The sequence below is a fragment of the Opisthocomus hoazin genome, chromosome 7 (assembly GCF_030867145.1).
Source record: "Opisthocomus hoazin isolate bOpiHoa1 chromosome 7, bOpiHoa1.hap1, whole genome shotgun sequence".
NCBI lineage: Eukaryota > Metazoa > Chordata > Aves > Opisthocomiformes > Opisthocomidae > Opisthocomus > Opisthocomus hoazin.
In genome coordinates this window covers 75,805,340-75,875,887 of record NC_134420.1, presented here as the reverse complement: position 1 = coordinate 75,875,887, position 70,548 = coordinate 75,805,340, and the positions used below count along the sequence as shown (strand labels likewise).

Sequence of the window (70,548 nt, the reverse complement as noted above, 5' to 3'; positions counted from 1 at the left end):
AAATGCCACCTAGAGTCCAACTACAGCCTACCATTAGAAAAAAGCAAAATTAAATGCAAAAGAACATTAAGCTCTTCACATACAAGCCTTAACACCTTTGAGGTTCAAAGGTCTGACATTTGGCCCTCCATCTTCAGATGCGGAGGCCCGGAGGGTTTGCGCTTCATCTCTTGTGTCTTTGTCATAGCTCCCTGTCAGCCGCAGAGAGACTCGAAACAAACCTCGTCGAGGTCCCATGGCGACTGCAAAACTAAACTGAGAGAAGCCAATAAACCCTCCTTGCTTCCTCAACCGTCCCCCCATCTCAAAGCTTTAGAAACTTCTTCTCTTCTCCTGAACTGGCAAAGAAGGAACTGCACGCCCCCTCCCGACAGCCGCTTCCCTGTATTTGCACCCCTGAACTCCCCTGCATTAGCTGCTCCACGGGAGCCTTTCCTCCATACCATGCCCTGTGTTCTGTGGGCATCTCCCACATTACGCCTTCCCGCAGCCTCGGGGATCGGCTACAGGACCACAAAGTAAGCAAAGCTCCAATGCTTATAATCTATGAGGGGCCTGCCACGAGCCACAAAGTTTCCAGCGGTGACACAGTCCACTGAGCCATTGATAAAGGCAACGAGCCGTCCCATGCTCTTAAAGACACTACGTGTCACAACCCTGCCACTTGCTTAAGAAACTCTCAGTCTCTGCACAAATGTGTACAAGATGCTCACCTTAACCCCTGCTGGACAACGTCATCATCAATCTGATTAAGAGATGCGGTACCAGCAAGTTACAGAGTAAACAGCACGGCTAGTGAAAAAAACTCACTGTTCCATCTTCAGTCAAGTCAGGAGTTCCAGGAAAGCATAATGTACCTAGAATAAAGAGAATGACACATACTATTAAACAATCTCACCACCCACAAATTCTGAATAAAAAATTACTGACCTGAAGAAAAAGGCTGTGGTTAAACATACGCTATACTAAAACTGCTGCCAAGTCTTGACTCATCCTCAAAGTCCTACCTCAAACAGAGGTACCTGCTTCTCTGAATATCAAAATGCATCTCCCTGAGTAGCTTAGCTCAAAAGCTGTAACTGACTGAAGGAAGAGTAGAGCTCTAAGACCAAAGAAAGCCAAGAGTGGAATGAGCTCCCCTCCCGGCAGCTGCGGCTCATATACTCCTGGCCTCGCCCACCACCCTTCCCACGCTCCCCTGGGAAAGGGGAGGGGTGAACCACCAAAAGGTATAAAGCCAGCGGGAAGAGCAGCAGCAAGTTCTCTCATCTGCCTTAAATTTACATTGAGCAAAGCACCGACTGCAGATGGTGATCCTTACTGGGAACAACAATGCCTGGTCTTCTACTGTAACTACATCTGTTGCATCAGCGATATGACTGAGTAAGTAATTAGACTTAATTTTTCTGCAGTGTGGATAAAAAAAGAGGTCCTACTAAGCTACGTAAGAAAGTAGTTTGCTAAATGCAGTAACAATATTATTACCAAAATGTATGCTTTTCGGCTTCCTATAAAAAAAAAACCCAAAAATGGTACAAGTTTACTTTTTGTTTCTAGTGAGAGCAGACATATGACCTAACTTCTGCCAGAGCTATTTTCTGGATAGGACTGAATAACAAAACAGAATTTGATTCCGTAATAATATTTTCTCAAAAATATCTCTGGTTGCAAAGTGAATTATTTACTGTCAAAGGCAGATAACTCAGAGCCGCTTTGAAGGTGTCTCTGGCTGACTCCCTTAAGACAGCTAGGTGAGTTCCAAAGGACAGAAAATGGGAAAAAAAAAAAAGCGGAGATACAAGAAACATAGGAAATTGTACAAAAGCGGCCCGACTAACACCTAGGTAGATAGAAGAAAAATAAACTGCAAAACTCCGCAAAAAAACTCCACGGGAGACTTGTCAATAAAAACAGAAGGCAGCTATTGCTTTCTCTGAAAAACCAAAGAGGAGATAGGAGCTGACAACAGACATCTTTACGGTGCCAGCTACCAAATAGAAGCATACGATAAGACAGAAAAGAAAAATACCACTCTGGGGCACAAAGATGGCTTTGAAAAACAATCTGGTAGAACGGGAGGTGTCATCACAGTGATGGGAGCAGTCCCGAGGGGGCCAGAGAGATTGATGATGTCTCCAGGATGCGGTGAGCAGACACGATGCAAAACTCCACAGGGTGTTCCAGCAATGTACAGATGTCCTCGGGGGACGAGCGCCCAAATGGAGACATGCTAGGTGGCAGCAAATAATGTAAGAGAACTCTGGGGTGCAGGGACAGCCCAAGTAAGGGTTCTGTCTAAATCGGCGAGACACAAAGAGGGCGGCAGAGCTCAAAGGGTGCTGAGGGGCACAAGGACCGTCTCGGGAAGCATCATGACGGGAGCAAGAGGAATGTGGACACACATCCAAATGGGGGATCGCTGACACAAGGGATCCAAACAGAGGACGGATGTCCTGAGGGACCGAGGACCAAACAGAGGCATCTGACGTGGTGGAAGACGATGTAAACATGTTCTGGGGCGAAATGAAAGCCCGAGGAATATTCGCTTTCAAATAAGAAAGGTACAAAGCCCGCTGCAGACCTAAAGGATGGCTGTGCAACGCAAGGATGCTCGCAGGAAGCATCGTGATGGAAACAGAGGGGTGCAGACGTGGCTGGAGACACAGATGGCGGCTCAAGGGCACAAAGGTACTCGGGAGAGGATCTGAATGGACTACAGACGTTCTAAGGGAGACGCTGACCCGCTGGAGATGAGCGAGAGAGAGGAGAGGACAAAAAGACTGCTCTGAAGAAGAGGGGACGTTCCAGCTAACCGAGAGGGGTACAAATGATGCTTCAGAGATAAAAACGTGCCAGCGAGACCCTCTAATGCCTCGGGATGAACCGAGAGAAAAGTGTGTGGGGGAGGGGAATTGATACAAAGAAAACTTAAAAAGCAACAGGGTGTGTGACAAATGAGAAAAAATAGGGACAGACGGCTCGATAACAGGAAATGTAGAACTCAAATTTAAATAGCAAACGAGTACAAGGCAGAGGAGAAAAAAGCTAAAACGTAGGGACAGAAAATGACATAAAAGTAGACGCGGGAAAAAAAATGAAGGTTTTCAAGGAGAAAAAAACCCTAAAAATAGGGATGACAAACTAAATAAATGGAGACACAGAAAGGAAATCGATAAATGGAAAGAGTACGAGACAGATGACAAAGAATTAAAACATAGGGATGGGAACTAGAAGAAAGCAGATGTACAAAGAAACTGTAAAAAGCAACACGATTAAGGGAATAAAGGAAAAAAAAAACAAACCAGGAACATCAAAGTAAGTACACAAAGACACAGAAACAAAATTTCAAAAGTGACAGGGCACAGCACAGACCAGCGCAAAATAGAAAAATAAAGGCAGCAAATTGGATAAAAGTAGATATGTGTCCCGGTTTTGACTGAGATAGAGTGAATTTCTCTCCCGGTAGCTGCTGTGTTTCAGATTTAGTAGGAGAAAAATGTTGATAATGCTGACGATTTTAGTTGTTGCTATGACATCGAGAGCTTTTCCAGTTTCTGATACATGGCTAACGGTCAGGTGTGTGGGAGCCGAGAGGGAGCTTAGCCAGACAGACAGCCGAGCCACACGATGGAAATATTCCATACGATAGAGATCGTTTTCTGTTAATGAACGGGAATTGGCCGTGAGTCAGGAAGCTATCCGCTTTCTCGTTTCTGGGAGTTGAAACTCCTTCTGGGAGTTTGGTCTTTCTCGGGAGTTCTGTCAAATTTGCAAAATTTGTGAGTTAGGCACGCTGTGCTGCTGCTCAGGGACGGGCTGCAGATCGGTCACCGGGTGGTTTGAAAACCTGTATTGTATATAGCTCGGTTTGCATATTCTTTATTATCATTCTTAGTAGTATCAATATTTACTGTATTGTGTTATTAAACTGCCCTTACCTCAACCCATGAGTTTTCCCTTTTGTCCGTTTCTCCTCCCCACCCTGCTAGAGGGAAGGGGAGGGGTAAACGAGCGGCCGTCTAGAGCTTAGTCGTGGGCTGTCGGGCTAAAATATGACAATACAGAAACAAATTTAAAAGCGATGTGACGTGCAACAGATGGGAGAGATTAAAAAATGGGGTTAGGAGTATCGATGAAAGAAGACATAGAAAGAAAATTTTTACAGTGACCTCATAGAGCACAGACAGGAAAAAAGTAAATAGTAGAGCAAGAAAAATACATGAACTTGAATATAAATACATAAAATTCTAAAGGGAACACATTAAGACCAGAAAAAAAATTAAAATAGCAGAAAAATCTAAATGGGCGAGACACGCAGAAAGAAAATTTTAAAAGTGACTGGGTACGGAACAGATTAGAATGTATTAAAAAATAAAGACGGTGCAGCTAGGTAAAAATAGATGAGAAAAGAAAATCTAAAAGCCACAGGGTACACGATACACAGGAAACAAATAAAAACCAGTTAGAGACATCTTAACAAAAGTAGAACAAAAATGTATAAAGCTACAGGATACAGGTAACACTGACAATCAGGGACAGAAAATGAGATAAAAGCACACCGAGGAACAAAATTTCAAAGCAAAAATCATTATGAGAGTAAAAAACTGAAAAATAGGGACAGCGAACCAGATAAAAGTAGACACAGACAATTTTAAAAGCAATGCAGTTTGTGAAAGACAGGAAACAATTAAAAACTAGAAACCGGCGCTGGATAAAAGTAGACCAAGAAAGACCATTTTAAAAGCAACTGGATTAAGAAAATTTGAAAAAAAAAAAAAGAATAGGAACAGCTAACTAAAATGGAGACATCTAAAAAAAAAAATCTAAAAACTGCCAGGGTACACGACAGATAGGAAAGAATTAAAATCAGGGATGGGAGTTGGACGAAAGTCAAAGTAGAAAAAAAATTTGAAAGGCGACAGTGCTAAGGAAAGACAACAAACTGTTGAAAAAAAAAACAGCAAATGGGATAAGACATGGATAGGGCATTTGGAGAAATAAAAAAGGATAATGAAGGAAAAAAAATGAAAAACGCACTCAAAAGAAGACACTGTAAAAAGCAAAGGTGAAAAGGACAGATGAGAAAAACGTTGCAAAATACAGACCGTGAACTGGATAAATATAAAATATACACATATTTATATATATACATATAAAATACTAGAAGCGACGGGGATTAGGGAAATAAAGGAAAAAAATAAAAAATAAAGACAGCAAACGAAATAAACATAGAAAGTAAATTTCAAAAACTATGGGAATTAGGAGAGCAAAGGATTAAAAAGAGGAAACTGAAAACTAAATAAAAGTAGACATTAAAAAATGTTAAAACTGTGGGATTAAGAGAAAAAATTACTAAATAAAGACGGCACGCTGAATAAAAAGACTCATGGCAAGTATATGATAAAAGGGAAGGGGTACATGATGCATGGAAGAAAAATAAGATATAGGGATGGGGAGATTGATAACAGCAGACATAGAAATCCAGTTTGAAAATCCAAGGCATTAAAGGAGGAAAGAATTTTAAAAATAGGCAGAGAAAACTAAATAAAGACGTAGACAGAAAAATTAAAAAGCGAAGGCGCTAAGGAAAGGTGAAACATAATGTTAAAAAGACAGCTAATTGAAAAAAAGTAGGTGTGGAAAGAATCTTTTAAAAGCGCTGTTTGATAGGGAAATAAAGGGGAAAAAATACAACAGGGACAGCAAACTGAAACGAGGAAAGGAAGATAAAAACTTTAAAATTGGGTCGGTGAACAAAAACACACGTAGAAATAACTTAAAAGCGACAGTGCTAAGGAAAGACAAATAATTAAAAGAGGGCAAATTAAAGAGGGCAAAGCGGATAAATGTAGCAAAATCAAACAGCGATGGTATTTAAAGAAATAAATGGAAAACACTAAGAAATGGGAAAAGCAAACTAAAGCAGATATAGGAAAAAATTTAAAATCGACGTCATTAAGGAAAGACAAGAAAAAATTTTTTAAAAACAGCAAAGGGAGTAAAAGCGGGCGTGGAAAGATCATTGAACAAATGACAGATTGAGGAAATAAAGGGAAAAAATAAAATATAGAGATAGCCAAAGAAGAGAGATGCACAAAGAAAAATTAAAAAGCCAGAGCACTAGGGAAAGACGAGTAATAATCTAAAAAAAAAAGACAGCAAACTGAATACAATTGGACATAGAAGGAATATTTTTAAAAAAGGAAGGAATATTTTAAAAAAACAAGCCACAGAAATAACTTTTAAAAAGCGACGGGCACAAGGGCAACAAGGAACGTTGAAGCGACGGAGATTATGGAAATAAAGGGAAAAAGTAGGGACGGCGAGCTGAAAGAGACGGAAAAAGAAAATTTGAAAAGCAGGAGCACTAAGAAATTACAAGAAATAATTAAAAACGCAAGGATGGTGAAATAAAGGTATCAATCGGGATAAAAGTAGACAAAAATTTTAAAAGCGATAGCGAGTAAGGATGTAGACAAACAATTAAAAAGTCACGATGGCAAACTAAAAAGAAAACGTTGAAAGAAAATCTAAAAAGCAACGGCGTAGAAGAAAGAGAATACATATTTTTAAAAAGACGACAAAGAGAAAGAAAGTAGGCCTAGAAAGAAAATTGAGAGACCGATGGGCATTAGGGAATTAAAGCAAAAAATTAAAAAGTAGCGACAGCAAACTAAAAGACAAATATAGTAGGAAAATCTAAAAAGCGAGAGCACAAAGACAGAAAAAAAGGTAAACAAATACAGACTGTCAATGGAGAAGGAGTAGACAGGAAATTTTTAAAGCGACAGTCTTTTTAAGAAAATAAGGGAAAAAAATTAAAAATAGTGACAGCAGATTAAAACAAATGTAGAAAGAAAAATCTAAAACATGATGGCAAAAAAGCAAGAGAAGAAATAATTTTTAAGAGGCAGCAAAGGGAAAAAAGTAGACGTAGAAAAAACTTCTACAAAACAAAGGGAGTAGGGAAATGAAAGGAATAAATAAAAAATGGGAACAGCAAACTGAAACAGAGAGGTAGAAATACTATCTAAAATGCGAGGGCGCTAAGGAGAGAAGAAACAAATAAAAATAAAGACAGCGAACGGGATAAAAATAGATGGAAAATTTTAAAAACGACGGCGAATAATGAAACAAGGAACAAATTTAAAAATGGAGATGGCAAACAAATGGAAATGTAGAAAGAATATAAAAAGCGGCGGCGCTGAGGACAGGCAAGTAATTGAATGCGAAGACAGCAAACGGGATAAAAGTAGACAAAAAGTCTTAAAAGCGACGGCGATAAGGGAAACGAGGAATAGATTACTAATAGCGATAGCGAACTAAAATGGAGAAAAGAAAATCTAACAAGCGACGGCAAAGAAGCAAGAGAAGAAACACAGAGAGCAAAGGCAAAAAAAGGAGGTGTACATCAGGGATGGAGCGGTGCGCTTCTTTCATAAGAGAGAAGCGATGACACGTTTATTGATCTAAAACAGCAATTCTACAAAATTGGATAGTAAATGCGACAGTAGTTGAACAAGATTCCATGGTGAGGTATGCCGGATTATTTACCGCGTAGAAGATGGGATGGGACGAAACCGTCACAGATACCCTCCTGTGGAGCCGTGAGGTTCAAAATGGACCCCCTTGCTTTCTAAACTCCTTCTCGGAGAGGAGTCTAGGTGTGGCTGGATCCAAGCTTAGCCCCGAACTCGGTAAACTGTTTACTTCTAAAGGATCACATGCACACAATCCATCCTTTACATCACTTAGCTAAGATTTTCAAGCATTCCGCACGTTTATTAGTCACTTAAAGACCATCTGTTGCGGCGAGGAATCTCTCGACCTTGAGGAGTAACCATGAGCGGCATCCCTAACTCGGTGCCGTGCAGGAGAGCTCAAAGGGCTCGGACTGCTCGCTATTTATAAGACGATTGACTCAGTCGTGTCTGCATACCGACGGCAGCTGCCCAATTTCACTCGAGTTGGACATTGACCAGCATCGCGGTTGGGTGGGTGCATCGTGCTGTTATCGGTCTGCCCCGAATCCGCTTTGACCAGATGCATCCGTCGCAACCTTCGCTGGTGCTTGTTGCTTCAACAGGATTATGGGTCAGGTCGGAGGATGACACCGTCATAGCCTACAAAAAAAAATTCCAAAAAATGAGGGGATTAGGGAAATAGAGGGAAAAAATTTTTAAAAAGGGGCAGCCAAAGAAAACGGAGACTTATGATGTGGAAAACTGACATTTAGTTTGATTTTGTTATAGCTTTAGTTTAATTTTGTTCTATAGCTTTGCAGCTAGGTTAAGGTGAGAGTTAACCGCAGACATTTAGTTTAGCTCTTTTCTTTGTAACCTTGCTAACAAGGACTGCTGTGAGCTCAAATGTTGCTAACGAGGACCGCTTGTGAGACAAAGAGAAACAAGGACCAATAACCAGAACTTTGTCATCTGTAAGAAACAACTCTCTAGCTGAAACCGGTTCTACGGTTGGGGACTTGGCCTGCGCAGAAAACTTGGGAATTTTTGAGCCAAAAGTGAAAGCGTGCGGCTAGGAGGACTACGAGCCTTCATCCAGAAGACTCCCACAGACGACCACCAGACGATGCTGCGCAAGTGCCAAAGAGGGGCGGAGTACAATAATGAATTCCTAGAAATCATTATAATTATCACACCTGTTCCTAGAAATAATTACAATAATCCAGCCTACTTAGATAAACTTCGTAATAAATAGGTGCGTGCTTTGTGACTCGGTGTGTGAGTTAGGAGGAGCGATCGCCCTTGCGCCCGGCGCCGCAATAAACATACCTGCTTTATAACTCTCCGTGAGTTGTGGACTTTGTTTCCGCATGTCAATTTGGCGACCCAGGCAGGACCCGTTCCATCTGGCTGCAGGATCTGCTGAGGACGGGACTCCTCCAGGCGCCCCCGAGATTTCTTGGGAGGACTGCCCCGCTCACCCAGATCGCCACGGGGACAGACAAGGACCATCATTAGCGGACCAGGTATGTTCTAACTGTAAAGGGATACCTGTAAGTCGTGAGGAGACGTCCCATGCGAGGTGAAGAGCATCGGTGCTTGTTCGCGGGGTTGGAGGTTTGAGGTCCCCTTAAGGTGGCGGTGGGGTAAGTCTTGTAAGTCTCATGCCCTGACTAATAGTAACTAGGGTTCTCCCGACTGCAGTAGCAGGAGTTATATTTGATATTGCCATGTCTATTTTTATATGATGTAAAAATCATGTACCGTGCGTCGTGCGAAGGATCGTACCGTCCAACGCTATTATAGCGCCTGATAATGAGGCTGTGACGTTTGTACAGAGTGCTGGGCTAGTCCTAGAATGCACGTGTATTTTTGCGCTGTTATTGCATGTTAAAAGTGCTGAGTGAGCGAGCAATTGGGCGAGTGAGATGCAGCCTGGCTGCAAAGTGAGCGCAGAGTTCTGATCCGCAGTTCCGTGTACTCCGTGAGGAGAGCGGCCAGAGACAAACGAAGTGTGAGAAAGGAGCGAATGTTGATTTTAAAGTAATTACCCCAATGTTGGTATTGATGGGATATTCATAATATTATGTTGTATTTATAAGTGTCACATACCGTTCCAGATTAGATAATACAATTGGGGAGCAGTTATATTATATGAGACAGTTTAAGGGTTACAGTGTGTTGTTCCCTGTAAAAAGGTATAAAATTGCAGTCCGGTAACTATTTCTCGATGCAAAAATTATAGAAGTTCAGTTAAGAGCCGGAGCTGTCAGCGTTAGCAGGATCTGTTTAGGTGCAAAGCTGGTTTGTCGTACGTCGATGGAGGGACAGAGAGGTGGATGTGGTAAATAACAGGAGGTAAACAAAGCAGAGGGATAGTGAAAGAGAGCCCTTCAGGCCAGATTTTGGCTCAATGGAAAGATATAGGGGGACCGCTGGGCAGGAGCGTGAACAAGAGGCCCTTAATAAAGTATTGGAATTGGTGGTGGCCTTTCTATAGATTAGATGAGGAAAAATGGCCCCTTAATGGAACATGAATTATAATACTTTGTTGCAACGGATGTTATTTTTGAGAAGAGAAAGGAAGCGGGATGAGGTTTCCTATGCGGACGTGTTCCTTACCCTCCGAAATCACCCCGAGTACCAAATAGACCGTGAATTGATGGTCCCATGGGACTCCCTAGCGTTAGCTGTAGAGAAGGACAATAAGAGAGAGAGAAAAGGGAAGTTGGAAAGATCTTGCTCACCGTGTCGTATAGGGCAGAGGTGTACAAAGTCGGATAAAACGAGGCAACCCGAAGGGAATAACCTGCCAGAATATTATGAGCCGCCAGTGGGTGTACGATAAATGGAAAAGGAAAGCTCTGACTCAGAAACCCCTCTAGGTAGTCCAATGTCTTCTCGCACTCAGAGAAAAGGGGAGCAGGCGATAATATGAGCACCCCCAAGAGAAGCGGTCAGACCAGAGGGAGGCCCCGGTCCCCTTTTCCTCATTTGACTTGGAAAGATGGAAAAATGTGGTAAAAAGCTACCGGAGTGACTCTGTATGGGTACCTAAACATTTCCAGTTCCCAATAAAGCAGCATAATCCTAGCTGGAACGATATTCAACTGTTGTTGGACCATATGACAGAAGCCAAGAAGCAGCTAATACGAAAAACGGCCCAAGTTCTGGCCGGTGATCAGCTTAAGAATACGGGAGAGGATATAAAAGACCATTTTCCGTTACAAGGTCCACATTGGGATCCTAATAGGGGAGCTCATATAAAGTTCTCGAATGCCTACAGAGATTAGATTACAAAGGGAATGGAGCAGGCTATTCCAAAAACGATGAATTGGTCAGCCTTATATGCCTTTTGGCAAGGCCCAAGAGAGACCCCCTTGCAATTTTTTGATAAATTATGGGACGCTATGAGGTGACACGCTTCTTTAGACCCAGGATCGGAAACAGGAATCCAGCAGTTAGCATCTTTATTCATTGGGCAGTCAGCAAGCGACATCCAAAGAAAGTCACAGAAACAGAGAACGACAGACAGCAGGATTTTAGAAACTTCACCAGATGAAGCGTGGAGAGCGTTTAGTAACAGGGAAGAGAGGATCGATGGAAAGATAAGCGGATGTCGGTAGCGGCATTACAAGAGAGTAACAGATTCAGAAGCGATCTAAGAGGCCCTCGGAAAGAAATCGGCATGCGTGGTGTAAGCAGAGGGGACGCTGGAAAAATGAGCGTCCGGAAAGGCAGAGAAGGAGGAAAAGGATACAGGCCCGCATCATGGAGGATTGATGGGGACCCGGGGAATCTACCCTAGAGGATCCGCTGGTTGTATTAGAGCTAGGGAAATGGCAACAGGGCGTGGAATTTCTAGTCAATACTGGGGCAATGTTCTCTGTTTTAAATCAAGCTTTGACACCTGCAGATGATGACTTTGTAACGGTAAGGGGAGGTACTGGACAAAGTGAAAAGACATACTTTCTAAAACCTCTGAAATTCAAATTAGGGAAACAATTTGGGGTACACAAATTTTTATACATGCCTAATTTGCCAAGGCCTCTATTAGGATGAGATTTATTGGAATAATTAAAGACAGAAATAAAATTTGCCAAAGGGAAAGTAGAACTCTGGGTGGGAAGTGACCAGCTAATTGAAGTTCTGATTTTGCCCTCATAAATATCCCCATTGGCTCGGGAGTACCCGAGGAAGTCCAGAACCAGGTATACCCGGGAGTACAGGCCACAGAGACACCGAGAAAAGCAAAAAATGCCTCTCCAATAATGGTCAAACTTAAGCAAGGATTGCGGCCTGTAAGGATTAGACAATACCCCCTTAGAATGGAAGACGGGGCAGGAATTCGACCAGCGATCGACCTGTTGATCAAATATGGGCTATTAATAGAGTGTGAATTGGAATATAACGCTCCCATTTTACCGGTTAAAAGGCGAGATGGTAGTTATCGAATAGTACAAGATCTCAGGGAGATCAATAGCATTGTTGAGGACCCACGCCATGTCGTGGCAAACCCATACGCATTATTAACCGAATTGATACCTGAATTGGCCTGATTTACCGTCCTGGACTCAAAAGATGCCTTCTTTTGCCTCCCATTAAGTCCAGAAAGCCGGTCGTCGTTTGCATTTGAATGGGAAAACCCAGACTCTGGAAGAAAGACACAGCTGACGTGGACTGCGTTGCCCCCGGCATTTAAGAATAGCCCCGCTCTTTTTGGAAATCGATTAGCTAAGGACTTGGAACGATGGGAGCGACCCCACAGAGTGGGAACAATATTACAATATGTAGATGATCTATTAATAGCCACTGAAACGAAAGAACTTTGTATAATAGAGACAATGAGTCTGCAAAATTTCCTGGGACTTAACGGCTATTGAGTTTATCCACAGAAAGCCCAAATAGCTCGACAGCAAGTAACCTACCTTGGATATGAGATAGCTGCGGGCCAACGAACACTGGGGACGACGAGGAAGGAGGCCATCTGTCAGACCCCTTGACGGCAGAGAGCTAAAGAGCTCCGCACTTTCCTGGGAATGACGGGATGGTGTCGCCTATGGATATATAATTACGGACTCTCGGTAAAACTGCTCTATGAAGTATTACAATCTGATTAAAAAAACCCTCATCTGGAATGAGGAAGCAGAAAGAGCATTGCAGCAGCTAAAGAAAAAGCTGATGGACGCCCTTGCTTTGGGATTGCCAGACACCACTAAGCCCTTCTGGCCGTTCTCTCACGAAAAGTGGGGAATAGCCCTAGGAATCTTAAGCCAAAATCTGGGACCGTATCAGAGGGTGGTGGCATACTTCTCTAAACAACTTGATGAAGTAAGCAAGGGTTGGCCTAACTGCCCGAGGGCAGGAGCAGCAGTAATGCTGAATATTCAAGAAGCAAGTAAGTTTACACTAGGCCAAAAGATTACAGTACTAGTATCTCATACCGTATCAGCAGTATTAGAGGTGAAGGGAGGACACTGACTCTCACCACAAAGGTTTCTTAAATATCAAGCTATCCTGGTAGAGCAGGATGATGTGGAAATAGCGGTTACTAACATTGTCAATCCAGCATCTTTCCTCAGCGGGACCACAAGGGAACAGGTATCGCACGACTGCTCGGAAACGATTGAAGCGGTCTATTCCAGCCGACTTGACCTAAAAGACGAGCCGCTAGAGGACGCTGAAGGTTCCTGGTACGCTGACGGAAGCAGCTTTGTTTGACAAGGAGCCCGCAAGTCAGGATACGCGGTAACATCTACAGATCAAGTAACAGAGTCCAAAGCCCTTGCCCCAAACACCTTATCTCAAAAGGCAGAAATAATAGCATTAACTCGAGCATTAGAACTAGCCAAAGGTAAGAAAATTAATATCTGGATGGACTCTAAATATGCCTTTGGGGCAGTCCGTGCTCATGGAGCTGTGCGGAAAGAGAGAGGACTCCTGTCTACCCAAGGAAAACATACAAAACATGCCGATGAAATTTTTAAGCTCCTGGGAGCGGCACAGCTGCCTGAGAAAGCGTCTATTATGCACCGTAAAGCTCATCAAAAGGGAGATGCCGCTCAGGAACTGAGCGACGCCATGCGGACCGTGAAGATAAAAGAAGCTGAGAAAAGTGAATTGAGGATGCAATCTTCAGTCCCAGACGGTAAAATACGAATTGATTGCGAACCAAATTATTCTGAAGAATATCAAAAATTAACTGAAGACCTAGGGGGAAAAACAGAGAAAGGTAGGTGGGCAAAGACTCCACAAGGTAAAATAATAGTACCATTTTCTGTGTTTATGAGCCTTAGTTATGACAGAACACGGAAAACCTCATTGGGGAACAGAGGCCCCGTATAAATATTTAAAACGGCTGATAGTCGCCTGAAATCAATACACCACTATCAAGCAGGTAACACAACAACGCGAGGTTTGTTTACAGAGTAACCCTAACATGGCACCTAAAGCCCAACTAGGATAAATCAGGAAAGGCAATTACCCAGAGCAGCGGTGGCAAATTGATTTCTCAGAACTCCCAAGAAAAGGGGGATTTCGATACCTGTTGGTCTTGACGGATACCTGTTCAGGCTGGCCAGAAACATTCCCTTGTCAAACTAATAAACTAGGAAAGTAACCAAGGTACTAGTACAAAAAATAATACCGAGATTTGGGGTTCCTGAGGTAATCTCATCAGATCGGGGGTCACATTTTATGGCCAAGATTATTCAACAAGTTAGTAAACTTTTGGGAATAGATTGGCAATTACATACCCCATATAATCCAAAGTCAAGCGGTCAAGTGGAAAAAATGAACCACCTAATTAAACTGCAAATTGTAAAACTGGGTCAGGAGGCTGACCTGTCTTGGCCCCAGTCATTGCCGTTAGCACTCCTGAGGATCGGAACCAAACCCAGAACTAAAGAAAGACAAAGTGCTTTCAAAATAATATACGGGAGGCCCTACATTGTACAAGCAGGAACATCAAGTGAAGTTGGGGATGAGGTATTAACTGGTAACATAATAAGCTCACAGAAGCAGCTTCGAGAAATAGAGAAATTGGTCTTAGGAACTAGAGCCCGAGGTCTCGATAGGCCCATACATAATAATGAACCTGGTGATTATGTATATATCAGATTTCTTTTAGATTCTCTGCTAGAACCAAAATGGGAAGGACCATTCTAAGTGCTGCTGACATCCCACACAGCAGTTAAGATTAAGGAGCAGACATCCTGGATCCAGCATACAAGGGTGAAGAAAGCTCCTCGGCAACGACAGAAAATAACGTCCACTGGACCCCTGAAGCTCCGCATCCAAAGACGCTAATGTGGAATAACCAAGCTAAGCTAATAACCTTAGCCATAATGTGGGCTGTGACTGCTGAAACCCATGGGAGTTGATACTTGGGAATGACCTTGGTCAAGGGCCTATTTTGGATATACAGGAATTATAGGAAAAGACCTAGTGGGAATGAATTTAGCAACTGTCATAATATATGATAACAGGGAATTGCTTATAACAGTGAAAAATGTTTTGCCAAAACCCTTAAAGAGAGTAACCTTACAGCAAAAGAATTTGCAAAAGAAGAAAGAAAAGGGGGGGACTCGAAGTAGGAAATTGATGCTTAGTACAGTTTTGTTATAGCTTTAGTTTTTGTTCTATAGCTTTGCAGCTATGTTAAGGTAAGAGTTAACCGCTGACGTTTAGTTTGGTTCTGTTTTTGGTAACCTTGCTAACGAGGACTGCTGTGAGCTCAAATGTTGCTAACGAGGACCGCTTGCGAGACAAACAAAGAGAAACAAGGACCGATAACCAGAACTTTATCGTCTGTAAGAAGCAACTCTCTAGCTGAAAACGGTTCTAGGATTCGGGACTCGGCCAACGCAGACGACTTGGGAATTTTTGAGCCAAAGGTGAAAGCGCACGGCAAGGACTACGAGCCTTCATCCAGAAGACCCCCACAGACCACCACTGGACGACTCTGCGCAAGCGCTAAAGAGGGGTGGAGCACGATAATGAATTCCTAGAAATCATTATCATTATCGTGCCTCTTCCTAGAAATAATTACAATAATCCAGCTTGCTTAGATAAGCTTTGTAATATAGGTGCGTGCTTTGTGACTCGGTGTGCAAGTTAGGAGGAGCGATCCCCCTTGTGCCTGGCGCCGCAATAAACATACCTGCTTTATAACTCATCGTGAGCTGTGGACTCTGTTTCCGCATGTCAAATAGAAAGAAGGTCTAAAAGGCGCAGGCACCATGGAAAGAGAACAAATTATTAAGAAAAAAAAAAAACAAAGGGAATAAAAGCAGGTGCAGAAAGAAAATTGAAAAAGCGAGAGGGATGAGGGGAATAAAGGGAAAAAATAAAACATAGGAACAGCAAATTAAGAGATGGAGAAAGAAAATTTAAAAAGCGAGCGCGCTAAGGAAAAACAAGAAACAAAAACAGAGACGGTGAAATGGGATAAAATTTGAAAATTTTAAAAGTTATTGTGATTACAGAAATAAGTAAAAAATCTAAAAGTCACAATGGAAAAATAAAATGGAAATGTAGAAAGAAAATCTAAAAGGGATGGCATAGAAGAAAGAAGAAATAAATGAGAAAACACAGCAAAGGGAAAAAGTAGGCACAGAATGAAAACTTCAAGAGCTACAAGCGTTACACAAATAAAGGAAAAAATTGTGAAAGAGGGTCTGCAAACCAAGAGAGAATTGCAGAAAGAAAAATCAAAAAGCGACAGCGACAAGATGAGAAAGAATAAAGAAATAAAGGTCAGCAAATAGAGACCGCAAATGGGATAAAAGGAGACAGAAAATTTTAAAAGCAATGAGGATTAAAGAAATAAGGAAAAAAATTTAAAATAGCAATGGGCAATTAAAACAGAAATGTAGAAAGAAAATCTAAAAAAGGATAGCAACAAAGCGAGACAAGAAATAATTTTAAAAAGCCAGCGAACAGAAAAAAAAAAGTAGGCGTAGAAAGAACTTCAAAAAAGCGAGGAGGAGTAAGGAAGTAAAGGGCAAAAATACAAAATAGCGACAGTAAATTAAAACAAATCTGTAGAAAAAAAATACATAAAAGGAGAGGACGCTAAAGACAGACAAGAAATAATGTAAAAATTTAGACACCGAAATAAAGACGGAGAATGGGATACAAGTAGGAAGAGTTTTTAAATACAAAGATGAATAAGGCAAAAATAAAAAACAAAGATGACACCCTAAAAAAGAAAGGTAGGACGAACATCTAAACAGCGACGGCGTAGAAGCGAGAGAAGAAACGATTAAAAAAAGACAGCGAAGGGAAAGGATTTAGAGACTGACGAGCATTACGGAAATAAAGGAAAAAAATTATGGGAAAAAAAAAAAGTACAGCAAACTAAAACAGAGGTCTAGAAAGAAAAGCTAAAAAGCAGCAGTGCTGAGGAATGACAAGAAATAAATTAAAGGCAGACAAAGAACACAAACGGGATAAAAGTAGACAGAAAATTTTAAAAGCTATGGGGATTAAAGAAATAAGGAAAATATTTAAAAACAGAGATGGCAAATGAAAACGGAGATTTAGAAGAAAATTTCTAAATCTACGGCACTAAGGAAAGACAAGAAATAATTTTTTAAAAAAAAGCAAAGGGAATAAAAGCAGGCGTAGACAAAAAATTTAAAAAGTGAGGGGGATTAGGCAAATAAAGAGGAAAAAAAGATATAGGGATGGCAAACTGTAACGGAGACTTAGAAGGCCTAAAAAGCGAGGGCGCTACGGAAAGACAAGAAATAACTAAAACAAAGACGTCGAAAACAAACACACACTAGTGTAGAAAGAACATTACAATAGCGAGCGGGCTTAGGAAAATGAAGGTAAAAGCTAAAAAAATAAGAGCAGCAAACTAAGAGGTAGGAAGAAAATTTTAAAAGCGAGAGCACTAAGGCAAGACAATAAATACTTAGAAGAAATAACAGCAACAGCAAAACAGAGAATAGGGTAAACGAATGAAACTGAAAAAACCGACGGGGATTAAGGAAATAATACCGGAAAAAATCACAAATAGTGATGGCAAACAGAAACAGGTTTGGAAAGAAAACATAAAAAGCAAGGGCTCTAAGGAAAGACGAGAAATAATTTAAATATAAAGACGGAACATAGGATAAAAGTAGACAGACTTATTAAAGGAAACGAGAATTACAGAAATAAACTACAAAGTGGCAAAAGCAAACTAAAACAGAGATGTAGAAATAACATGTAAAACTCGACAGCGCTAAGGAAAAATGAGAAAAGTTAATTAAAAAATAAAGGTGGCGAATGACATAGAAGTAGAAAATTAAAAAAACGACAAAGGTTAGAAAAATAAAGGGAAAAATCAAAAATGAAGGACAGACAACTAAAACAGATACGTAGAAAGAAAAGCTAAAAAGCCGGAGGACTATGGAAACTGAAGAAAGAACAAAAAAAGAAAGGCACCTAAGGGGAAAAAGTATACAGTAAGAACATTTTAAAAGCGACGGGTGTTAAGGAAATAAACAGAAAAACTGAAAAATAGGGACAACAAGTTAAAACGGGTATAGAAAGAAAACCTAAAAAGCAACGGCGCTAAGGAAACGCGTGAAATATTCAAAAGCGCTAACGATGAAATAAAGACTACGAACCAGGATAAATATATACAATCTAAAAAGCGATAGAGATTAAGGAAATAAATGGCAAAAAAAGAAGCGATGGCATACAAAAATGTAGATGCAGAAAGAAAATTTTAAAAGCAAGGGCGTTAAGGAAAGTTAAGAAATTATTTAACAAATAGCGAAATAAAAACGGTGAACGGGATAAAAACACGCACAGAAAGAAGATTTAAAAAGCAACGGTGCTAAAGAAAGACAAGAATCAATTTTAAAAAGGCAGCAAAAGCAATGAAAGTAGGCATAGAAAGAACATTTTAAAAGCAATAGCTGTCAGGGAAGGAGAAAATTATGAAATACGGACAGCGTACTAAAACAGAGACGTAAAGAGAAAATTGAAAACACGACAGCGGTAAGGAAAGACAAGAAAGAAAAAATAAAGATGGCAGAAGGCGCAAAAGCAGAAGCAAAAGTTTAAAACCAGCTGCGATTAAGGAAGGAAGGAAAAAACTTTACAATGGCCATGGCAAACTATAAGGAGATATAGAAAGACAATTTTAAAAGCAAGAGCGCTATTAAAAGTCCAGAAATAAAGACTTCGCAGCGGAAAAATTGGGCACAGAAAGAACATTGAAAAAGCAATGGACGTTAGGGAAATGAAGGAAAAAAAAGAATAGGGACAGCAAACTAAAACAGATGTAGAAAGAACATGTAAAAAGTAACGTCGCTAAGAAACGCAACAAATAATTAAAAAAACCAGTGATATAAAGACAGCAAATGGGACAGAAGTAGAAAAGTCTAAAAGCAAAGGAGATTAGGCAAGTAAATGGAAAAGTTATGAACTACAACACAGACGTAGAAAGAAAATCTAAAAAGCGAGGGCGAGAAGAGAAGAAATAAAAGTAAAGACAGCGGATGGGCTAAAAGAAGACAAGAAATTTTAAAAGCCACAGGGACTAACGAAACAAGGAACAAATTTTAAAAGAGAACAAGAACTAAATCGGAGACATAGAAACAAATTTAAAAAGCATCTGCACTAACGAAAGACAAGCAATAATTTTTGGAAAAATGGGAAAGGGAATAAAATTAGTCATAGAAAGAAAATTTTGCAAGCGAGCCTTTTTAAGGAAATCAAGGGAAAAATCAAAAATAGAGACAGTGAAATAAAACAGAAACATAGGAAGAAAATCTAAAGAGCGTCGGCATTAAGAGAAGACGAGAAATAACAACAAAAACAGGGAACGGAACAAAAGGAGATAAAATTTTAGAAGCAAATAGGATCAAGGAAATATGTAAAAATTAAATCATAGCAACATTGAACTGAAAGAAGTAGAAAAAAAATTGTAAAAGACGGGGGCGCTAAGGAAAAAAAACCGACATGTAGATGAAAAGACAGCAAATGAAATAAAAGCAGACAGGCAATTTTAAAACCAATAGCAATTACGGAAACAAATAAATAATTAAGAATTAGCTGCAGCGAACTAAAACGGAGATGCACAAGGAAAATGCAAGGAGCGACGGCACTGGGGAAAAAAGACAAAACAATGAAAAAGAGGAAGGGGAAGAACTGAAAAATAGCAACGGCAAACTAAAACGCAGAAATAGACAGAAAAAGCGACGGAGCTAAGAGAAGAAAGTATCTTTGATGGCGATTGGGAAAAAGGTATGTGGAAAGAAGATTTCAGAAGCAATGGGGACTAGGGAAAGGAAGGAAAAAACATTCAAAATTACAGATCGTGAAGTAAAACAGAGACACCGAAAGATACTTTAAAAAGCAACAGCGCTAGGGAGAGAAGGAAAAAAATTAACACGCACACAGCACACGGGATAAAAGTAGACAGGGAGAATTTTTAAAAAGCAACAGCTATTAGGGAATTAAAGAAAAAAAATTAAATATAGGGATAACGAACTTCATGATAGTAAAAGCGAGGGGCTACACGACCGACAAAGAACAATTAAAAACAGGGATGGGCAGCTTCATAAAAGTAGATGCAGAAAGAGAATTTTGAAAATGATGAGGTAAAGGACAGACGGGGAAAAAAATTGAAAAATAAGGACAACAAACTGGATAAAAGTTGACATATTAAGAAAATTTAAAAAGCAAATGGATTAAGAACAGAGAGGAAAAATACCTAAAAATAGGGTCAGCAAACTAAATAAATCAAACAAAATTCAAAATGTTATAAAATAGAGGACAGGCAGAGACACACGGACGGGGAACCGGTTAAACATAGACACAAGGAGCAAATTTAGAAAGCAACAGGGTACTGGCCATACGGGCAAGAAGTTAAACATCGGGAGAGGGAACCTGATAGATGGTCCTAGGGAAAGGACATCGGAAGAGTGACAGGGAGCAGAGCAGAAGGGGTCGCTGAAAACAGAGGTAGGTCGCTGGGTAGAGGGAGACCTAGAACTGCAATTTTCCCAAGAAAGAAGGAAGGCGGCAGTGGGAGAAGAATGAAATAATAACAGCTGGGCAGCCAGAACAGGAGAGACGTAGAAAGGAAATATAGAAGGCGACAAGATACAGGGCCGTGTTGGCAGAAGAACGTAACACTTCAGGGAGCCAGACAGCCCAAAACGGAGAGGGAGGCAGGCAGAGATCTGGAGAAGCACGGTGGGGGATGGGCCCGGACTCATGACTCACCGCAGCTCCCAGCAGGAGACCGTCGCTACCCTGACGCTTCTCTCTCCGTTTCTGCCACCTTCCTCTTCCGCAGTGCTGGCTGCCCAATCCTAGCCTCGATGCTTCTGTCCCACGAGGCTTCCCAGACGCATGGCGGCTCACATATGCAGCCAACAGAAGCAGCGAGCTCCTGGAGCCATGTGCCAGCAGTGTGCCATGTCGGGGATGGCTCCGAGCAATCCTTCCTCGCCGCAGGTCTGGCTGTTTCTTGCTGGAGGCGGCTGCCTGTGGAACGCCCTTTGATTCGCTCCTTGGCCAGCTCCTGCGCACAGGCATGCCTGGGCAGCCCCCTTCCCAGCAGGAGCCATTTGCACAGCAGGACTGGCCCCATCCTCAGCTGCACCAGGGGCTGCCCCGGCCCATCCCTGCCCACATCCTTTTTAACACCTTGGCCCGACCCCATTCTTACCTCACGGGTCCCACCTGGACTGCCCTGGCCCACAGCTGGAGCCCATCCTGAAAGAACAGCCCTGCAGCACATCATTCCCTCCCCCAACCCCTCTGCAGCCACCCTGGAAAAAAAGGAGGAAAAAAACCCTGAAAAATTGGGACAGTGAACTAAAATGCAGATGCAGAAAGAAAATCTAAAAAGCATAGGCACTAAAGAAAGAGAAGAAATAGCTAAAACTCAAGACATCAAAGTGACAAAAGCAGGCGTATGAAGAACATTTTAAAAATTATAGGCATTAAGAAAGTAAAAGAAATAATTATGAAATAGAGATAGCAGACTAGAAAGGAGACTCAGAAAATTTATAAAAACCGATAGCACAAAAAAAGGATGAGAAATAATTTTTAAAAACAGCAAAAGGAATAAAAGCAGGTGTAAAAAGAAAATTTAAAAAGTGATGGGATTAGGCAAATAAAGGGAAAGATGAACAAATAGAACGGCAAACTAAAATAAACAGAGAAAGACAACTTGCAAAGTGACGGTGCTAAGGAAACACAGGAAATAATTAAAATACGAGGACAGGGAGATAAATCCAGCAACCGGGATAAAATTATACAGAATATTATAAAAGAAATTAAGGAAATAAGAGTGATGAGAAATTATACCGAGATGTAAAAAGAAAGAAAATCTAAAAAGCAATGGCACTAAGGAAAGCTGAGCAAACGTAATTAAAATGTAAAGGCAGCCAATGAGAGAAAAGTACAAAATTTTAAAAGTGACGGAGATGAGGTAAATAAAGGGGAAAAAATTAAGAATTACGGAAAGCAAACTAAAACAGAGATGTAGAAAATCTAAAAGGAAAGGGTGCTAAGGAAAGAGAATGAATAATTAATAATAAAGACATCGAAGGGAAAAAAACAGACATAAAACACTCAGATAGGAGAGGCATTAAAAATATAAAGGGAAAAACTAAAAAATAGAGACAGCAAACTGAAAAAGCCTGAGAAAGAAAACTGAAAAAGCAACGGCGCTAAGGAAACACAACAAATATTTAAAAGAAATAACAGCAAAATAAAGACAATAAACTGGGATAAATGTATGAAATTTTAAAAGCGGGGCAGTTAGGGAAATAAATAGAAAAAAATAAAAAGAAACATTGGCAAACTAAAACGGAGATGCAGAAAGAAAATTTTAAAAGCGATGGTGCCAAGGGATAACGAGACAAAATAATTTAAAAACAATACAGCAAATGAGATAAAAATTAAATAATTTAAAAGCCCTGGGATTAAGAGAGGAAAGAACTTATGAAAGCAAGACCAAACTAAAAGGCAGCATTGTGGTTAGGTCCCTACCAGTGACAAACAACCACGCAGTTGCTCTCTCCCTCCTCTCCCACCCCCGGTGGCACGGGGAGAAGAGTCAGAAGGAAAAGGCAAAACTCGTGAGTTGCGATAAAAACAGTTCAACAGAATGGCAAAGAGAGAAGAAAAATAACAACAATAATACTGATAAAAAAGAATATACAGCATGCTATGTTCTTGCCGCCCAATGCTCAGCTTCCTCTCGACTAGCAAATCCCCCTCTTTCAGCCAGCTCACCCCCTGAAATACCGAGCGTGACATCACACGGTACAGAATGTCCCATTCAATCAGCTGGTTTGGGTTTGCCCGACCCGCTTCTTATGAAAATTCGTGCTAGCCCAGCTGAACCCAGGATGTAGACTTAAAAAACAAATTTTAAAATTGACAGTGTAGAGGACAGATAAGAAAAAAACAGACAATAGAGACAGAAAAATACATGAAAGTGAACACAGAAAGAAAAATTCAAAAGTGAAGACAAAGAAAGAGGAAAAAATTTTAAAACACAAAAAAAATCTAAATAGCCAAGACAAATAGAAAGAAAATTACAAAAGTGACCATGCACACAACAGACAAGAACAAACTGAAAAATAAAGGTGGCAAACTGGGTAATAATAGACTAGGAAAGAAAATTTAAAAGCAACAGGGTACCAGGCAGACAGGAAACAATTAAAAAACAGGGAGAGACATCTCGATAAAAGCAGACCTAGGACAAAAATTTTACAAGAGAGGGGTTATGGGAAACAGGAAAAAATTAACAAAGAGGGAGAGACAATGACATAAAGTACATCTAGAAACAACACTTCAAAACTAATAGGAATGAGAGAGTGAAAAATGGAAAAATAGGGACGGTGAGGTAGATAAAAGTAGACACAGAAAGAATAGTTTAAAAGCAACTGGATGGAGACATAAAAAAAAAATTAAGACCAACACGGTACATGACAGACAAGAATTAAAACTAGGGATGGGAGCCTGATAAAAGTAGACATAGAAAGAAAATTTTAAAGGTGATGGTGCTAAGGAAAGACAAGAAAACTGAAAAATAAAGACAGCAAATGGGATAAAAGTAAATACAGAAAGGGTATTTTTAAAAAAGGATTGAGACGATAAAGGAAAAAAAGTGAAAAATACAGACGGAGAAGTAAAACTATCCTGGGTTCAGCCAGGACAGGGTTAATTTTCACTAGGAGCCAGGAGGGGACACAGCCAGGCAGGCTGACCTGGCCAAACAGAACAGGGTATTCCATACCACGTGCTGTCATGCTGGGTTCTGGTTGGGGGAGCTGGGTGGCGGGAAGTCAGTCAAGGCTCCGGAGCATGCGGCAGAGGGTGGTGAGAGTCGCTCTGTGCATTCTGCTATTTGTTTTGCGTATTCTCCTTATCAGTATTGTTGTTGTTACTGTTCCTTTTGGTTGCTGTTCTGTTGAAACTGCCCTTATCCCGACACATGCGTTTTTGCCTTTTTCTTTCTATTCTCCTCCCCACTCCAATGGGGGGAGGGGCAGCAGAGCAGCCGCGTGGCCCTATTGTTGCCAGCCACAGCCAAACTATAACAAAAACGCAGACAGAGAAATAACATTTCAAAAGCAAATGCGTAAAGGACAGAGAAGAAAAAAATACAGACAGTGAACTGGAAAAAACATGACATTGACGTGCGGAAAACAGACTCCACCATCTGTAAGATTGTAAAGTAGGTATGTTTATTCGGCGTCGGGTGGCACGGCGGGTAGCCCCACCAAAGTCATGCATGCCAGACAGTAACTTGCTTCTTCAATGTGTACGGTCAAATATTATATATTCATCAAATACCCAATCCTCCTATACATATACATGACCTATCCCCGCTTCATATTAAAATCAGTTCCAGAAGAGCAGTTTCCATAGACTCCTCCCAGCCGTGCTTGCGCAGTGCCTCCTGGTGGTGGTCGTCGGGAGTCCCAAGATGAAGGCTCATCCTCTTCATCCCGGTGTTCGCTGATTGACTTTTGTTTCTGGGCAAACTCAGTTCTCTTCTGGCTTCCATCCAAAGTGCAAGGTCAGTCTTAGCTGGTTCTAGGCGACTCCCCAGTCCTTATCAGGAATTATCCCCTTTGTAAGGAAATGCAAGACTCTGCCTCAGTTAATTTACACAATAGATAAGCACTGTCAGTTCTCTGCACAGCAACTATCAGGCAGTGCTGCTTCTACTAAATTCCTTGACTATTAGGCAAGACTGCTTCTACTAAAATCCCTTTAACCCCTTCCTTCAACATAGAAAATATTAAAAGTGACAGGAATTAGGAAAATAAAGGAAAAAAGTTTTAAAATAAGGGCGGTAAACAAAATAAACAGAAACATAGAGAGTAAATTTTAAAAGCGATGGGGATTAAGAAATAGAAAACTAAATAAAAGCAGATGTAAAAAAAATTTAAAATCCGTGTGATTAAGAGAGGAAAAAGTACAAAATAAGGATGGCAAACTAAATAGAGACATAGCAAGTATATTACAAAAGCAACAGGGTGCACGTCCCACAGAAAAGAAAATATAGGGATAGGGAGCTTGATAAAAGCAGACATAGAAACGGAATTTGAAAACCCAAGGGATTAAGGGGTGTAAGAATTAAAAAATAGGGAGAACAAACTAAATAAATGAAGACACGGACAGAAAATTTAAACAGCGAGGGTGCTACTGAAATGGGAGAAATAATTTTCAAAAGACAGCAAATGGAAAAGGTAGGCGTAGAAAGAATATTTTTAAAGCAATACGCAATAGGGAACTAAAGCGCCGCAAGACTACAGCTCCCAGCACGCCGCGAAAGGCACCTTCCCATCTGCCGGAGCTGGCGGGGACACCGCACCCCGCCCACCGGTGCACCCAGTAGCCCCTCGAGCACCCAGCGCAGCCGCGAGGCTCCGGGTAGCCCCCGCCGGCGGCTCCGACGCGGCGCCGCACCCCCACCGCTCCTCGCCTCCGACACGGACCCGGCTGGCCAGGCTGCCCCCCAGCAGCTCCTGCCGCCCGGCTCCGACACGGTGCCCGGCGGCCCGGCAGGCACTGCTGCTCTCCTGGGGGCTTTCCCCAGGACCCCCTGGTCGGTCACCCCCCTCCCCCCCCCCCCCCCCCCCCTCCCCTCCCCCCCCCCTCCCCCGGTCACTTTCTCCTTTGCTGCAGCCGGAGCTCGGCAACAGCTCCACTCCTCCCTCAGCTCGCACTGGCCCCTCCACAGCCACCTGGGGCATGGCAGCACCGGCACACTCACCGGCAGCCACTGCATTAAAGGGAGGGGCCGTCACCATCAGCCCCACTACCCGCACCTGCGGCTTCTCCAGCCCCGGCCCACAGCTGGAGCCCAGCAGGAACAGGGGGCCATCTCCTGAGCCATGAAGTCAGTCTCTTCCTCCCCTGGGGTCCGTCACAGCCCCTTGTCCCATGTAAAGGAAGCACAGACACAGGTGGGAAGGCAAAAGAGATGATGGGTATTTATTCAGTCACACACTGAATCAATCTGGGGAACGGGTCTGCTCTGAGCCTCGGTGCCCCCTACGCTCCCCCTGCCCCTCCGACACCTCGGCAGTCCGTCCCAGAGCTGCACCCATCAGTCCAGTGGGGAACAGTTGGTCAGTCGGCTCCTGGAATGATGCGCTGCTGGACAGTAGCTGCCAAAAATGAGGAGCAAGGTGCAGGCCACTACAAGAGAGGAGAAAAATGACAGATGGCTGGACAGCGGCAGTGTAACAAGAAAGCACGAAGCAGGGAAAGGGACAGCGAGAGAAGGATGGGGACAGGCAGTCCCACAGAGATGGAGAAACGAAGAGCAGCAGCAGAAAGAAGAGGGAGCAGAACATAGACCAAAAATGAAGAACGGGGAGCAGGAAGGAGATGCCAAAAAAAAAAACCCTGCAGCATGACAGAGGAAAAAAGAATAGCGGCAGGGACCTGGGCAAAGAGAGATGAGGAAATAGAATAGAATAGACATGGAGAAAGCAGTAGATCTGTGACGCGCTACGGAGCCGAGAAGGAAGGCCTCGAATCAAGGGACAAGGAGCCAGACAGAGAGCACCAAAGACAGCAAAAGTACTGACAGGCTATGGGACAGAGAAGGAGAAAAGCAATACTTCTAACCGGGAGGTAAACAGAAAGAGGGAAAGAAGGAAAAAAATGCCACGGGCTGCAGGGCAGAAAGAGGGAGGATCTAAAAAGATGGGGACAAGTCAGAGACAGATGGAGAAAGAAGGTACACAAGAGCAGAAAAAAAAACTAATCGTAGCAGTGTGGGAAAGAGAGCAAGCCAGGGGAGGGACTGGGATGCAGAAGAGGGGTGACAGGGCCCCGAGGGCCCAGGACTCACCGCAGCTCTCGCTCTCGGTGCTGCCAGGAGACTTTGACACTTCAGATGCTTCTCTCTCCTTCTCTCTTCCCTTCTTCTTCTGTAACTCCAATCATTTGGCTCTTCTCCACCTGAGAGTAAATGCATGTGGGTGTCTTATAACTCATACAACATGCAGCTTGCTAGACAATAAGCCTCACACGCACACTACATGCAGGAATAGGACAGAGAAAAAGAGAATGTGATGAGTGGGAAGCAGAACACACAGATCGAGAGAAAACTTGAATCAGAGGAATAAACGAGGCAGGAAAGAGAGATAAAGAAGCCAGAGGAAAGAGCCTTTCTAGCCTCTACTTGCTCCCCCGGTCTCCCACCCCGCTGCAGCCTCCCACCCCTTTCCGGCCTCTCTTTCTTTCTGGCCTCTACTCTCGCCCCCGGCCTCCCACCCCTCTGCAGCCTCGCACCCCTTTCCGGCCTCCTTTTCTTTCTGGCCTCTACTCTCGCCCCCCCCCCCCCCCCCCCCCGGCCTCCCACCTCTTTCCAGCCTCGTTTTCTTTCTGGCCTCTACTCTCACCCCCGGCCTCCCACCCCTTTCCAGCCTCCTGTCTTTCTGGCCTGTACTCACTTCCCCCAACCTTCCACCCCTCTGCAGCCTCCCACCTCCTAGTTTTATGGCCTCTACTCGCCCCCCCGGCCTCCCACTTCCTATTTTTCTCGCTCTACTTAACCCATCCTCCCACCTCTTTCTGGCCTCCTTTTTTTTCTGGCCTCTACTCTCGTCCCCAGCCTCATATTTTTCTGGCCTCTACTCACCCCCCAGGGCCTCCCACCCCGCTGCAGCTTCCCACCCCTTTCCAGTCTCCTATTTTTCTGGCCTCTACTCAGCCCCTCGCCCCCCTCCGGCCTCCCACCCTTCGTCAGCCTCCCACCCCCCATTTTGCTGTCCTCTACTTAACGCAGTTTCCCAGCCCTCTGCAACCTCCTACCCCTTTCCAGCCTCCACTCGCCCTCCTCCCAGTTTCCCACCCTTTTTCAGCCTCCCACTCCCATCCCCTACAGTGCAGAACACACAGACAAAGAGAGAAAAATGACAGGGAACAGGAAAAAAGGTACTAAGAAACAAAGAAAGAATCAGATGAAGGGGGTGATTTGGGTTGGAACCCCAACACAAACCAGCAAGGGACTAGAGGACAGAGAGAGAGGAGGAGAAGAAAGGGCCAGGAAGCAGGACAGAGAAGGAGAGAAAAGCAAAAAGGGAGAGCCGGCTGGACAGGGAGGTACACTAAGAAATAACCAGACAGGCAGCAGGATAGAGAGACAGAAAAACTGGAACAGGAAGCAGGACAGAGGGACGGCGAGAGGAAACAAGGGCCAGGGAGCAGAACAGCAGTGGAGAAAGAGGCACTGGGGCAGTAGGATAGAAAAAGAAGGAAGGAAGGAAAGGCCAGAAGAAGGACAGGGAATAATAGCAAAGGGAGAGGAGGACAAGGAGCAGGACAGATTGTCAGAGAAAGACAGGGAGCGGGACAAGGCAATACTGAGAGAGAAGAAGGGGACAGGGAGGCAGGATAAAGTGAAAGACAGGCAAAACTAAGAGACATGGGAGCAGGACAGAGATGGAGGGGGGAAAAGCCTCAGCTGGGCAGCAGGGAAGAAGGGGAAAAAAAGCACTGGGCTGCAGGACAGAGGGAGAAATTAAAACACAGACACAGGGAGCAGGACAGAATGACAGAGAGAGAAAAGGGACAGAGAGCAGGACAGCACTGGGAGGACAGTGGGAGAGAGGTATGAAGAAAGAAAAAAATACCGAGGAAGAGAGAAAGGAGAAAAGGGACAGCTAGCTGTACAGGGGGATAGAAAAAGAAAGGATGGGAGAGCGAATGGTGCAGAGAGAGAAAGGCAGAAAAAGCCATGAGAGGAAGCAGGGCACAACGACAGCAAGAGGAAAAAGGAAAGGGACAGGCATCTAGACAGAGACAGAGAAAAAAAGCAGCAGGGACACAGGAAAAGACACAGAAAGAGCAGGGCACAAAAAGATAGATCAGGACAGTGGCAGGATGGAGATGGAGAAGAAACACCCGGGATGGTCAACAGGACAGAAAGGAATAGGCATATGGGCAGGCAGTGGAACGAATGGATACACTGAGAAACAACAGGACAGGATGCAAGACAGAGCAACAGACCATAATAACGATAACGAGAGAGAAAGACATAGACTGTGAGAAGCACGTAGTGTGTCAGAAAAAATGAGAAGTATATTAGGAGCTCTGCAAAGAGACGGAGTATGGAGAAAAAAACAAAGGGGGCCAGGGAGCAGCGCAAAGGGTCAGAGAGAGTAAGACATGAACAGGAAGGAGGACGGGAACAGTGAGATACATGATGAAAAAAACAGCGACAGTGAGCTAGACAAAAGGATACAGAGAGAAAGAGAAGGAAGGAGGAGGAAGAGGAATAAGAAGGCAGGGACATAGAGTAGCATGTACAGGCGCAAAGGAGAACACCAACAGGGAACAGGGCAGAGAAATTGTGGAGGGAGAAAAAGAGGGAGAGGGAGCAGGACGCAAAACATAAACAGAAGAGGGGATGTATGGGGAAATTTAAAAAAAAAAAAAAAAAATCATAGCATCACAGCACTGTAGGAAAGAGAGGGGGCCATGGCGGGGCTTGGGATGCAGAAGAGGGGCGACAGGGCCCCAAGGGCCTGGGACTCACCGCAGCTCTCGCTCTCAGCGTTGCCAGGAGACACTGCTGCTTCAGATGCTTCCCTCTCCTTCTCTCCTTCCTTTTCCGTAAGTCCAGTGACTTGTCTGTCCTCCAGCCAAGAGAAAACACGCATGTCTCGCAGCTCTAACGAGACGAGGCTCCCTAGACATACAGCCTCACTCTCCAATGTACTATGCACAGGAACAGGAAAGAGGGAAAGAGAGAGAGTATGATGAGCGGGCAGCAGAACAGACAGATCAAGAGGGAATCATGGAATCATCAAGGTTGGAAAAGACCTCGAAGATCATCAAGTCCAGCTGTCAACACAACAACATCATGCCTGCTAAACCACGCCCTGAAGTGCCATATCTACATATTTTTTGAACACCTCCAGGGATGGGGACTCCACCACTTCCCTGGGCAGCCTGTTCTAACGCTTCACAACTTTCAGTTAAGAAATTTTACCTAATCTCCAATCTAAACCTCCTCTGGTGCAACTTGAGGTCATTTCCTCTCGTCCTATTGCTAGTTACTTGGGAGAAGAGACCAACACCCACTTCACTACAACCTCCTTTCAGGTAGCTGTAGAGAACAGTAAGGTCTCCCCTCAGCCTCCTCTTCTCCAGACTAAACAACCCCAGTTCCCTCAGCCACTCCTCGTAAGACTTCTTCTTTAGAGCCCTCACCGGCCTCATTGCTCTTCCCTGGACGTGGTCCAGCAACTCAGTGTCCTTCTTGTACTGAGGGGCCCAAAACCAAACACAGTACTCGAGGTGCCGCCTCACCAGTGCCAAGTACAGGGGCACGATCATGGCCCTACTCCAGCTGGCCACACTATCCCCGATGCAAGCCGGATGCCGTTGGCCTTCTTGGCCACCTGGGCACACTGCTGGCTCATGTTCAGCTGGCTGTCAACCAACACCCCCAGGTCCTTTTCCACCGGGCAGCTCTCCAGCCACTCTTCCCCAACCCTGTAGCGTTGCATGGGGTTGTTGTGACCCAAGGGCACGACCTGGCACTTGGCCCTGTTGTTGAACCTCACACAATTCGCCTCGTCCCATTGATCCAGTCTGTCCAGATCCCTCTGCAGAGCCTTCCTACCCGCAAGCAGATCGACACTCCTGCCCAACTTGGTATCATCTGCAAACTTACTGAGGGAGCACTCAATCCCCCCAGCCAGATCATTGATAAAGGTATTAAACAAGACTGGCCCCAAAATGGAGCCCTGGAAAACTCCGCACGTGACCGGCCACCAGCTGGGTTTAACTCCATTCACCACCACTCTCTGTGCTCAGCCCGAGAAATTTAATCAGAGGAATAAAGAAGGCAGAAGGGAGAGAAAAACACAGGGAACAAGCCAGAGGGAAAGGTGTGTAAGGGGGGGACACACAGATCAGGACAAAGAGGTGGAGAAAGACAAAAAAAGTGATGGGGTGCGGGATGAGAAAAAAGGCCAAGGAACAGGACAGAGGGGAGTAACGGGACAGTGAGCCGGACAGGGGCATATAGCGAGAAACAAAGGGACAGGCAGCAGTGTGGAGATGTACAGACAAAGAGTTACAGGGAGGATGGAGGACAGAGAGAATAAGAGAAAAGGGACAGCGAGCGAGGCAGAGATGGAGAAAGAAATGCTGGTGACAGAGAGACGGGGAGGAGAGCAACTGGATAGAGGCAGAGAGAGGGAGAAAGGAAGAAAAAAATAGCCATGAGTAGAAGGTCAGAGGGACAAGGAAAAGACAGGAGGAAGGATAGAGCGACAGAGAGCTAGACAGAAAGATACTGTGAAATAGAGAGCAACAGGGAGCAGGATGCTGGGATAGACAGCAAACGAAAGCAACAGAGAGAATGATAGATCCTGGGACAAGAATATTGACTAGAGAGCTGCTGGCGTGAACTTACCTCACCCTGTAAATACGATGAGCCAGAAGCAGTGCCTGGATTGCTCCAGAGCCCCTTCGGACATAGCTGTTGATACAGATGGCTGGGGCCAGCAATAGCTGTTTGGTCTAATTTAGAAAGGACATGTTTAACAGCATTGCCAACACCCTTGGATAGCTAGAATGGGCCCCATCCAGCAATGTATTCGTACTCCCTTACTTCACAAAAAGGCGTGGGAGACCAGGGGGAGCAAGTAGAGGCCAGAAAAATTGGAGGCCGAAAAGGGGTGTGAGCGCAGAGTGCAAGTAAAGGCTAGAAGAAATTGGAGGCTGAAAAGTCGTGGGGGCCAAAAACTGGTGGGAGGCCAGAAAAATTGGAGGCTGAAAAGGCGTGGGAGGCCAGAGGGCAACTAGAAGCCAGAAAAAAGTGAAGGCTGCAAAGCGCTGGGAAGCTGGTGGGTGGGTAGAGGCCTAAAAGGGACAGGAGGCCAGGGGGCAAGTAAAAGCCAGAAAAAAGTGGAGGCTGCAAAGGGGTGGGAGGCCATAAAAATTGGAGGCCAGTATTTTCAGACAGCTCTCTTCCTTCCTCTTCCTTAATATGCTACATATTAATAAGGCCCTGCCTCTTTTCATGTGGATCTCAAAGTGAAGAGCTCATACGCTGAAACTTCAGTTCACTCTGTCTCACCTTCAGAAGCAGCGGGTTCAGACGTCGGATGGCCAGGTTTAAGTAGCGGAACACAACAATGCCACAAAAAGACAGGGGTGGGAAGCAATAAAAGGCACACTTTTCTCCGTGAACAGAGTATCACATTGAGATTGGGAATCATAGTAATTTCCAGAAGTCTAGTGGAGAAAAAAGGATGGGATCCCAAGACAGCAAGTCAACCTCAACAACTGCAAGAGAGAGGATGTGTGAATGACATCAGCTGCCATCAGAAAGCAGACAGCCCAAGGGATGTGGTGGTAGGAGCACCAGGAGAAGAGGAAGCACTTGCAGGAACCAAGATTCCACCTACGGCAGAGAGAATAAAATGACAGGGAGCGGGGCAGAGATGGGGAAAGAAACGTTGGCGACAGAGAGAGGAGGAGGAGAGTGACCAGATGAAGGCAGAGAGATAGAGAAAGAAAGTAAAAATTAATGATGGGTAGCAAGCCAGAGGGACAAGGAAAAGACAGGAGGAAGGACAGAGTGATTGAGAAAACAGGTGAGGGACATGACACCAGAAAGAAAACTACTTTGAAATAGAGAATGATAGGGAGCAGGATGCTGGGACAGACAGCAAAAGAGAGCAACAGAGAAAACAGGGACTGAGAGCAAGACCGAGGGGTGAAGCAATAAATAATAGGGCTGGGGAGCAGGACAGCAGAAGAGAGACACAGAGAAGGGGGACACATGACAACTGCAAATTGAGAGGCAGAAGAGCACAGAGGGTCACAGAGAAAAAGAGAGGGATGGCAGAAAGAAAAACAAGATGAGGAAGAAGGACTGAAGAGCAGAGAGAAAATAGCATCCGAGTCACATGATGAACTGCTCGTATGCAAAGAGCAACACAGACATGGAGATGCCAAGAAGGTCTATGGCACACAACACAGACCACACAAATGACACACCACCACAGACACAGGCTGGAACTGCCCTGCCCACTTGGGCTGAAGACAAACCCCTTTCCATTTACCCTCCCAAAGGGACCTGATCCGGGACAGCCCTCTCCCCTACACCAACTTCACAACATCTTCCTGCAATGCCCAACCATAGTCCCCTCCCTCCAGACCCTCTCCAGCCCCTGCAACTCAACTTAGCTTTCAGAGGGCCAAGGGTCTGAATCCATCCTCGACAAGAAAACAAATCAGCTAACTGGGATGCTCCTGCAGCCACCAGGTTCCGCTTTGTCATCTGGAAAAAAAAAAAAAAGAAAACACCACACCACCACAAAACCCAGAAACAGTTCTGACAGTAAGCATCCCACTGGCCAATGCAAACATCTTCCACAACAACCTTCTTTTCAGAAGCACCAGGGCACTCTAACTCAACTGCTCATTTCAGAGTCAGACGCTGTGGTCATCATCACTTCTGGTACCTAACATACCACGAGACACAAAGTTACCACTGCAGTCACGAGAAGTCACCCGCCCCACCTTGCTACCACCCCAGCTGACCTCAAACGCTCGTCCAATGCCAGAGGCAGCACCTACATTCCCTGGAAAAAAAAAAAAACAACAAGAGGGAGATACACCTCACTGAGTTGCTGCACAATACTTTGCTCTTAGAACCAGATCACAACAGCCTCACCTTCTCGGACCTCTAGTTACCATGCTGCTTCAATGTTCCGAGGCTATGTGCAGCACCTGCAAAAAAATTCCAACAAAACAGCACATGCTGAGATACTGCCCAAAACCACAGACTGCCCTTGCCAATTTCTGTCTCCTGCTCCTGTATGTGGGATGCATGCCCACCCTGCCCATGCTGTTTACAGGTTCCCTGGTTGCCCTGGGCAGAGCAGCTCCAAGATAAACACACACACAGGCACAGAACAACAGTACACACACCACCTCAAACAATGGGATTCAAAGAAGAGAGAAAACTTGCCGCAAGAAGAATGACTCCCTGACGGGAGACACTGTCGGGCAAGAAAACCAACAGGGCCACGATGGCCCAGAACAAGGAGGCTCTACGGCAGCCCCAGAAAAGAGTCAGACAGAGTGGTCCATTACAGTAAGTTGCACTCAAAACTGAAACGATGGACGTGCAAGAAGACCGGCTTCAAGACGTAAGAACTTAAATATGCAGGGAAGAAGTCCCACAGCCCACGAAAATGGACTGCTAGAGAGAAGAGCTGCTGACACGGCCTGGGATGACACTGCAAAAGGAGAACCAATGGGAAACTTCCAAGACATGACACTGATCCACGCTTTACGCTTGTAAAGCAAGAAGAGAAGCACCCAATTGGCATTATGCCGATGAGTACGGGCATTCCAGACCCCACGGATGGCATCCAAGTCACATGATGAGCTGCTTGTATGCAAAGAGCAACATAGACATCAAGATCCCAGGAAGGTCTGTGATACAGAAGACAGACCACACAAATGACAAAACACCACAGACACAGGCTGGAACTGCCCTGCCCACTTGGGCTGAAGAGAAACCCCTTCCCTTGACCCGCCCAAAGGGGCCTGTTCCTGGACAGCCCGCTCCCCTACACTATCTTCACAAGCCCTCCCCACAATGCCCAAGTGTGGTCCCCTCCCTCCAGACCCTCCCCAGCCCCTGCAACCCAACTTAGCTTTCACGGGGCCAGGGGTCTGACTCCATCCTCGACCGAAAATGCATCTGGGATGCTCCTGCAGTCAACAGGTTGCGCTTCTTCACTGCAGAAAGAAAAAACCCAGAAACAGTGCTGACAGTAAGCATCACATTGGCCAAGACCAACCTCTTCCACAACAACCCTCTCCGCAGAAGCACCGGGGTGCTCCACTCACCTGCTCATTCCAGAGGCAGACGCTGTGGCCAACATTGCTTCTGTTGCCTAAGATACCAAGAGACACAAAATTACCCTTGCGCCCGTGACAAATCACCCACCCCACGCTCCTCCTCGCTGCCACCCCAGCTCACCTCAAATATTTGTCCAATGCCAAATGCAGCCCACACAGCCCCTGCAAAACCAAGAGAGACACCACTCACTGAGTTGCTGCACTATAATTTGCTCTTACACACTGACCCGGCACACAACCGCCTCACCTTCTCAGATCTCTTGTCAGCATGCTGCTTCCACCTCTGAGACTATGTGCAGCACCCACAATAAAATCAAAGCAAACAGCACATGCTGAGATACTGCCCAAAACCAAAGCCTGCCTGCATCACTTCCAATCTCCTGCTCCTTTACCTTGGCTGCTCACCCACCCTGGCCCTGCCATTTACAGGTTCCCTGGTTGCCCTGGGCAGAGCAGCTCCAAGCCAAAACACACACAGGCACAGACAGACACTACACAGAAGACCACAAACAATGGGCTTCAAAGAAGAGAGAAAACTCTCCTCCACAAGAAGGAGGACTCCCTGATGGGTGATACCGTCGGACAAGAAGACCTACAGGGCCGCGGCAGCCCAAAGCATGGCGCCTCCATGGCAGCCCCAGTAAAACAGAGTCAGACAGCATGGTCCCTGGCATGAAGATACAGTCAAAAGAGACGGCGCATGTGCACGAAGCCCGGCTTCAAGACCTAAGAACATCAGGATGCAGGGAAGAGCTCCCACACTCCATGAAAATGGACCGCTAGAGAGAAGAGCTGCTGACACAGCCTGGAACGACGCCGCAGAAGAGAACCAACTGGAAACTTCCACACCACGAGACCGATCCACGCTTTACGCTTGTAAGGCAAGAAGAGAAGCCCCCGCTTGGCTCTATGCCAATGAGTAGGGGCATTCGAGACCCCAGGGGTGGTGCCTGATGGGCACAAAGAGCAATGAGGATGCTGAGATACAGGTAAGGTCTAAGACACAGAAGACAGATGACAAAAATGAGACAGCACCACAGACGCAGCCTGGAACGCTCCTGCCCAATTGGGCTGAAGACAAACCCCTTCCTTCCCTTTACATGCCCAAAGGAGCCCGCTCCTGCACAGCCCTCTCCCCTACGCTAACTTTACAAGCCCTCCCTGCAATTCACAACCGTGGTCCCCTCCCTCCAGTCCCTCAACTTAGCTTTCAGGGGGCCAGGAGTCTGACTCCATCCTCGACAAAAAGCACGTTGGCTAACTGGGATGCTCCTGCAGTCGCCTGGTTCCATTTTAGCATCTGAAAAGCAAAACGAGAAGACAACAACACAGACAACACACAGTGCTGACAGTAAGCATCACACTGGCCAACGCCAACCTCTTCCACAACCACCTCCTCCTCAGAAGCACCGGGCTGCTCCACTCACCTGCTCATTCCAGAGTCGGACGCTGCGGCCAACATTGCTTCTGCTACCTAAGATACCAAGAGACACAAAATTACCCTTGCGCCCGTGACAAGTCACCCACCCCACGCTCCTCCTCGGTGCCACCCCAGGTCACCTCAAACAGTGGTCCAATGCCTAATGCAGCCCACACACACACAGCCCCTGCAAAACCAAGAGACACACACCTCACTGAGGAGCCACACAATATTTTGCTCTTACACACTGACCTGGTCAGCAGCAGCCTCACCATCTCAGACCTCTTGTCAGCATGCTGCTTCACCTTTCCGTGGCTATGTGCGGCACCTACAATAAAATCAAAGCAAAGAGGACATGCTGAGATAATGCCCAAAACCAAAGCGTGTCCGTACCGATTCCCACTTTCTGCTCCTTCACCTTGGCTGCTGACCCGTGTTGCCCCTGCCATTTTGCAGGTTGCCACCTCGAAGCTCACATCCCACCTGAAAAACAGGAACAACAAGCGATGCTTAGAACTTCATCAATGCACACTACAATAACTGCTACTTCAGCCCACGAGTCATGGCCCACCTTGCCTGAGTCACCTCTGTTACCAAGGCTCTGCTTTGCATCTTCAAAACGGAGAACCCAAAACTTATAAGCTAGTCATACAGCCACCAGTCATATCTTCCCTCCAACACCACACACTGACCTTCTTATGGCACTCTACTTGCGTGTCCTCTGTCGCCCTTTGGCACACCGCTCATCCCTCTGCATCTGTAAAAGCAACATTAAACAAGTCACCCAGATGCAGAACAATAGATGACCAGTCCCAGAAGTCTTGTTTCCATTTACGTTTACCATCTAGATTCCAACTACAGCCTGCTATTAATAGCAATCTGGTCATCCCCTGTGTCTCTGCCTAGCGCTACAGAAATAACTCTCCTTGCCCACTGCATATAGGGCTACTTGGCTCAGAAATGGACTCTACAACTTTTGCCTGTGAAGTCTAGGGTTATCTACATGTTAGCCATAGGATCTTATTGTTATTCTTTTGCTTGCTGTCACTGCTATACCCCCAGGTAGAGCAGCTCTAACCCAGACAAACATGCACAGACGCTGCAGACAAACAAGACCAACAGTGTGACGCAGAGACATAAAAAACTCTAAAAAGCACAACTCCTGGACCAGAGATGCCATTGGGCAAGAAGACCTAGGGGGCCACAAGTAAGAATCTGTGGCAGTCTGAGAAAAGTCAAATGCTATGAACTGCGACAAAAAGATCTATCTGCAACTCGGATGAAGTGTGCGCACAATGCCTTTCCTAAAGACCTAAGAAGTCTGGGATGCCAGGAAGATATCTCAGAAAAGATGACTAAAAAGAGACTGCTCAAGATCAGAGGTGCTGTCCCAGCCTGGAACAATGTTGCAGAAGCAGACAGAGCATAAGCTTCTGAGATGCAAGACTTATCCATGCTTTACACTTGTAACACAAGCAAAGAAGGTCCCAGTTGGCACTGTAATGATGAGTAAAGCCATTTGAGATGCTAGGGATGGCACCCGAGATGCACAATGCCCTCCTTGAGTGCAAAGAGGACATTGAGACCTGAGGAAGGTCTAAGGCAGAGAAGACAGACTACGCAAACGACACCACCACAGACACAGGCTGGAACTGCCCTCCCTTGCATACACAGTGTTGTGCAAGAGTAACCTGCTTCCTTTACCTGCCCAAAGGGACCTGTTCCTGCACAGTCCTGTCCCCTACACTAACTTCACAACACCTCCCAACCTTGTTCCCCTCCCTCCAGACCCTCCCCAGCCCCTGTCCCTCAACTTAGCTTTCAGACGGGCAGGGATCAGAATCCATCCCTAATAAAAAACACATTGGCTACTGCAGTCAACAGGTTCCACTTTGTCATCTGAAAAAAAAAATAAGAAAGCAACCACACCCCACAAACAGTGATGACCATATCACATTGACCAATGCCAACCTCTTCCACAACAACCCCCTCCTCAGAAGCACCAGGATGCTCCACTCACCTGCTCATTCCAGAGTTGGATGCTGTAGCCATCATTGGTTCTGCTACCTAAGATACCAAGAGACACAAAACTACCATTGTGCTTATGAACTCACCTGCCCCATGCTCCTCCTCTCTACCACCCCAGCTCACCTCAAACAGTTGTCCAATGCCAAAAGCGGCCCGCGCAGCCCCTGCAAAACCAAAAGAGAAGCACCTCACTGAGTTGCCGCAGGATTCTTTGCTCTTAGACACCAACCCAGCCCACAGCTGCTACTTCAGGCCACTGGTCGTGGCTCACCTTGCCCGAGTCGCCTCCGGTGCCCATATCCCCAATTCACTCATTGCTTGGCACCTTCAAAATTAAAAAGAAAAATCAAAACCTAAAAGCACGTCTGCCCTCTCACACCACATGTAAACCCACGTTCTTGTGACGCTCTGCTCCCCTCTCCTCCCTCGCCCTTTGGCGCATGGCTCGTTTCTCTTCATCTGCAAAAAACATATTGTAGAAGTCACCCCAATGCTGACCAATAACTTAACAATTCCAAAGGTCTTGTTTCCATTCAAGAACGCCACCTAGAGTCCAACTACAGCCTGCCATTAAAAAAACAAACACAAAAGAACACTAAGCTCTTCACATACAAGCCTTAACACCTTTGAGATTCAAAGGCCTGACATTCAGTCCTCTATCTGGAGATGCTGAGGCCCAGAGAATTCACACTTCATCTCTTGTGACTGTGTCATAACTCCCTGTCAGCTACAGGGAGACTTAAACCAAACAGACCTCATTGACATCCAATTGTGACTGCAAAATTAAACTGAGAGAGGCTCATGAACCCTCCTCCCTTCCTCAACCATCCCCCGGTCTCAAAAGTTTAGAATCCCCTTCTCTGCTCCTGAACTGTCAAGGAAGGAACCCCACAGCCTCCTGACTGCTCCTTCCCAGTATTTGCACCCCTGAACCCCCCCCCCCGCATCGGCCGCTCCTCAGGAGCTGTTCCTCTGAGCCACACCCTGCGTTCTGCAGGCATCTCCCACCTTACGCCTTCCCGCAGCCTTGGGGCTTTGCTACAGGCCCACAGAGTAAGTGAAACCCCGATGTTTATAATCTATGAGGGGCCTGCCTTGAGCTGCAAAGTTTCAAGGGACAACAGTGTCCTCTGAGCAATCGGGAAAGGCAATGAGCTGTCCCATACTCTGAAAGATACTATAGGCCTTATGTCCTTGCCACTTTCTTGAGAAATGCTCAATCTCTATACAGATGCATACAAGATGCTCACCTTAACCCCTGCAAGATAATCTCATCATCAGTCCGACTAAGAGATGCGATGCCAGCAAGTTACACAGTATAGAGCAAAACTAGTGAAAAAACCAACGTTCCATCTTCAATCAAGTCAGGAGTTCCAGGAAAGTGTAATGCACCTAGAATAAAAAGAACAATGTATTCTTAAACAATCTTGCCACCCCTAAATGCTCCATTAAAAATTACTGACCTGAAAAAAAAGGTGCAAATAAATATATTCTCTACTAGATCTGCTGCTGAGCCTTGACTCGTCCTGAACGTCTTACCTCAAACAGACACCCCTGCTTCTCTAAATATCAAAACACATCTCCCTGGGTAGCTTAGACAGCTCAAAAGTTGTAATCAACTGAAGGAACAGCAGAGCACTAAGACCAAAGAAAGCCAGGAGTAGAATGAGCTCCCTGATCAGAGGCTGGGGGTCATATACTCCGAGCCTCGCCCACCACCCTTCCCACAGTCCCCTGGGAAAGGGGAGGGATGAACTACCAAAAGACATTAAGGCGGCCAGAGGAGCAGCAGTAAGTTTTCTCATCTGCTTTAAATTTAAAACGTACAAAGCCTTGACGAGAGAAATTGACCCTTACCGAAAACAACAATGCCTGCTCTTTTACTATAACTATCTCTGTTGCATCACCAACGTGACCTAATAAGTAGTTAAACCTCATTTGTCTGGGGTGTAGACAGAAAAAGATAGATGTCCTACTAAGCTACACAAGAAAGTAGTTCATTAAATGCAGTAACAATATTATTATCAAAATGTATGTGCTTACTTTTCCTATAAAACACCCAAAATGCTACAGGCTTACTTTTAATTTCTAGCAAGACCACCCATGCTACCTAAATTCCACCAGAAGTATTTTCCAGATAGGACTGAATGACAAAGCAGAATTAGATCCTGTAAGAATATAGTAACTCTGGTTGATAAGTAAATTATTTACTCTAAATAGCCGATGGTTCAGAGCCACTTTGAAAGCCTCTCTGACTGACTGCCTTAAGAGAACTAGATGAGTCCCAAAGGACAGAAAACAGAAAAAACCCATGGAAATATAAGAAACATATCAGAAAATTACATGAAGTGGCCTAATTAACACCTTAGTAGATAGAACAAATTAAATTGCAGAACACAACAAAGAACCACCATGGGAGATGTGTCAATAAAAAGAGATGAAGGCTATCACCTTCTCTGCAAAACTGAAGAGATCTGAGCTGACGATGCACATCTTTGCAGTACCAGATACCAAACAGAAACATACAACAAGACAAAAAACAAAAATACTGCTCTAGGGCACTAAGATGGCTTTAGAAAACATTCCGGTAGAACGGGAGGCATCGTCACATGGATTATAGCGGTCCCAAGAGACCAATGAGATCTCAGGGATGCTGTGAGCTCAAAAGAGAATTGAACAAAGGACAGATGTTGTCTGGGGACTGAATCAAGGAGCACCAAATGGATGAGAGGACAGAAAGATGAACTGGGGTAATGGATGCAGACTCGGGAAGGGTTCTGAGGGGAAAAGAGGGGTGCAAAGTGCCCTCACAAGCAAAAACAGGGCTCTAAGGCATAGGCAATGTGTTGCGAGAGCTCAGCAAAGGGAGCAGAGGAGACCTGAGACCAAAGAGGCCTCAGAGATGACAAGGAGGAACTCCAAAGGGGATTTCAACAAAGTACAGATGTCATCAGGGGGCAGGGGGGCTGGACAAAGGCATGCTAAATAGCCAAGAGTAAGATAAGAGCGCTCTGAAGAGCACAAACAGATAAAACCAAAAGAGAGCTAAAGTGCTACAAGAGTGCTGCGGAGTACAAGAAAGGACTCAGAAGACATTGTTCTAGAGAGCAGAAGAATTAGGAGGGGGCAGGGTAAGAAAAGAAGTCATGGAGACACAGTGAGGGCCTCGGAGTCTCAGGAGGGCATCTAGGCAAACTAGAGATAACAGAGAGGAACCAAACTGAGACACTCACAATGGCAGGGAAAAAGATAAAGGAGCGCTTGTAGCAAAGAACAAAAAGGACAGAACAAGAGAGATGGAAAGGGAGATGAAGTGTTACAAGGTGCTGTGGAGATCAAGGAATGTCTCGGGGAAGCATCGGGACTGTGAGAAGAGGGGTGTTGAGGGGTGGGGTGCTGTTGGACACAGGAAGGCTTGGGGAACACAAAGAGGAACTCGGGTGACCATCTGAGCAGAGTGCATATGGTCTGAGGTGGCTGAGGACTGAATACAGGAATCCTAGAGAGCGTAGAGCAACAAACGAGCATTCTGTGGCTAAAAGATGGCCCCACCTGAAGCACTACATGACGTGACGGTAACAGAGGGGTTCTGAGAGGGACAGACAAAAGGCAGCTTGAGGACACAATGAAGTAGTCCAGAGGGGATTTGAACAGACTACAGATGTCCTCAGGTGACCAGGGACTGAACGGAGGTATGCTAGCTAGCGTAGAGGACAACAAGAGTGTTCTGGAGATGAAAGATGGCATCAGGAAAGGTTCTTAGGGAGACAGAAGGGTGCAAAGGGTGCTACAGAGACAAAGGAATGCTGCTGGGCACGAGGATGGCCTTGGGAAGTACAATGACAACAGGGGAAGGGTTCTGAGAGCGAGAGAGAGAGAGACAGAGTGGCTCTGGGACAAGATGCAAAACTCCAGAAGGTGTTCCAGCAATGTACAGATGTCCTCAGGGGACGAGCACCTGAATGGAGACATGCTAGATGGCAGTGAATAAGGCAAGAGAGCTCTGGGGCACAGAGGGATCCTGAGGAAGGGTTCCATCTGAATCAGAGAGAAAAAATAGTGATGGGTAACTAAAACGGAGAAAGACAATCTAAAGAGTGATGGCAAAGAAGCAAGAGAAGAAATTAAAGAGAACAAAGGCAAAAAAAGTAGGCAGATATCACAGATGGAATGATGCGCCGCATTCATGACAGAGAAGCAACAAAATGTTTCTTGATATATAACAGCAATTTAACAAAATTTGAGAGTACATGCGACAGTGGTTCAACAAGCTTCAATGGCAAAGTACACTGCATTATCTATTGCGTAGAAGACAGGGTCGAACAAAACTGTCATGGATACCCTTCCGTGGAGCCATGAGATTCAGAATGGACCCCCTTGCATTCTAAACTCCTTCTCAGAGAGGAGTCTAGGTGCAGCTGGATCCAAGCTTTGCCCCGGACTCGGTAAACCGTTTGTCTAAGGGATTATATGCGCATAATCCATCCTTTACATCACTTAGCCAAGACGTAAATAGGCTCAGCAAACTCAATAGATGAAGACATTGAAAAAAAAAAATTTTAAAAGCGACAAAGTAGAGGACAGGCAGGAAGAAATAAAACACACGGACAGGGAATGAATTGAATGTAGGCACAGACAGAAAATTTAGAAAGCAATGGGGTCCAGGTCACATGGGTAAGAATTTAAACATGGGGAGAGGGAGCTGGATAGACGGCCCAAGGGAAAGGACATCGGAGCAGCGACACGGCGTAGAGCAGAGGCGGTCACTGAATACAGACACAGGTCACTGGGTAAAGGGAGACCTAGAACTGCAATTTTCCCAAGAAAGGGGGAAGAAGGCTGTATGGAAAGAGTGAAACAATAGCAGGTGGGGAGCCAGAAAGGGAGAGACATAGAAAGAAAACGTAGAATCACAGAATCACAGAATCACAGAATAGTAGGGGTTGGAAGGGACCTCTGTGGGTCATCTAGTCCAACCCCCCCGCCGAAGCAGGGTCACCTACAGCAGGCTGCACAGGACCTTGTCCAGGCGGGTCTTGAATATCTCCAGAGAAGGAGACTCCACAACCTCCCTGGGCAGCCTGTTCCAGTGCTCCGTCACCCTCAGAGGGAAGAAGTTCCTCCTCATGTTCAGACGGAACTTCCTGTGCCTCAGTTTGTGCCCATTGCCCCTTGTCCTGTCACTGGGCACCACTGAAAAGAGCTTGGCCCCATCCTCCTGACACCCACCCTTCAGATATTTGTAGGCATTTATAAGGTCCCCTCGCAGCCTTCTCTTCTTCAGGCTGAACAAGCCCAGCTCCCTCAACCTCTCCTCGTAGGGGAGATGCTCCAGTCCCCTCACCATCCTTGTAGCCCTTCGCTGGACTCTCTCCAGTAGCTCTTCATCCTTCTTGAACTGGGGAGCCCAGAACTGGACACAGTACTCCAGATGAGGCCTCACCAGGGCAGTGTAGAGGGGAAGGAGAACCTCCCTTGTCCTGCTGGCCACACTCTTCTTGATGCACCCCAGGATCCCATTGGCCTTCTTGGCAGCCAGGGCACACTGCTGGCTCATAGTTAACCTGTCGTCCACCAGGACACCCAGGTCCCTCTCCGCAGAGCTGCTCTCCAGCAGGTCCACCCCAAGCCTGTACTGGTGCATGAGGTTGTTCCTCCCCAGGTGCAGGACCCTGCACTTGCCCTTGTTGAACCTCATCAGGTTCCTCTCTGCCCAGCTCTCCAGCCTATCCAGGTCACGCTGAATGGCAGCACAGCCTTCTGGTGTATCTACCACACCTCCCAGTTTGGTGTCGTCAGCAAACTTGCTGAGGGTACATTCTAACTCTTCATCCAGGTCGTTGATGAAGAAGTTAAACAAGACTGGGCCCAGTACTGACCCCTGAGGGACACCACTTGTCACCAGCCTCCAACTAGACTCAGCGCCGCTGATGACAACCCTCTGAGTTCTGCCATTCAGCCAGTTCTCTATCCACTTCACTGACCACTCATCCAGCCCACACTTCCTCAGCTTCCCCAGGAGGATATCATGGGAGACTGTGTCGAAAGCCTTGCTGAAGTCAAGGTAGATAACATCCACAGCTCTCCCTTCGTCTACCCAGCCAGTCATGTCATCGTAGAAAGCTATCAGATTGGTCAGGCATGATTTCCCCTTGGTGAATCCATGCTGACTACTCCTGATAACCTTCTTTTCTTCCACTTGCTTCATGATGGCCTCCAGGATAAGCTGCTCCATCACCTTTCCCGGGATGGAGGTGAGGCTGACCGGCCTGTAGTTCCCTGGGTCCTCCTTCTTGCCCTTTTTGAAGATTGGAGTGACATTGGCCTTTCTCCAGTCCTCGGGCACCTCTCCTGTCTTCCAGGACCTCTCAAAGATGATGGAGAGTGGCTCAGCAATGACATCCGCCAGCTCCCTCAGCACTCGTGGGTGCATTCCATCGGGGCCCATGGATTTGTGGACATCCAGATCGCTTAAGCGATCCCTCACACAGTCCTCCTCGAGCAAGGGAAAGTCGTCCTCTCTGTAGGCTTCCTCTCTTACCTCCGGGGCCTGGGATTCCTGAGGGCCAGTCTTAGCACTGAAGACTGAAGCAAAGAAGGCATTCATTAGCTCTGCCTTCTCCGCATCCTCCGTCACCAGGACACCCGCCTCATTCAGCAGCGGCCCCACATTGTCTCTAGCCTTCCTTTTGCTGCTGATGTAGTTGAAGAAGCCCTTCTTGTTGTTTTTGACATCCCTTGCCAGCTTCAATTCCAGGTGAGCCTTGGCCTTCCTCGCCGCATCCCTGCATGCTCTCACCACGTCTCTGTACTCCTCCCAAGTGGCCTGTCCCTCCCTCCACATGCCATGCACCTTTCTCTTCTGCCTGATCTCCGCTAGAAGCTCCTTGTTTAACCATGCAGGTCTCCTTCCTCCTTTGCTAAATTTCTTTCTCAGGGGGATGCATTGCTCCTGTGCATGGAAGAAGTGTTGTTTAAAAAGCGACCAGCACTCATGGACCCCCCTGCCTTCGAGAGCCCTGGCCCACGGGATTCCTCCCAGTAGCTCCTTGAAGAGGCCAAAGTCAGCCCTCCTGAGGTCCAGGGTTTTGATCCTGCTTATCGCCCTGCTTCCTCCACGCAGGATCCTGAACTCGACCATTTCATGGTCACTGCAGCCGAGTCTACCTCCAACCTTCACGTCCTCCACCAGTCCCTCCTTGTTTGTTAACACGAGGTCCAGCAGCGCGCCTTTCCTTGTTGGTTCCTCCACCACTTGCATCAGAAAGTTATCATCGATGCTCTGTAGGAACCTCCTGGATTGCACCTGCCTAGCTGTATGGTCTTCCCAGCTGATGTCAGGGTGGTTGAAGTCCCCCATGAGAACCAGAGCCTGTGACTGTGAGGCTGCTTGCAGCTGCCTGTAGAAGGCTTCATCAACCTCCTCCTCCTGGTCGGGTGGCCTGTAGTATACACCCACCGTAATGTCACCCGTGTGAGCCTGTCCCTTAATTCTAACCCACAAGCTTTCAACTCCTTCTTCACTTGCCCCCAGGCCAAGCTCAATGCATTCCAGTTGCTCCCTCAGATATAGAGCAACTCCCCCACCTCTCCTTGTTGACCTGTCTTTCCTAAAGAGTCTGTAGCCATCTATGACAGCATGCCAGTCATGCGAGTTGTCCCACCACGTTTCTGTGATGGCGACCAAGTCGTAGCCGTCCTGCTGTATAATGGCTTCCAGCTCCTCCTGTTTATTGGCCATACTACGTGCATTGGTGTAAACACACTTGAGCTGGGCTGTCAATCTCACCCCTGGCCTTGGCACTCTAAGCCTAGGCTCATCCCTAGTGAGCTGGGCAATATCCCCTTCCCCCTTCAAACCTAGTTTAAAGCCCTCTCAATGAGCCCCGCCAGCTCGTGGCCAAGAATTCTTTTCCCCCTTTGTGATAGCTGAACTCCACTTGTTGCCAGCAGGCCCGGTGCTGTGTATACCTCCCCATGATCAAAAAAGCCAAAATTTGACCGATGGCACCAGTCCCTGAGCCACCTGTTAACCAGGTGAGTTTTCCTGCCCCTTTCAGTGCTGTCCCCTGCCACTGATGGGATGGAGGAAAACACCACCTGCGCCCCTGATCCCTCAACCAGTCGCCCCAGTGCCCTGAAGTCCCTTTTGATGGCCTTGGCACTTCTTTCTGCTACCTCGTCTCCGCCAACCTGCATTACCAAGAGGGGGTAGTAATCAGAAGGCCGCACCAGACCAGGGAGTTTCTTCGCAACATCCCTAACCCGGGCCCCAGGGAGGCAGCAGACTTCCCTGTGGGATGGGTCCGGTCGGCAGATCGGGCCCTCTGTTCCCCTCAGAAGGGAATCACCTATGACAATGACCCTCCTTTTTTTCTTAGTTGAGGCAGTTGTAATACGTGGGGCTGTCTGACTCGTTCTAGGCAACCCCCTGGATGGAGCCTCACCTTCACCCACATCCTCTGTGGCCAGTCCCTCACATTCCAGAGCCCCATACCTGTTGCTTAAGGGCAACTGAGCAGGTGAGGGAGGCTGGGGGGAAATTCGCTTGCCCCCCCGAGCAGGGACCTGTTTCCATTCCCCCCCATCTCTTAGGCCCCCTCTTTCTGCTCGGTGGCAAGAGGGATGGGGGTTCTCTGCTTTCTGTGGAGCCGCCTCCTGCTGCCGCTGCCTCAGGGAGGGCAGGGTGCGGCTCCACCAGTCGATCTCCCTCTCACACTCCCGGATGCTCCTCAGCCTCTCCACTTCCTCCTTCAGTTCTGCCACCAGGCTGAGCAGGTCATTCACCTGCTCGCACCGAACACAGCCGTTGTCTCTGCTGTCCTCCGGTACAAGCGCCAGGCTCAGGCACTCCCTGCAGCCAGAGACCTGGACACCCGCGTTCTTGCATGGGGCCTCCATCTGGGTCCCCACACTCCTTCGAGCCACAGCTTTACCACGGGTGGTAACCATGGCTAGAATATCTCCTGGAAGAGCGATGCCCACTACTCGAGTAGCCAGAAGGGGCGGCTGTACCCTGCCAGTCGCCTTCCCCGCTCGCCCTGCCCGCGCGAACTGCTGCGCCGCTCCCGGGCTGCTGCGCCGCCTCTGTTTGCCGGCTCTGTTCGCCCGCTAGAAGGTGACAAGATACAGGGCAACGTTGGCAGAAGAGCAAAAAATTTTGGGGAGCCAGAGAGCCCAAAAAGAAGATGGAGGCAGGGACAGGCAGAGATCTGGAGAAGCGTGGCAGGGATAGGCCCAGACACATGACTCACCACAGCTCCTGGCACTGGCATGAGACTTTCACTGCCCCAAGGCTTCTCTCGCTGCCTCTGCCACCTTCCTCATCTGCAGTGCCGCCCGCCCGACTCTCACCCACTCAGGAGCAGGCAGTGCCTCGACACTTCTTTCCCACGAAGCTTCCCGGACACATGGTAGCTCACACACGCAGCCCATGGAGGCACCTAGCTCCCCGGAGCCGTGTGCTGCTGGTGTGGTCCATCGGGGATGGCTGGGAGCAATCCTGCCTCGCCACGGAGGCCAGCCGGTCCTTGCTGGAACCCCCCATTGCCTGCAGAACCCCCTTCAATTTGCTCCCCAGCCAGCTCCTGCAGGCAGGCATGCCCGGGCAGCCACCTCCCCAGCCAGAGCCCCTTGGCATAGCAGAGGCAGCCCCATCCTCACCTCACCAGCTGCACCCCGGGCTACCCTGGCCCATCCCCACCTGCAGCCTTTTGAACATCTTGGCCCAGCCCCATCCTCACGGGTCCCACCTGGGCTGCCCCAGCCCACAAATGGAGCCCATTGGAAACAGGGGCCATCATCACCCCCTCCCCTGGACACCACCACAGCCACTTGCTGTGGAAAAAATAGAGGAGAAAATTGAAAAACTGGGATGGTGAACTAAAATGGAGACGTAGAATAAAATCTAAAAAGTGGGGACAAGAGAGAAAGAGAAGAAATAACTAAAAATAAATACTTTGAAAAGAAAAAGGTAGGCATATGAAGAACATTTAAAAAGCAATGCGCATTAGGGAAGGAAGTACTTACGAAAAAGAGATAACAGAGAGACGTAGAAAGATATTTTAAAAAGCAAGGGCACTAAGGAAAGGCAAGAAATAATTAAAAAATAAAGGTGGACAAATAAACACAGCAAAAGGGATAAAAGTAGACAAAATTTTAAAAGCAACGGGGAGTACAGAAATGAGGAAAAAATTAAAAATAGACAATAAACTAAAGTGAGGACTTAGGAAGAAAATTTTAAAAGTGACAGTACTAAGGAAATACAAGAAATAATTAAAAAAAACCTAAGGGAATAAATGACGCAGAGAAAGAACATTTTAAATGCACTAGACATTTGAGAAATTGTATTATTGCAGCAACATCATGGTGGCAGCGGCATCACAGAGGCCTCGGTGGCACAAAAGCAACAGTGGCGGCATCACAACAGCAGCGGTGTCACGGCAGCAGTGCAATCACCACAGCAGTAGCAGCAAAACATAATTGCAGGATGAAAAGGGCTTGACCAGAGCTATGCCCATGAGGAGATGCACTCAAGACTCTTGGGAGAGCTGCCGAGGTGCCTGCTGATCACAAAGGGCTATGGAGACATCAAGACGTGAGGAAGGTATGTGATAAGACAGAGACAGGAACTGCCCAGCCCTGCCACACAACACGAGAAAAGAAGCACCTAATGGGCACTATGCCGACAAGTACATGCATTCGAGACACTAGGGATGGTGCCTGATGTGCATAACGAGCTCCTTGAGTGCAAAGAGCAACGAGGACGTCGAGACCCAGGGAGAGTCTATGGCACAGAAGACAGACCACACAAACAACACAAAACTACAGACACAGGCTGGAAATGCCCTGCCCAGCACACAAGAGTGTCGTGCTGCAATGAAACCTGGTCCCTTCGCCTGCCCAAAGGGGCCCGCTCCCAAGCAGCCCTCTCCCCTACGCTAACTTCACAACCTTTCCCTGTAATTCCCAACCTTGTCCTCTCCTCCCAGCCCCTGCCCCTCAACTTCGCTTTCAGAAGGACAGAGGTCAGAATCCACCCATCGTCAACAAAAAAAAAGACATTGGCTAACCGGGATGCTCCTGCCGTCGCCTGGTTCCGCATCGTCATCTGCAAAAAAAATAAAAAACAAAAAAACACACCCTCACACACTGCTGACAGTAAGCGTCACAGCAGCCAACGCCAGCCTCTTCTACAAAGGCCACCGCCTCAAGAGTGCTGCGGTGCTCTGCTCACCTGCTCATTCCAGACTCCGACGCCACGGCCGTCATTGCTTCTGGTACCTAACATACCAAGAGGCACAAAATCACCATTGCTCTTGTGAGAAGTCACCCGCCCCACGCTGCTCCTTGCTGCCACCCAGCTCACTTGGACATTTGGAGTAGCTAAATTAAATCTGCAGCTTCTAGTCCCAGCCCCTCCTCTTCCCTCCTCCAAATTAACTAATGTAAAACTGTATTGTTTGCCATTAGGAGCCAGGGAAGGCATAGCACCCGTACCAGCAGAACTGCAGGAACAAGGAGTTATAGTTCCCACCCACTCACCTTACAATTCCCCGGTCTGGCCAGTGCAAAAATCAAATGGGAAGTGGCAGCTAACAATCAATTATCGCCGTTTAAATGCTAATACAGGACCATTAACCACTGCTGTGCCTTACATGGCCGACCTCATTTAGGAACATGCCACCCAATTTTAGCAACTATTGATGTTAAAGACATGTTTTTCATGGTTCCCCTTCAACCTGAACATCAAACCCACTTTGCTTTCACTTGGAAAGGACAACAATATACATTCACTGGGTTGTCCCAAGGACTTAAACACTCCCCTACCCTAGCACACCATGCCCTAGCGAGGGAATTAGAAAAAATCCCTCTGGATAAGGAGGTCAAAATCTATCAGTATATAGACAATGTGTTAATGGGGGGGGAAGCAAGCAGCATCAGTTCACAAAGCGCAGGCCACAGTCATTAAACACCTAGAAGGGCTAGGTCTGCAGATTTCACCAGAAAAGGTACAACCTCCTGCCCCTCGAGGTAAAATTCTTAGGGATCTGGTAGAAAGGTGGATCTGTGTGTATTCCTGATGAGACTCTGACAACGTTAGACCAAATATGAATACCTACCTCAAAACGAGAATTGCAGCAAGTGTTAGGAACCTTGGTTTTCTGGTGAAAACATATTCCCGATTTTTCCATAATAGCTAGACCATTATATGATTTATTGCAAAAAGGTGATTCTTGGGACTGGACTCCTGTACATGAAAAAGCCCTACAAGTATTAATATTTGCAGCCTCTAACTATCAAGCCTTAGGCCCTATTCACCCCACTGACCCAATCCAGATTGAATGAGGATTTGCTCAGTCGGGACTGTTAATCCACCTTTGACAAAAGGAGCCAGAGGGACCCCCAAAGCCTATTGGATTTTATTCACGTAGGTTTAAGGATGCAGAAAAAAGTTATACAGAATGGGAAAAGGGACTATTTGCATTGCGGGAAGCGGAACATATCATCTGCTAACAGCCAATTATACTTAGAGGCCCCTTTAAGATAATGAAACCAATTTTGGCCAGAACCCAAATCCCTGATGGGGTGGCACACCATGCATCTGTGCAAAAGGGGTATGCACAGATTGAACATTATTGTACCATCTTCCAGGTATCTGAGGGTATACACAAAAAACTAACTGTACAAGAAGAATTTCCCCTTAAGTACAAAAATGATCCTCCATCCCATTATATGAGTTGCCCCTCCATTTTCTGAACAACTAGAGAAGGTTTGGTTTACTGATGCCTCAGCTAGACATGAAGGCAAAGTGTGGAAATATCGGGCAGTGGCTTCACAGATTCGAACTGAAGAAAAAAATCATAACAGAAGAAGAAGGTAGTGCACAAGTAGGAGAATTAGTTGCAGTCTGGAGTGTATTTCCAACATGAAGCTCAATCCTCTTCTCCTAAAGCTCAATCTTCTTCTCCTATCTATATCTATGCTGACTCTTTTGCTGTCTTTAAGGGGTTCATGGAATGGCTTTCTTTCTGGGAGCAAAATGGGGGGAGGTAAATCAGACACCTGTATGGCAGAAGGACAAATGGCAAGATATCCTAGGAACTGCCAAACAAGGAAATTTTGCCATAGCTTCTGCCATAGCAGAAGCTTTGGGTAGCTTCTGTGGAATTATTAGTAAAATTAAGGTTTTACATCTGAAAATTAAGGTTTATATGAAAAACGTAGCAGTGTTCACCCATTGAGGAAAAGCATGAAATCAAAAGGAGCTCTGAGGATTGGACACAGCTCCAGCAGGCATGCGAGGAATCCACTAACACAGCAACTCCCTGCAATGGACCATAGAGGACAGAACGGAGTGGAGACTCTGTGGCCCTGCTCCGTGATGATAAAGCGGGAAGAAATGATTCTCTAGAACTGATACGCAGCTCATCTGGCCCCCTGAGCCAACAGGTTTTCGAAACCTTGCCAAAGTGCTACCCTCTCGTGAACTTTGCTCATTTTAATATCATTTTAATACCAAAACACACCTCCATCCCGAAGGCTACCTGCCTCCAAGGTGCGACCACCCCTCTTCGAGTCTGCGCTCTCGATTTTTCATAAAATATACCTTTAAACGTGAAGCGAGAGGATTTTACACAGGATTTTACAATGATAAAAGGTATGTATGACTACAGTCACTCAAACTCCACCTTGAAGGTAGAAAGGCTATAAAAATAGGCAGGGAAATGGGGGATTTTCGGAGAAGAAGATAACACCGTAGATTTTCGGAGAAGATCATCTTCGGAGGAAAAGAAGATAACACCGTGAGCAAGTCAAGGGAAACTCCACCTCAGACTGCCTCCGACAACCAGGATTGGCCGACGGGCTGAGCCTTGCTTCTTCCCCTCTTGGGACGCCTTGGGTGAGACTTAAACTAAGCACTTTTCTTGGGAATAGTTATTCCCTAATGTTTATAGCCAGGCTGTATTATTATTTATAACCTTTTCACACATTTTATATTTGCACATGCTTTCTTGCAGACAGTCACTATCACCGGCAAATCAAAAAACCTATATATCTGTTGCACAAATAAAACTGCACTGTTTAAGTAGCCAGTTGTCACAGTTTCTCACTGAACACGACCAAATGCGGCCGTGCTAGTTCATAAGCACGACTGGACTGAAGGTGCAGACTGCTATTAGGGTATCCAGAATCATGGTAGTTTAATATACATATTAAATGCAACTGGACTGGCAGTGGCAAATTGGACATCACTCAGAATTTAAACCTAGCCTCACCTAGCCTCTCACTTCGGTGAAGAGCATTAGAAAGCAAGGGGGTTTATTTTCTGCCAAATTAACGCGACAGCTTCCCATCAAAGTAGAGGTGATCTAACTAGCCAGTGAAACAACAAAGTAGATGAACTATCCCATTTAGCTCCCCTGCAAAATGAACCAATAACAGAAAATTCGGAAAGATTACCTGAACGGCTGCATGTTAAAAGAAGGCATACAGGAAGCAAAGACCTCTACTGTGAGGCGCACGCTCAAGGCTGGCTCGTTACCAAGGAAAGCTGTCACACTTGTATTTCTGCATGTAACCTGTGTCGTAGTCAACTTGACAAACATCCCTTAGACCAACCTCCCTTACGCATTAAAAGCGGAAGGGACTGTGGGAAACCTGGCATGCAGATTATATTGGCCCTTTCTGAAAACCCGAGGGAAAGCAACACATATTAGTGGGAGTTGAAGTGGTATCTGGGCTAGTGCAAGCAGAGGCATTCGCCCATGCCACAGAAAAAAAAACACAGTTCAAGCCCTAAAGGGATGATTTAGCTCCTTCCCCAATCAATCCAAACAGATAAGGCCTCACACTTTTCTGGCAGACTAGACCACTGAGGAAGGAGTCAAGGGGGTTTTTCATACTCCCTACTATGCTTAAAGCGCATGGAATATTACAGAGAACCAATGATCTACTTAAAAACGTGTAACTACTTAAGAGTACCCGCGCATGCCCGGCCGCCGGGCGCCACCGCGCATGCCCGGCCGCCGGGCGCCACCGCGCATGCCCGGCCGCCGGGCGCCACCGCGCATGCCCGGCCGCCGGGCGCCACCGCGCATGCCCGGCCGCCGGGCGCCACCGCGCATGCCCGGCCGCCGGGCGCCACCGCGCATGCCCGGCCGCCGGGCGCCACCGCGCATGCCCGGCCGCCGGGCGCCACCGCGCATGCCCGGCCGCCGGGCGCCACCGCGCATGCCCGGCCGCCGGGCGCCACCGCGCATGCCCGGCCGCCGGGCGCCACCGCGCATGCCCGGCCGCCGGGCGCCACCGCGCATGCCCGGCCGCCGGGCGCCACCGCGCATGCCCGGCCGCCGGGCGCCACCGCGCATGCCCGGCCGCCGGGCGCCACCGCGCATGCCCGGCCGCCGGGCGCCACCGCGCATGCCCGGCCGCCGGGCGCCACCGCGCATGCCCGGCCGCCGGGCGCCACCGCGCATGCCCGGCCGCCGGGCGCCACCGCGCATGCCCGGCCGCCGGGCGCCACCGCGCATGCCCGGCCGCCGGGCGCCACCGCGCATGCCCGGCCGCCGGGCGCCACCGCGCATGCCCGGCCGCCGGGCGCCACCGCGCATGCCCGGCCGCCGGGCGCCACCGCGCATGCCCGGCCGCCGGGCGCCACCGCGCATGCCCGGCCGCCGGGCGCCACCGCGCATGCCCGGCCGCCGGGCGCCACCGCGCATGCCCGGCCGCCGGGCGCCACCGCGCATGCCCGGCCGCCGGGCGCCACCGCGCATGCCCGGCCGCCGGGCGCCACCGCGCATGCCCGGCCGCCGGGCGCCACCGCGCATGCCCGGCCGCCGGGCGCCACCGCGCATGCCCGGCCGCCGGGCGCCACCGCGCATGCCCGGCCGCCGGGCGCCACCGCGCATGCCCGGCCGCCGGGCGCCACCGCGCATGCCCGGCCGCCGGGCGCCACCGCGCATGCCCGGCCGCCGGGCGCCACCGCGCATGCCCGGCCGCCGGGCGCCACCGCGCATGCCCGGCCGCCGGGCCCTTCGACTGAACCACTTTTCGGGTAACGCGCACACCGCAAACCCTGTCAGAACACGCACGAAACCGGCAACAAAATACAGCTCGTCCTGCGAAACGAGGTCCGTGGCGGCACCAAGCGCAACGTGACCGAGAACAATGCGTCTGCCCGGTAGCCAAGACCGTGGAAACGGCACCTTCCCGGCCTGCCCTGGTCAGCACAGCCCGGGAGCCGGGTGCCGGAAGACCGCCCCTCCCCTGGTTGCCCCGGGTAACCAACGCAGCCGACCGCCAGCCCCCGCCCGAGGACCGCAGCGCCCACCACACCGCGATAGGCACCTTCCTCGGTGCCTAAGCTTGCGGGCACACCGTGCCCTCCCGCTGACGCACCCGGAAGACCCCCGAGCCCCATAGCAGCCCCACGCTCCACAGCGCGGCTCCGGACAGCCCCCACCACCCGGCTCCGGTACGGCGCCGCACCCTCGCCGCTCCTTGCTTCCGACAGAGTCCCACTGTCCCGGCCGCCCCCGGCAGACAACACCGCGCTCCTGAGGGCTTTCCCCTGGACCCACCCGTTACTCGCCCGCCCCCCCACCTGCTCACCTGCTCTCTCGCTGCAGCTACATCCCGGTGACGTGCAGTAACGGCACTCTGCTCCTCCCTTGGCTCGTACCAGCTCCTCCACAGCCACCCGCAGCAAAGCAGCACCGGCCCCTTCACCAGCAGCCCCCCTATTAGAGGGAGGGGCCTTCGCCATCACCCTCACTGCCCACACCTGGGGCTCCTCCAGTCCCGGCCCACAGCTGCAGGCCAGCAGGAACAGGGGGCCATCGCCCCAGCCCCACAGCCCGTCCCCTCCTCCCCTGGGCTCTGTCGAAGCCCCTTGCCCCATGCAAATGAAGCACAAACGCAGCTGGGAGGGCAAAAGGGCACCACAGGTGTTTATTCAGTCACGGACCCAGCCAGTCCTGGGAGCCGCTCTGCTCCAGGACTCAGCGCCCCCCCCCGCCCCAACACTCCCCCTGCCCCTCCAACACCTCGGCAGTCCTTCCCGGAGCTGCACCCGTTGCTCCAGCAGGGAACAGTCGGTCAGTCGGCTCCTGGAGCAATGTGCTGCTGGGCAGGGGCTGCCAAAAATGAGGAGCAGGGTGCAGGACGCTACAAGACAGGAGAAAAATGACAGATGCCTGGACAGCGGCGGTGTAACGAGAAAGCACAAAGCAGGGAAAGGGACAGTGAGAGAAGGACGGGGACAGGCAGTCCCACAGAGATGGAGAAAGAAGCAGCAGAAACAAGGAGAAAGAGCAGGACAAAGACCAACAAAGGAGGATGGGAGCAGGATGCAGATGCAAAAAAAAAACTCCCTGCAACAGGCAGCATGACAAAGAGGAAGGAAAAAAAGAACAGGGGCAGACACCTGGACCGAGAGAGTTGGGCAAAGGCAAAAAAAAAAAAGCTGCAAAGACAAAAAAAGAAGCTATGAACAAAAGGCAGAGGGGGAGGAATGAAACACCAAGGATAAGCAGCTGGGAGAGCGAACGATGGAGGGAAGGGGCAAGGCTGGGGGGAACAACACAAAAACAAACCACATAGCTACACATTACAGGGCAGAGAGGGAAGAATTAGGAAAAAGAGACTGCGAACTGGAAGAAAGAGAGCTGGAGAGCAAGATGAATAGCAATGCATACAGAAAGAATTCTAAAATAAGGTCACCAAGGAGCCAGAGACTGCGACATAGAGAAAGGACAAAAGCGACAGGCTACAGGGTGGAGAGGGAAGAATTAATGAACAGGGGCAGAGAGCCGGCCTGAAAGAGACCAAGAAAGCAGAAAGGCAAAAGGTCACACAGGTGATGGGGCAGAGAGGGAGGAATTAAAAAAATAGGGACAGGGAGACGGACAGAGAGAAAGGCAGAAAAAGCAATAGGCCACAGGGCAGAGAGGGAAGAATGAATAAATAGCAACAGGGGACCGGACAGAGTGTGATGGAGAATGGAAACAAATAGAAATGGGCTCCAGGGAAGAGTGAGGAATTAACAAACAGGGACCGGGAGCAGGACAGCGAGACATGGAGAAAAAGAAAAAAAACCAGTGATGGGCTACAAGACAGACAGGGAGGAAATAAAAAACAGCGCCACGGAGCCGGACACAGGAGAAAGAAGAAAAAAAAAAAAAAAGTGACAGGCTACAGGGCTAGCCCAAGCTGGACAATGGGAATATTCCATACCATAGACTCACACGCAGCTTATGAATGCGGACTGGCCAGGGGGCCAGAATCGGCTCTTCTCATTTCCATGAGCTGGAATCCTCTCTTGGCCAGGAGGTCAAACTCTTACGTGAATTTAGCAAAATTCACGATTTCCGGGTTCCAGGTTCTGCGATCGCTGCTTGGGAACTGGCTGTGAATCGGGCATCAGGTGGTAAGAAAAATTGTATTGTATATAGTTTGGTTTGCATATTCATTATTATTATTGCTATTAGTAGTAGAAGTATTAGTATTATTAGTAGTATTTCCTTTGTTGTCTTATTAAACTGTCTTTATCTCAACCCACACGCTTTACCTTTTGTCCATTTCTCCTCCCCATCCCGCTGGGGAGGGTGGGGAGTGTGAGCGAGCAGCTCTCTAGTGCTTAGTTGTTGGCTGCCACATTAAACCACGACAGACAGAGAGGGAGGAATTAAAAAACTAGGACTAGGAGCAATCTACAGAGAGATGTCCAAGAATGAAAATGTAAAGAGCGATGTGTACAGGGTAGAGTGGGAGGAATTAAAAAAAAAAAAAAAAAAAGTAAAGACAGGGACAGGGAGCCGGACAGAGAGACACAGAGAAAGAAAAAACAGCAATGGGCTACAAGGCAGAGAGGGAGGAGTTAAAAAATCCTGGCAGGGAGCCAGACAGGGACAGATGGCAAAAGAAATGAAATCACACTGTGCATAGGGCCGAGAAGGACGAAATTGAAAGACAGGGCCTGGGAACTGGAAAGTGAGAGACCGAGAATGAAAGAACTACCAATGGGCTCTAGGGCAGAGAGGGAGTAATGAAGAAACAGGGGCGGGGAGTCAGAGAGACAGAGAGAAATAAGAGGGAGAAAGCAACAGGCCACAGGCTCCAGAGGGAGGAAGTGCGAAAGAGGGGCTGGGAGCCGCACAGGGAGAGATGGAGAAACAGACCTGCAGAAGTGACAGGCTATGGGGCAGAGAGGGAGGAACTTAAAAAAATCAGGACCTTGAGCCAGACCGAGAGAGATGGAGAAACTAAAAATGGTGATGGGTAACAGAGCAGAGAGGGAGGAATTATAAAACAGGGTCAGGGAGCCAGAACAGAGAGACTGAGAAGGAGAAAAGTCCCGACAGCTTCTGAAGAGAGAGGGAGAAATTGAAAACTAGAGACAGGGAGTGGGACAGAGAGAGATGGAGAAAGTAAAAACTGTGGCGGGCTACCAGGCAGAGTTGAAAAATGGGAGACAGAGAGGGAGGGAGGAAGGAAAGAAGCGACAGGCAACGTGGCAGAGAGGGAGTAATGAAGAAAGAGGGACAGGGAGCCAGACAAACTGAGACTGTGAAACAAAAATATAATGACAGGCTAGGGGGCAGAGAAGGAAGACTTAGAAAAACAGGGACAGGGAGCAAGACAGAGCGAGATGGAGCAAGTCAAAAATAGCGACAGGTGACAGGACAGAGAGGAACGAATTCAAAATGAGGGGCAGGGAGCAGAATAAAGAGAGATTAAGAAAGAAGTAGACTCGCAATGTGCTACAGAGCCGAGAAGGAAGATCTTGAACCACAGGGACAGGAAGCCAGACAGAGAGACACAGATGGCAAAAATACCAACAGACTACGGGACAGAGAGGGAGGAAAGCAAAAATAGGGACCAGGAGCCGGACAGAAAGAGATGGAGAAGTAAAAAGGCACGGGCTACAGAGCAGAGAGAGGGAGGACCTAAAAGATGGGGACAGGGAGCCAGTCAGACAGAGATGGAGAAAGAAGCTACACAGAAAAAAAAAAAAGAAAATCACAGCAGCATCTGAAGAGAGGGGGTCAGGTGAGGGGTCGGGACACAGAATAGATGCGGCAGGGCCCTGAGGACCCGGGACTCACTGCAGCTCTCGCTCTCAGCGAGGATGGAGGACAGAGAGAGTAAGAGAAAAGGGACAGGGAGCAGGGCAGAGAAGGAGAAAGAAACATTGAAGACAAAGAGAGGAGGAGAGTGACAGGATGGAGGCACAGAAAGGGAGAAAGACGGGAGAGAAAGGGAGAAAGACGGGAGAAAGAAAGAAGTAATGATGGGTAGCAGGCCCAGGTAACAGGGAACAGGATGCTGGTACAGACAGCAAATGAGAGCAACAGAGAGAATAGCAGAGGCGGAGCACGAGAGAAAACAGGGACTGAGAGCAGGACAAAGAGGTGAAACAATAAATAATAGGGCCAGGAAGCCAGGCAGCGGAAGAGAGACAGAGGGAGAGGGACAGGTATGACAACAGGTAATTGGAGAAATAAAAGAAAAAAGAAAAGAAATAAAAGAAAGGGAACAGCACAGAGGGTCACAGAGAAAAAGAGAGGGGTGGCAGAAAGAAAAATAAGATGAGGGAGAAGGACTGAGGAGCAGAGACAAAAAGGTACAGGGGAAAAGACAGAGATGGAGAAAACAAAGAAAGACTGGAGGCAGAACAAAGGGCAAAACTGACAAGGACAGAGAGCAGGACAAAGGGATGTAGGAGTCAAAAATGACAGAAGGGTGTAGAAAGACTGGGACACAAAAAAGGGGGGGTTGGGACACACACATGTTGGAAGGGTAGAAAGAAAAAGACAGGGATGGGAAGCAAGACAGCATGATAGAGCGAGACGGAGGGAGCGGGATGCAAGGATACAGAAAAGCAGAGGTACAGGGAAAAGGAAAGAATGACAAGGAGGGAAAGCCAAGGGTGGGGAGCAGGAGAGAGAGATGGAGAACAAAAAGTAGTGATGGACAGAAGAACAGAAATATAGAGAATTTAAAAAAAAATATTTCTAGGGAGCATGACGGGGACAGAGCAAGAGGGAAAAAAAAATCAACAGGGAGAAGGATGGGTAACAGGACCCTGGGGGAGTCAGAGCGAGGGAACACAGAGCAAGGCAGAGGAATGAAGAGAGGAAAAAAAATGGGGACAGGAAGAAAAGCAATGTAACTGAGAGGAAAGAAAAAAAGAGCAGAAAGGGAACTGGACAGAGATAGGCAGCCAGACAGAGAGATGGAGAAAGAAAAACACAGGATAAGGATAGGGACAGAGAGGTAAAAGAGAAGGATGGGGACCAGGACAGTGTGATATAAACAGGGAGCAGGACACAAAATTGCAGAGAGGTCCAGGGAAGCAGAAAGAATGACAGAGAGAAAAAGAGTGGAGGCAGGGAGCTGGAGAAAGGAAAAATACTGCTGGGGAGCAGCACAGGGGGATGGAGAAAGATAGAGAGGGACAGGTAGCAGGGCAGAGAAATGGAGAAAGAAAATACGCGATGGGGAGCATGACAGAGGACTGGAAAGAGAAAAATAAGACAAGGGAGAAGACCGAGGAGCAGTGAGAGAAAGAAAGGTCAAAAGAAAAGGTCAGAGAGGTAGAGAAATCAAGAAAAATAGGTACGAGGAGCAATAGAGAATAGGAGATGGAGCAAGAAAATGCAGGGCTGGCAAGCAGCACAGAGGGAGAGCGAGATGGGGGCAGGGGGAGGAGAGGAAGAAGAAAGGAGAGACAAAGATTGTGACAGGACGCAGGACACAGACAAGAGAGAGAAAAAGTATAGGGAACAGGACAAAGGGACCGAGAAATAAAGAAAGAGTCAGATCTGTAGAAAGAGACCAGAGGGATCTCTTGGGGGGGGCAGGGAGGGAAGCAGCAAAGGGCTAGAGAACAGACAGAGGAAGAGAAGAAAGTGTCAGGAAGAAGGACAGAGGGAGAGAGAAAGGAAAAAAGGGAGAGCCAGCTTGACAGGGACATACACCAAGAAACGACTGGACAGGAAACAACACTTAGAAAAGATGGGAAAACCTGGGACAGGAAGCAAGACAGAGGGATGGTGAGAGGAAACAAGGGGCAGGGAGCAGGGCAGAGGTGGAGAAAGCAGCATTGAGGCAGAAGGATAAAAAGAGAAAGAAGAAAGGCAAGAAGAAAGATGGGGAATGATAAAGAGGGGAAAGAGAAGGACAAGCCTTGCCACTGTGACGCCCATCTACAAGAAGGGCCGGAAGGAGGATCGAGGGAGCTATAGGCCTGTCAGCCTGACCCTGGTGCCGGAGAAGATGAACATGTAGATATGGCACTTCGGGACATGGTTTAGCAGGCATGCTGGTGATGGGTTGACAGCTGGACTTGATGATCTTAGAGGTCTTTTCCAACCCTAATGACTCTATGATTCTATGATTCTAAGGAGCAGGACAGATTGTCAGAGAAAGACAGGGACAACGAGAAGGACAAGGTGATACAGAGATAGAAAAAGGGGACAAGGAGATGGCAGGCAAAAATAAGAGACACGGAGCAGGACAGAAATGGATAGGAAAAAGACTTGGCTGGGCAGCAGGAGAGACAGAGAAGGTAAAAACATCACTAGGCTGCAGGACAGAAAGGGAGGAATTGAAAAACAGACACAGGGAGCATGACAGCATGACAGAAAGAAGGGAGAGAGAGCAGGAGAGCATTGGGGGGGGGGAAACAACCATGACAAGCAGTGGGAGAAAGGTATGGAGAAAAAAAAAATACCAAGGAAGAGAAAAAGGAAAGAAAGGACAGCTAGCTGGACAGAGGGACAGAGAAAATAAAGGATGGGAGAGAGAAAGGGGCAGAGAGAGAAAGGCAGAAAAACCCTGCAAGAGGAAGCAGGGCAAAAGGACAGCAAGAAAAAAAAAGAAGGAGGACAGGGATCTGGACAGAGATGGAGAAAAAAGCAAAATGGACAGAGGAAAAGAGACAGTAAGAGCAACAGGAAGCAGGGCAGAGAAAGAAAGATCAGGACAGCGGCAGGATGGAGATGGAGAAGGAACACTCGGGATGGTCAACAGGACTGAAGGGAACAGGAGTATGGGCAGGGAGTGGGACAAAGGGATAGAGTGAGAAACAACGGGACAGGAACCAAGACAGACAAGAACAATGACAACGAGAGAGAGAGAGAAAGACAGACCATGAGACGCACAGAGGGTTGGAGAAAAAAAGAGAGGCATTCGGAGCAGCACAAAGGCTCAGAGTAAGAGATGAACAGGAAGGAGGACATGCACAGTGAGACACAGAATGAAAAAAAGCAGCGACAGTGAACAAGACAAAGGGAAAGAGAAGGAAGGAGAGTGAAAGAGAAGGAAGGCAGGGACACACAACGGCACAAAAAACACAGAGAGGAAAAAACCACCAGGGAACAGGCCACAAAAATTGTAGGGAAAACAGATATGGATACAGATGAGGAAAAGCAGCTGGAAAAGGAAAATACAGCAATGGGCTGCAGGACAGAGACAGAGGATGAAAAAAAAATGAGGGACAGGGAGTGGGAGCAGGACACAAGAATAGAAAGGAGAGGTCCAGGGAAGAGAAAAAAAAAAAAAAAAAAAAAATCACAGCAGCTTGGGAGAGAGGAGAATCCAGGGGAGGGGCAGAAAGGTCCCAGGATGTAGAAGAGGGACGACAGGGCCCCAAGCCTGGGACTCACCGCAGCTCCCACTCTCAGCGCTGCTAGAAGACTCTGCCACTTCAGATGCTTCTCTCTCTTTCTACCTTCCTCTTCCATAACTCTGGTCGCACGGCTGTCCTCCACCTAAGAGAAAACGTGTGATTCTTGCAGCTTTTAGGAGACAAGGCTCCCCAGACATGCAGCCTCAATCGTGGGCTGCACAACCGTACTGCGCTGCTGGTGACACATACAGACCCTGCGGGGCATGCTGGCGGCCTGGCCTGCTGCGGGCTACCAAGAGGGAGCCTTCCTCACCCCCAGAAGAAGGCTCTCTCCTGCCTGCAGTGCCAGGCAGCTGCCAGCCTGGTGGCCTTCCATTTCTTCTTCTTCAGCCTTCTCGGGACTCTCCAGCTTCAGCCGCACCAGCTCCCGTCTGCAGCCACTCAGCGCTCCGCCTCTCCCTTTTCGCCCCCACGACGCCAGGAGACCAAGGCCCGGCACACGCAGCCCTCACAAGCCTGGAGCGGGCGCAGCCAACGGCATCCCCAGGGCAGGAACGGACAAACGCGTCCTCAGCGCGGCCCCTGCCACAGAGAAAGAAGCAGCGGCGACCGCGTTAAGGGAGGCCGAGGCACGCTCGAGGCCCAGTGCGCCGCCCGCACCACGGGCCTTGGGGGAGGCCGGGGGCTCCGGGACAGGCTTCAGGGGACGTGCTGGAGCTGGCGGCGGCTGCGCGGGGCGAGCGGGGCCAGGGGAGCGCTGCCGAGTTGGGGGGGGTGCCCGCCTCCTTCCCCTCTTCCTTTCCGTCACCTCCCGCCTCTGGCCCCGGGGCTGCCCGCACCCGCCTCGCCTCCAGCGCACCGGCAGCCTGTCGCAGCGGACGGCTCGAAGCTTCCCGTCCCACCACCCTCGGACAACCACCACGCACCCCCGCACCCGCCGGAGGGGAGCCCGCGCCTCACCGCTGTCCTCTCTGCTCCCCCGCCGCCCCGGCACCCGACACCAGGGCGCCGCCATGCTGCTGCGCCGCACTGCGCATGCGCCACACGCCGACGGCGCACCCGAGGGGCCACAGCCTGCGCGGAATGTCTGGCTGCAGTACCGCTCCGGGTCGGGGCAGCGCGCGCCGCCGGCACGGGGCGGCACCCCCGCACGGCTCCGGGCAGCCCCCGACTCGCGGCTCCGACACGGCGCCGAACCCCCGCCCCTCCCTGCCCCCAACACGGACCCCGCCCTCCCGGGGGCTTTCCCCGGGACGCGCTGCTCCATCCACCTCCCCCCCCACCCGGCGCTCACCTTCTCCCTCGCTGCAGCCGCAGCCCGGCCACGGCTCTGCTCCTCCCTCGGCTCGCACCGGCCCCTCCACGGCCACCCCGGTCACGGCAGCACCGGGCCCTCCACCGGCAGAGGGAGGGGCCGTCGCCATCAGCCGTGCTGCCCACACCTGGGGCTCCCCCGGCCCCGGCCCACGGCTGGAGCCCGGCAGGAACAGGGGGCCGTCGCCCCTGCCCCACAGCCCGTCCCCTCCTCCCCTGCGCTCTGGCGCAGCCCCTCGTCCCGTGCAAACCAAGCACAAACGCAGCCACGAGGGCAAAAGGGACCGCAGGTCTTTATTCAGTCACGCACCCAGCCAGTCCCGGGAGCCGCTCTGCGCCGGGGCTCGGGGCCCCCGATGCTCCCTCTGCCCCTCCGACACCTCGGCAGTCCTTCCCGCAGCTGCGCCCGTTGCTCCAGCGGGGAACAGTCGGTCAGTCGGCTCCAGGAGCGACGCGCTGCTCGGCCGAGGCCGCCAAAAATGAGGAGCAGGGCGCAGGCCACTACAAGAGAGGAGAAAAGTGACAGATGGCTGGACAGCGGCGGTGTAACGAGAAAGCACGAAGCAGGGAAAGGGACAGTGAGAGAAGGACGGGGACAGGCAGTCCCATAGAGATGGAGAAAGAAGCAGCAGGAAGAAAGGAAGAGCGGCAGCAGAAAGAAGAAGAGGGAGCAGGACAGAGACCATAAATGAAGAACAGGGAGCAGGAAGGAGATGCAAAAAAAAACCCTGTAGCATGAAAGAGGAAAAAAGAATAGCGGCAGGGACCTGGGCAAAGAGAGATGAGGAAATAGAATAGAATAGAATAGACATGGAGAAAGCAGTAGATCTGTGACGCGCTACGGAGCCGAGAAGGAAGGCCTCGAATCAAGGGACAAAGAGCCAGACAAAAGAGCCCCAGAGACAGCAAAAGTACTGACAGGCTACAGAGCAGGAGGAAAGCAAAAGTAGTAACCGGGAGCTGAACAGGAAGAGGGGAAGAAGGAAAAAAATGCCACGGGCTGCAGGGCAGAAAGAGGGAGGACCTAAAAGATGGGGACAAGTCAGAGACAGATGGAGAAAGAAGGTACACAAGAGCAGAAAAAAAAATAATCGTAGCAGTGTGGGAAAGAGAGGGAGCCAGGGGAGGGCCCAGGATGCAGAAGAGGGGTGACAGGGCCCCGAGGGCCCAGGACTCACTGCAGCTCTCCCTCTCGGTGCTGCCGGGAGACTTTGACACTTCAGATGCTTCTCTCTCTCCTTCTCTCTTCCCTTCTTCTTCTGTAACTCCAATCGTTTGGCTCGCCTCCACCTGAGAGAAAATGCATGTGGTTGTCTTAGAGCTCATATGAGACGCGGCTTCCTAGACAAGAAGCCTCACTGCACACTGTATGCAGGAATAGGACAAAGAAAGAGAGAGAATATGATGAGTGGGAAGCAGAACTCACAGATCGAGAGAGAACTTGAATCAGAGGAATAAACAAGGCAGGAAAGAGAGATAAAGACAGGGAAGAAGCCGGAAGCTTCTGAAGGTGAAGGGTTCTGGAGCAGAGGCTCGCGCCGAGGGACCCTTTCTCCGGTGGCAAAACCGCAGCGGCGAGGCGGCAAAAAGCGCCGAGAGAGAGAGAGAGAGAGAGAGAGAGAGAGAGAAGACCCCAGCCCCCCCCCCCATCAGCGGGAAAGCGGGAGGTGCCAACGAGCAGCAGCTCTGACTCAGCGGGGGCGGAGTCGAGTGTGACAGCGGCCAAACCCCCCCATGGATAAGAGCAGCTCCCAGGGAGCGCGGGCGACCAGAGCCGGCAAACAGAGCCGGCGCAGCAGCCCGGGAGCAGCGCAGCAGTTTGCGCAGCAGTTCGCGCGGGCAGGGCGAGCGGGGAAGGCGACTGGCAGGGTACAGCCGCCCCTTCTGGCAACTCAAGTAGTGGGCATCGCTCTTCCAGGAGATATTCTAGCCATGGTTACCACCCGTGGTAAAGGTGTTGCTCGAAGGAGTGTGGGGACCCAGACGGAGGCCCCACGCAAGAACGCGGGTGTCCAGGTCTCTGGCTGCAGGGAGTGCCTGAGCCTGGCGCTCGTACCGGAGGACAGCAGAGACAACGGCTGTGTTCGGTGCGAGCAGGTGAATGACCTGCTCAGCCTGGTGGCAGAACTGAAGGAGGAAGTGGAGAGGCTGAGGAGCATCCGGGAGTGTGAGAGGGAGATCGACTGGTGGAGCCGCACCCTGCCCTCCCTGAGGCAGCGGCAGCAGGAGGCGGCTCCACAGAAAGCAGAAAACCCCCTACCCTCTTGCCACCGAGCAGAAAGAGGGGGCCTAAGAGATGGGGGGGAATGGAAACAGGTCCCTGCTCGGGGGGGCAAGCGAATTTCCCCCCGGCCTCCCTCACCTGCCCAGTTGCCCTTAAGCAACAGGTATGGGGCTCTGGAATGTGAGGGACTGGCCACAGAGGATGTGGGTGAAGGTGAGGCTCCATCCAGGGGGTTGCCTAGAACGAGTCAGACAGCCCCACGTATTACAACTGCCTCAACTAAGAAAAAAAGGAGGGTCATTGTCATAGGTGATTCCCTTCTGAGGGGAACAGAGGGCCCGATCTGCCGACCGGACCCATCCCACAGGGAAGTCTGCTGCCTCCCTGGGGCCCGGGTTAGGGATGTTGCGAAGAAACTCCCTGGTCTGGTGCGGCCTTCTGATTACTACCCCCTCTTGGTAATGCAGGTTGGCGGGGATGAGGTAGCAGAAAGAAGTCCCAAGGCCATCAAAAGGGACTTCAGGGCACTGGGGCGACTGGTTGAGGGATCAGGGGCGCAGGTGGTGTTTTCCTCCATCCCATCAGTGGCAGGGGACAGCACTGAAAGGGGCAGGAAAACTCACCTGGTTAACAGGTGGCTCAGGGACTGGTGCCATCGGTCAAATTTTGGCTTTTTTGATCATGGGGAGGTATACACAGCACCGGGCCTGCTGGCAACAAGTGGAGCTCAGCTATCACAAAGGGGGAAAAGAATTCTTGGCCACGAGCTGGCGGGGCTCATTGAGAGGGCTTTAAACTAGGTTCGAAGGGGGAAGGGGATATTGCCCAGCTCACTAGGGATGAGCCTAGGCTTGGAGTGCCAAGGCCAGGGGTGAGATTGACAGCCCAACTCAAGTGTGTTTACACCAATGCACGTAGTATGGGCAATAAACAAGAGGAGCTGGAAGCCATTATACAGCAGGACGGCTACGACTTGGTCGCCATCACAGAAACGTGGTGGGACAACTCGCATGACTGGCATGCTGTCATAGATGGCTACAGACTCTTTAGGAAAGACAGACCAACAAGGAGAGGTGGGGGAGTTGCTCTATATCTGAGGGAGCAACTGGAATGCATTGAGCTTGGCCTGGGGGCAAGTGAAGAAGGAATTGAAAGCTTGTGGGTTAGAATTAAGGGACAGGCTCACACGGGTGACATTACGGTGGGTGTATACTATAGGCCACCTGACCAGGAGGAGGAGGTTGATGAGGCCTTCTACAGGCAGCTGCAAGCAGCCTCACAGTCACAGGCCCTGGTTCTCATGGGGGACTTCAACCACCCTGACATCAGCTGGGAAGACCATACAGCTAGGCAGGCGCAATCCAGGAGGTTCCTACAGAGCATCGATGATAACTTTCTGATGCAAGTGGTGGAGGAACCAACAAGGAAAGGCGCGCTGCTGGACCTCGTGTTAACAAACAAGGAGGGACTGGTGGAGGACGTGAAGGTTGGAGGTAGACTCGGCTGCAGTGACCATGAAATGGTCGAGTTCAGGATCCTGCGTGGAGGAAGCAGGGCGATAAGCAGGATCAAAACCCTGGACCTCAGGAGGGCTGACTTTGCCCTCTTCAAGGAGCTACTGGGAGGAATCCCGTGGGCCAGGGCTCTCGAAGGCAGGGGGGTCCATGAGTGCTGGTCGCTTTTTAAACAACACTTCTTCCATGCACAGGAGCAATGCATCCCCCTGAGAAAGAAATTTAGCAAAGGAGGCAGGAGACCTGCATGGTTAAACAAGGAGCTTCTAGCGGAGATCAGGCAGAAGAGAAAGGTCCATGGAATGTGGAAAGAGGGACAGGCCACTTGGGAAGAGTACAGAAACGTAGTGAGAGCATGCAGGGATGCGACGAGGAAGGCCAAGGCTCACCTGGAATTGAAGCTGGCAAGGGATGTCAAAAACAACAAGAAGGGCTTCTTCAACTACATCAGCAGCAAAAGGAAGGCTAGGGACAACGTGGGGCCGCTGCTGAATGAGGCGGGTGTCCTGGTGACGGAGGATGCGGAGAAGGCAGAGCTAATGAATGCCTTCTTTGCTTCAGTCTTCAGTGCTAAGACTGGCCCTCAGGAATCCCAGGCCCCGGAGGTAAGAGATGAAGCCTACAAAGAGAACGACTTTCCCTTGGTCGAGGAGGACTGTGTGAGGGATCGCTTAAGCGATCTGGACGTCCACAAATCCATGGGCCCCGATGGAATGCACCCACGAGTGCTGAGGGAGCTGACGGATGTCATTGCTGAGCCACTCTCCATCATCTTTGAGAGGTCCTGGAGGACAGGAGAGGTGCCCGAGGACTGGAGAAAGGCCAATGTCATTCCAATCTTCAAAAAGGGCAAGAAGGAGGACCCAGGGAACTACAGGCCGGTCAGCCTCACCTCCATCCCGGGAAAGGTGATGGAGCAGCTTATCCTGGAGGCCATCATGAAGCAAGTGGAAGAAAAGAAGGTTATCAGGAGTAGTCAGCATGGATTCACCAAGGGGAAATCATGCCTGACCAATCTGATAGCTTTCTACGATGACATGACTGGCTGGGTAGACGAAGGGAGAGCCGTGGATGTTATCTACCTTGACTTCAGCAAGGCTTTCGACACAGTCTCCCATGATATCCTCCTGGGGAAGCTGAGGAAGTGTGGGCTGGATGAGTGGTCGGTGAAGTGGATAGAGAACTGGCTGAATGGCAGAACTCAGAGGGTTGTCATCAGAGGCGCTGAGTCTAGTTGGAGGCTGGTGACAAGTGGTGTCCCTCAGGGGTCAGTACTGGGCCCAGTCTTGTTTAACTTCTTCATCAACGACCTGGATGAAGAGTTAGAATGTACCCTCAGCAAGTTTGCTGATGACACCAAACTGGGAGGTGTGGTAGATACACCAGAAGGCTGTGCTGCCATTCAGCGTGACCTGGATAGGCTGGAAAGTTGGGCAGAGAGGAACCCGATGAGGTTCAACAAGGGCAAGTGCAGGGTCCTGCACCTGGGGAGGAACAACCTCATGCACCAGTACAGGCTTGGGGTGGACCTGCTGGAGAGCAGCTCTGCGGAGAAGGACCTGGGTGTCCTGGTGGATGACAGGTTAACCATGAGCCAGCAGTGTGCCCTGGCTGCCAAGAAAGCCAATGGGATCCTGGGGTGCATCAAGAAGAGTGTGGCCAGCAGGACAAGGGAGGTTCTCCTTCCCCTCTACACTGCCCTGGTGAGGCCTCATCTGGAGTACTGTGTCCAGTTCTGGGCTCCCCAGTTCAAGAAGGATGAAGAGCTACTGGAGAGAGTCCAGCGAAGGGCTACAAGGATGGTGAGGGGACTGGAGCATCTCCACTACGAGGAGAGGTTGAGGGAACTGGGCTTGTTCAGCCTGAAGAAGAGAAGGCTGCGAGGGGACCTTATAAATGCCTACAAATATCTGAAGGGTGGGTGTCAGGAGGATGGGGCCAAGCTCTTTTCAGTGGTGCCCAGTGACAGGACAAGGGGCAATGGGCACAAACTGAGGCACAGGAAGTTCCGTCTGAGCATGAGGAGGAACTTCTTCTCTCTGAGGGTGACGGAGCACTGGAACAGGCTGCCCAGGGAGGTTGTAGAGTCTCCTTCTCTGGAGATATTCAAGACCCGCCTGGACAAGATCCTGTGCAGCCTACTGTAGGTGACCCTGCTTCGGCAGGGGGGTTGGACTAGATGACCCACAGAGGTCCCTTCCAACCCCTACTATTCTGTGATTCTGTGATTCTGTGAAGAAAAGGGCCTTTCTGGCCTCTACTCGCACCCCCCAGCCTCCCATCTCTTTCCAGCCTCCTATTTTTCTGGCCTCTACTCTCGCCCCTGGCCTCCCACCCCTCTGCAGCCTCCCACCCCTTTCCGGCCTCCTTTTTTTCTTTCTGGCCTCTACTCTCGCCCCTGGCCTCCCACCCCTCTGCGGCCTCCCACCCCTTTCCGGCCTCCTTTTTTTCTTTCTGGCCTCTACTCTCACCCCCGGCCTCCCACCCCACTGCAGCCTCCCACCCTTTTCCGGCCTCATTTTTTTTTCTAGTCTCTACTCTCGCCCCCAGCCTCCCACCCCTCATCAGCCTCCTACCTCCCATTTTGCTGGCCTCTACATAATTCAGCTTCCCACCCCTCTGCAACCTCCTACCTCTTTCCAGCCTCCACTCCCCGCCCCAAGCTTCCCACCCCTGTCCCCACACACTGACAGAAAGAGAAAAACGACAGTGAACAGGGAAAAAGGTATTAAGAAACAAAGAAAGGGTCAGACGAAGAAGAGGGTGGTTAGGGTTGGAACCCCAACACAAACCAGCAAGGGGCTAGTGGACAGAGAGAGAGGAAGAGAAGAAAGGGCCGGGAAGCAAGACAGAGAAGGAGAGAAAGGCAAAAAGGGAGAGCCAGCTGGACAGGGACGTATAGCAAGAAACAACCAGACAGGCAGCAGGACAGAGACACAGAGACAGAAAAACCGGGGGACAGGAACCAGGACAGAGTGACGGCGAGAGGAAACAAGGGCCAGGGAGCAGGACAGCGATGGAGAAAGAAGCACTGCGGCAGCAGGGTAGAAAGAGAAGGAAGAAAGGCCAGAAGAAGGATGGGGAATGATAGAGAAGGGAAAGCGAAGGACAAGGAGCAGGACAGATTGTCAGAGAAAGGGAGTGGGACAAGGTGATACTGAGAGAGAAAAAGGGGACAGGGAGGCAAGATGAAGTGAAAGACAGGCAAAAATAAGAGACAGGGGAGCAGGACAGAGACGGAGGGGGAAACGCCTCGGCTGGGCAGCAGGAGAGAGAGACGGAGAAGGGAAAAAACAGCACAAAACCTGGGACGGCCAACCTGGGTGGGCGGGGAGCAGGTCAGAGAGCCGGAGAAAGGAAAAACACTGCTGTGGAGCAGCAGAGGGGAACGGAGAAAGAAAGAGAGCGAGGGGGAGCAGGGCAGAGAAACGGAGAGAGAAAATAAGCGACGGGGAGCAGGGCAGAGCACTAGGAAGACGAAAATAAGACAAGGGAGAAGACCGAGGAGCTCAGAGAGAAAGAAAGGTCGAAAGAAAACGCCAGAGAGGTAGAGA

The 70,548-nt window shown here is 48.6% G+C and overlaps 1 protein-coding gene and 1 long non-coding RNA gene across 6 annotated transcripts; both read right to left on the bottom strand.

Moving 5' to 3' along the window:
• Window positions 1-25,943: 25,943 nt before the first annotated feature.
• LOC142362089 (uncharacterized) lies at window positions 25,944-49,923 on the bottom strand. 4 transcript variants are annotated; one of them, XM_075427368.1, is made up of 23 exons: window positions 49,544-49,923; window positions 49,380-49,417; window positions 39,558-39,699; window positions 38,579-38,632; window positions 38,431-38,471; window positions 38,300-38,346; window positions 38,094-38,178; window positions 36,972-37,036; window positions 36,698-36,762; window positions 36,532-36,607; window positions 36,287-36,333; window positions 34,981-36,159; window positions 34,848-34,894; window positions 34,648-34,736; window positions 33,661-33,716; window positions 33,528-33,568; window positions 33,403-33,448; window positions 33,167-33,264; window positions 32,056-32,213; window positions 31,390-31,496; window positions 29,500-29,599; window positions 26,809-26,918; window positions 25,944-26,147 (listed from the first exon to the last, which is right to left on the bottom strand). In XM_075427368.1, the coding sequence occupies exons 18-23, from the start codon at window positions 33,262-33,264 to the stop codon at window positions 26,079-26,081; spliced, it is 642 nt and encodes a 213-aa protein (XP_075283483.1). In that variant the 5' UTR covers window positions 33,403-33,448; window positions 33,528-33,568; window positions 33,661-33,716; window positions 34,648-34,736; window positions 34,848-34,894; window positions 34,981-36,159; window positions 36,287-36,333; window positions 36,532-36,607; window positions 36,698-36,762; window positions 36,972-37,036; window positions 38,094-38,178; window positions 38,300-38,346; window positions 38,431-38,471; window positions 38,579-38,632; window positions 39,558-39,699; window positions 49,380-49,417; window positions 49,544-49,923; the 3' UTR covers window positions 25,944-26,078. The 4 variants fall into 4 exon arrangements, with proteins under 4 accessions (XP_075283483.1, XP_075283486.1, XP_075283484.1 ...); XM_075427371.1 differs by lacking the exons at window positions 31,390-31,496; window positions 32,056-32,213 and having other exon boundaries at window positions 29,500-29,681; window positions 33,167-33,448; window positions 49,544-49,619; XM_075427369.1 differs by lacking the exons at window positions 33,403-33,448; window positions 33,528-33,568; window positions 33,661-33,716; ... (12 more) ...; window positions 49,380-49,417; window positions 49,544-49,923 and having other exon boundaries at window positions 32,056-32,382; window positions 33,167-33,236.
• A 5,417-nt stretch (window positions 49,924-55,340) lies between these two features.
• Window positions 55,341-62,970, bottom strand: LOC142362088 (uncharacterized). 2 transcript variants are annotated; one of them, XR_012764643.1, is made up of 4 exons: window positions 62,903-62,970; window positions 62,192-62,524; window positions 61,980-62,084; window positions 55,341-56,716 (listed from the first exon to the last, which is right to left on the bottom strand). It is a non-coding gene; the product is annotated as an uncharacterized LOC142362088 (long non-coding RNA). The 2 variants fall into 2 exon arrangements; XR_012764644.1 differs by having other exon boundaries at window positions 62,196-62,524.
• Between the last annotated feature and the right edge of the window lie 7,578 nt (window positions 62,971-70,548).

Coding starts and splice junctions, on each gene's coding strand:
- LOC142362089 (XM_075427368.1), bottom strand. CDS start 33,264: ATGACAAAGCGGAACCTGGTGGCTGCAGGAGCATCCCAGTTAGCTGAT. Junction 31,497..32,055: donor TGAACCCGCTGCTTCTGAAG/GTGAGACAGAGT, acceptor TTTCTAAATTAG/ACCAAACAGCTATTGCTGGC. Junction 29,600..31,389: donor CATCGTATTTACAGGGTGAG/GTAAGTTCACGC, acceptor TCTTGGCTGGAG/GACAGACAAGTCACTGGACT.